Source organism: Lissotriton helveticus, chromosome 5_1, assembly GCF_964261635.1.
Source record: "Lissotriton helveticus chromosome 5_1, aLisHel1.1, whole genome shotgun sequence".
In the NCBI taxonomy this organism is placed as follows: domain Eukaryota; kingdom Metazoa; phylum Chordata; class Amphibia; order Caudata; family Salamandridae; genus Lissotriton; species Lissotriton helveticus.
In genome coordinates this window covers 944344136-944416224 of record NC_136065.1, presented here as the reverse complement: position 1 = coordinate 944416224, position 72089 = coordinate 944344136, and positions in this window count along the sequence as shown.

Sequence of the window (72089 nt, the reverse complement as noted above, 5' to 3'; positions counted from 1 at the left end):
GTCCGTTCATAGTTTCTAAAATTACCATGCAGTGGAATGACACCCCGCACCCTGCCCTGCTTACCTGTCCGTCGGTACTCCGGACGTCCATCTGGGCTGTCCTGGAGGGAGGTACCCGACCGGACAGGATGCAGGCTATTGTATCTCCTGTGGGCGTGCTGAGGTCGCGCCTGGATGACGCCATCGCGTAACCTTGCGTGGCGTGGTTCTATAGGGAAATGTAGTTGTTACGTGGTATAGGGCTCAATAACCCGAAAACGGTGTGATGTTTTATTAACATGTGTCTTTTGAGCTCTCGAAAGTGTCCCATATTATTATTTTTTAAAAATAAAAAATAAAGGTATGGGTACAAAGACAACAGTTCAATGTGCGGTGTTATCACATTGGAAATAAAATCAAGTGTGAGAATCAATGCCTTATTGTCTGCAAAACGCTCGAGAATGTCGTGACGAGGATATGGTAAAACTACCGGGCATCATGGGAAAGGTAGTTTCCAGTGTTGTTGTTAAAATGTAAACGTGATCAAGGCTCTGTCCCACTATATACATCAATAGCAATTCGAGAAAAGCAACAGGAGTCAGTCCCTTTGTCCAGTAACATGAATATCATGGAAAAGATAGTGTAACCCAATGATAGCCAATCGAAGTTTGGCAAAGTTTATATATTTCTTCGCTGGTACACTGTGTAATTAGTGCGTCTTAAGCCCTCTCACAGTGAAATGTGTGAAGACTTAAATGCCACACATTGGTGTATTTACAGGTGTCAGCTCATACATACAAGAAGGGCTGTGGGATATAGGACCCTGTAGTTCTCAGAACTATTGTGAAGGTCTAGTAGCCTCAATGGTGTATTTCAACCCCTACTAGTCAAAGGTATGGGGTCCATCCTGATGGAACAGCTTATAAGATTCCCTCTCAGCTGATTGTAACTTCTATAAGAAATACTCATATTTCACACTGGAATGACACTATTCTTGTTGGTATCATATGACAAATGGTGGTTTATAGTGACATCCAAGGAATTTCATCATTCAATCCTGATTTATGGGTTTGTAATTTATATACCCATCTTTGTTCACGTTTAAATAGGAACATGCTTGTATCGGCAATGTGCGCAGGAATTGAGGGTTGTTCCAAGACGGTCCACCTCATATCTGTAAGAAGTTGTTGTGCTGCTAAGAAATGGCTCGTAAGTTTGGTGGCTAGTTTACTACACCGTATGGAACTTTTATGTTCTGATATTCGCAGCTTAACTTTGCGGGTAGTCATGCTGACGTACATTTTGTTACATGGGCACTTGATGAGATAAATTAAATTTGCACTGTTGCAATTGGTGAACCTGCGTTGTTCCCAAACTCGTTCCAACCCGATATCTATGGTTGATGTTTTTGATGTCTGGGGACAAGCCGCACATTGTCCACAAGGGTAGTGTCCTGTAACTGCAGGCATATACCACAGAGTTCCCACAGCTCTCGGTGCCTCACTCCTAGGTCTTGTATGGACTAGTTTGTCCTTCAAATTTTGTGCTCTTTTATAGGCGAAGAGCGGGAGAGGCAAAGTATCTTGACCAGTATTGAGGATACTCCAATGTCTCTTCACAATCTTGGTGATTTGATTGGAAAAAATGCCAAATGTACTCACGCATGTCATGGGTTCGGTCTTAGGCTTCGGAGGCAAGATTTCGAGCAAGCTGGCTCTGTTGTTATTGGCAGCTCTTTTTTTGGACAACTGAATCAATCTTTTGGGATATTCTTTGTGTGTCAAATCTCGGGATAGACATTGGGCATGTGTTTGGAAGGATACATAATTAGAGCAATTTCTCTGTATACGCAAAAATTGTCCATAGGGCAAATTATCCCGTAAGGACTTCGGGTGGCAGCTGTTGTAATTAAGCAAAGAATTGCTTGCCATCGGTTTGCGGTAGAGTTCTGAGGCTAAGCCGTTAGTTGTTCCGTGGATCAACAAATCCAGAAATGCCAGTTTCTGGGTATCAAATTCCATTGTGAACTTCAAAAAGTGATTCCTTTGGTTAAGCCATACATGGAACTCTTTTAACTGGATTTCACTCCCACGCCACACGACGAAAATGTCGTCGATGTAGCGTTTCCAAGTCCGCAGACACCCTAGATGGGGATTGGTGTCTGCGAACACGTGCTCCTGCTCAAAGTGATGCACATACAAATTAGCGAGACTCGGAGCAAAAACACTGCCCATGCTGGTCCCGCTAATCTGTAAGTAGAGACTCTTCTCAAAACAAAAGAAGTTTTCAGTCATAGCCAAAGTGGCTAGAGTCATGATAACACTAACTGGTGTTATGGAATTTAGATCTCTGGCTGAAAGTAGTGTCTCAATTACTTCCAATGTCTCTGTTTCGGGTATTGACGTGTATAGACTTTCAACGTCAAATGACACCAGGATGTCAGTTTGTATGTTGAAATCAATATTGGGCAATAGCCTCAATACATCCTTCGTGTCCATGAGGAAAGTGGGCATTTCTCGCACCATCAGTTGTAGGAACACGTCGACAAAAGTCGAAAGGGGTTCCAGAAGTGAACCTATCCCCGATATTATCGGACGCCCCGGAGGAGGGCGTTGGATTTTATGAATTTTCGGTAATTGATAAAAATAAGGTACAGTTGGATTGAGTATGCGGAGAAATTGTCCTTCTTTAGGTGTAATCCACTCCTCACTCAGCGCCTCTTCAACGACATGGCCAATTATCTTTGTTAATCTCTCAGTAGGATCTGTAGAGAGTTTGCGATATGACCTTGTGTCGTTGAGCTGTCGTAGGCACTCATCACGATATGTTTCAGCATCCAATATAACAATCGCACCCCCTTTATCAGCAGGTTTGATGACAATAAGGGGGTTATCAGCCAGAGACTTAACAGCATCCTGTTCTTGTCGCGAAAGATTATGAAAAACGTTAGGTCTAGTTTTGAACAGTTCTTGCAGGTCATGGTCAACTGCCTCTTCGAAAGTAAGAACCTTCGGTGGTAAGCCCATGGCGCTGGGATTGAAAGTTGACGGTTTCTTTAGACCTGTGTTGTCATAGTTAGTCTGCTCAGCTCCTTTTGTTTTATTAGCAAACATATAATGAAGTCTGATTTTTCTGTAGAATGTACCCATTTCAATCTGTGCTTGAAACGAGTCATTAACATTAGTGGAAACAAAGCACAGACCTTTGTTCAGTGTTAGTTCCTGAATCTCGGTAATGGGTTGGGTACTCAAATTTATAACTAGGCTGGGGCTGAGGTCCCTGCTTGGTCCTGCGGGATCTTTTTCCCGCTCCTCAGGTCCATAGTCTGAGGTGGAAGATTCCACCGAACTTGTCCCTGCAGGAATGTTCTTTGTCGGCCTCTGCCTCTCCTGCCTGCTCCTAAAAAAGGCTGTTGGTTGTAATCTCCAAATGGTGGTGGTGGTGGGCCATATGGATTAAGCATCTGAGGATATGGAGGTGGCCCCCAGGGCATTGGTTGCCACCAAGGTGGATATTGAGGCTGAGAAGCGAAACCTCTCCAACCTCTTCTGTTACTACCTCTCCCCCTTTGTTGGTAAGATGTATTGCCAGTGATTGAACCATCAGAGTTATTGATGTATATAGTGGGACAGAGCCTTGATCACGTTTACATTTTAACAACAACACTGTAAACTACCTTTCCCATGATGCCCGGTAGTTTCACCATATCCTCGTCACGACATTCTCGAGCGTTTTGCAGACAATAAGGCATTGATTCTCACACTTGATTTTATTTCCAATGTGATAACACCGCACATTGAACTGTTGTCTTTGTACCCATACATTTATTTTTTATTTAAAAAAAATAATAATATGGGACACTTTCGAGAGCTCAAAAGACACATGTTAATAAAACATCACACCGTTTTCGGGTTATTGAGCCCTATACCACGTAACAACTACATTTCCCTATAGAACTAGCTATCGCCACGCAAGGTTACGCGATGGCGTCATCCAGGCGCGACCCCAGCACGCCCACAGGAGATACAATAGCCTGCTTCCTGTCCGGTCGGGTACCTCCCTCCAGGACAGCCCAGACGGACGTCCGAAGTACCGACGGACAGGTAAGCAGGGCAGGGTGCGGGGTGTCATTCCACTGCATGGTAATTTTAGAAACTATGAACGGACCTAATGTGTTCCATGACTGTACCTTTCACGAGTAAGAACTAAGGCGGGTTACATGCTGCCGACGGCAGTTTCCCTAAAATGATTGCCAATGTTTAGTTCAAACGCTAACAATGCGATATCTAAGTGTACCCACGAAGTTGTAGCCAGCTGTAAGTGACGGCGCACATTATCTGGGTCTTGATATGATGGCAGTCACATCAGGGATCTATGAACACGCAACGTGGTATTATAGAGCTGCGATGATGAAGCAATTCTTTTGGGCTCAAATCTGTCATCATGAGCAAAGTAATGATTTGGCCATTAGCGTAGCTAGTTGATCAAGTGATTAGACATTTTACACTTTAAAGACAGATCTGTTGTTAACAGTGTCTACTAAAAAAGATGCTACTAATACAGTTATTGTATCCTTCCTCTTTCTATTTCCTCTTTCCCTCCTGTCCTTAGAGCGGTGCTCCGTTTATACCTGCGCTGTAGCCAGGTGAGGTGAGGCGTTTATTCCCCTCAATTTGGGTGAGTGAAGCTGATTAGTTTCTTTCGATAAATTGCTAAAAAGATAGCATTGAATTTAGAGGTCTACTATCTGAGACCCTGTGATCAATAAAATGATTGGCTAGTTCTAATTGTACACATAAAATATGTGTTTTGCAAACTGTCGCTAATGATAATTTGTTTTTGTTTTACATTTGTGCCCTGCTTGTCGCTGTGGCTTTCGTGATTGTCTGAACAGGCGAATTACAGGTGACACTTATTTCATTTTTCTTTTGGTTGTTCACATTGATGCAGTAGCAATTAATTGAGGTCCTGATGAAGCAGGAGGAGATCTCGAGACTCCAGTTTACCGCAGAAACATGTTGACCTATATTCCATCTGGTTAGTTATTTGTACAACACTACCTTGCACTGTTTTTATTGTTGGGTGTGAATAGGATACTATTAAAATAAATTTTTTCCATTTTCATAACCCAATTTTACATCACTCACTTTGTATGCACCACCATTTCATTTGATTTTTTTGCACTGCTAGTCATTTACCCTCCTTATGCCATATAAAGCAATTTTCTCTACTTGAGATCCCTTCCGTTTGATTGGGTGGCAGTTCACCTAATCCTTATGTGGTTGAACATCACTACTTTCGGTTGAAAGATCGCAAATGATGTAGGGCGGCACAGGATGGGTATCTGATGGGAATCATTTGATGGTCACTACGTATTTTTATAAATGGACGTTGTGACTGCTCCCTAATGAAACACATTGTTATAGACAGTTTATGCACGCCTAATTGACCCCCTGATATCCATTGTTATATGTATTTTTGACACTCAAGGGTCGGATTCCTGCTGAGAACCCAAGTTGGGGGCAGAGATGGATTTTTCCAACGTTGGGGTTGTGGAGTGCTTGTCAAATGTTCGGAGGTTGCCTAAAAAACGTCGTGGACAGGCCGCCGCCCACTGCCCATTTACTCAGTTTAAATCGCGAAGCATGCCGGGAAGCGTCTTGCAGGTTGGAGGTTGTGGTGGCATATGAGGTCAGTCACGCAGGCAGATCCGGACAGTGTCACCATGCCCAAAGTGCAATATGTGCGCCCTGTGTTTTCGGTTTGAGGGAGTTGTACGTACTGTGGCCTTATCAGTAGGTGAACTGTGACGTTAAAGAACATCATTTTTGCATTATATTATTTCGGCACGTGGACATCAAAAGTCACCAATATACCAAATCCAGCTGTAAAACCTACACTTTTTTTTACACCACACGCAATGTCAAGACTGATTATAGAGGCGTTTTATGGATATTTGGCTTTGTAAGTGTGCAACTGGTGTAGTAGTCGGAGAGTTACACACCAGAAGTCAACTAGCAAGGCAGATAAATGAGAAAATGTTGTAAATAAGAAAACAGGTTCATAAAGATTTGTTCAGCCATTTCAGCATATTTATTTGTATAGTCAATGGAATCCCAAATGGCTGTTCATTGTGTATTTATACTAGTGATTTGCATAATGCTGGAAAACACTACTCAGTCAGAGATAGAGTGCGTTACAGCACGGTACAGGTGGAAATAGCTCAAGTAATATCTCCTGTGGTACTCGATGACAGCAGTAGCGTACAAAGCCCTTCAATGTTGGGAGAAACATTTTATATTGTCCAGAATCAGGTGAAAATGGCAAATTACGTACATTCTCTTAGAATGTACTGTGGAAGGTGGGGGACTGATGTTTTATGTCTCATAAGTATCTGGAATAGCATTTTATATTATCGGGCAGAGGTGCTACAACAGTTTTCAGAGTGGGGGTGGCACCATCAATGTTATGTCACTGAAATCACAGGAATTGTGAAAAATCCAAGCGTCACTCAAAAGAGTGGAGCAAACAAGCAACATATTAAGCAGAGGAGTGATAACAGTGTAGTATGTAGTGTGGTGTGTTTTAGAGCACACTGTTGCAATTATATTACTAAAGCATGAATTGGCAGTGCACAGTTATTTCCAGAAAGAAAATTTCCCTTTGAAATGGTTTCTAAATTTTCAAAGACATGCAGTTTTACTGTATATATATATATGGAAGGAGAAGTGTGGCTCACTGGTTAGAAGCGGTAGACCCTGAAGCAGAGGTCGGCCCGGGACCAGGGTTCAATTCCCGTCGCGGCAGGGTCTTGGGTCAATGTCCGCGGGCTCGATAATTCTCGCCTAGGTGCCTAAGCTAACCATGGGTCCCACTCTGCAACTCTGGGCAATAGCTTGCTTAATCTCCACAACGGCCCTATCAGCGCCGGGGATGCCTGGCTTCACCTTGGGGGTGCCCAGGAGGGACCATCTCACAGGGAAAGCCAAGGCGGATCCTCAGCGGTATACAGCGCCAGGACACTCCGAGATGTAGTAACAGTGCGCTTTACAAGTATACATTTACATTTACATATATATATATTACCTACTGGCGGTAGCCAGTAGGTATATATAGTTTGGAGCTAGTTTCCATAGGAAATCCGCAACATTCTATTGGGAATAACTTTGGCGCTGGTTGATGAATCTTCGCAAATTTCTCAAACAAGAAGGCCCACTCCGCTCCTCTGGCACAATCAGGGGGGCAGAAGCAAGAAATACGGCACAATCAGGGGGGCAGTAGGCAAGAAATACGGTACATTCAGAGAGCATCTTACTCCGGTCCAAAAATCGGATCCCTAGGGCTGCTCAGGTGGTCCCACAAGGATATTAACCTATTTAAACGTTATCCGCTAATAGAATTAGCATTTTAAAAACCTTGCAAATTCACTGAAAAAAACATAGGTTTCAGGCCTTATATAGTTAGGAATTAGCATTTAAAAAACCTTTGAAATTCACTGAAAAAACCATAGGTTTGAGGCCTTATATAGTTAGGAATTAGCATTTAAAAAACCTTTGAAATTCACTGAAAAAACCATAGGTTTTAGGCCTTATATAGTTTGGAATTAACATTTAAAAAACCTTGAAAATTCACTGAAAAAACCATAGGTTTCAGGCCTTATATAGTTAGGAATTAACATATAAAAAACCATTGAAATTCCTCCTATATAGTTAGTTGGACTAACTATATTTGGCGCACTCGCAATCCACTGCTGATGATGTCACATATTACATCATTCATGACATGGTCAGTGACATCACTGATGACATCACTGATGACATCTCAAATGACATCACTGATAACATCACTGACGACATCTCATTTGACATCACTGATGACATCACTGATTACATCATTCATGTGATAATACGATGTACCTCCTCACACTCTAATATAACCTTTGATACACCCAGTTTTAAATACAGACTACCATTCTTGAAACTATTGACATACCAATACCAGCTACTACATAAGCACTCACTGATTCCTAGGTCTACTCACACATCCACTTATTCACCCATACAATCACTCATACATACAGTCCCTCATCAATGCAACACTATCATATGCACTCATACACCTATGCAGACACTCGCACACTGCCACTCGTTCATGGCGTTACTCACACACCTAGCCAGTCATGAAAGAATCAATCACACTTCCATTTCCTCATCTATATAGTTATACACACAACACCTTACTTATTCAAACATATACTAACACATACTTACTCTCTTATACAATCACTGATACAAGTACAAATTGATCTGCACAGTGTCACACACCTCCCAGCCAGCCACACACACACTCAGTCTCCCATACAAATACTTGGGCAACCAATCAATAACCCATATAGCCACTCATATAGCTACTGATCAACGCATGCAGCAGCTTACACAACAACAGACATACTGATGCACACATTCACACAGTTTAGTCACTAACCTATGCATTCAGTAAGACACATTTAATCACTCACTCATACAGTCAGTCACGCACCTACTAAATCCTTCATCCAGACACTTATACATCCACTCATTCTTCAATATGTAAAACATATTTAAACTTTACAGAAAAACACAGTCACTGGATGATGTCATCAGTGATGTCATCAGTGATGTCAAATGAGATGTCATGAATGATGTAATATGTGACATCATCAGCAGTGGATTGCGGGTGCGCCAAATATAGTTAGTCAAACTAACTATATAGGAGGAATTTCAATGGTTTATTATATGTTAATTCCTAACTATATAAGGCCTGAAACCTATGGTTTTTTCAGTGAATTTTCAAGGTTTTTTAAATGCTTATTCCTAACTATATAAGGCCTAAAACCTATGTTTTTTTCAGTGAATTTCAAAGGTTTTTTTTTTTAAATGCTAATTCCTAACTATATAAGGCCTCAAACCTATGTTTTTTTCAGTGAATATATATATATATATATATATATAATATATATATATATGTATTCACTGAAAAAACCATAGGTTATAGACCATATATAGTTAGGGATTAGCATTTAAAAAACCTTATTTTACTCACACAAAACCATTGAAATTCCATATATAGTTAGTTGCACTAACTATATATCGCGCACCCGCAATCCACTGCTGATGATGTCACATATTACATCATTCATGACATGGTCAGTGACATCACTGATGACATCACTGATGACATCTCAAATGACATCACTGATGACATCATCCAGTGACTGTGTGTTTCTGTAAAGTTTAAATATGTTTTACATATTGAAGAATGAGTAGATGTAGAAGTGTCTGGATGAAGGATTTAGTAGGTGCGTGACTGACTGTATGAGTGAGTGATTAAATGTGTCTCACTGAGTGCATGGGTTAGTGACTAAACTGTCTTAATTTGTGCATCATTATGTCTGTTGTTCTGTAAACTGCTGCATGTGTTGGTCAGTAGCTATATGAGTAACTATATGGGTTATTGATTGATTGCCCAAGTATTTGTATGGGAGACTGAGTGTGTGTGTGGCTGGCTGGGAGGTGTGTGACTCTGTGCAGTTCAATGTGTACTTGTATCAATGATTGTATAAGAGAGTAAGTATGTGTTAGTATAAGTTTCAAAATGTAAGGTGCTCTATGTTTAACTCTATAGATTAGAAAATGGAAGTGTGATTGATTATTTACAGGACTGACTAGGTGTGTGAGTAACTCCATGGATGAGTGACAGAGTGTGAGAGTCTGTATAGGTGTATGAGTGCATATGATAGTGTTGTAAAGATGAGTGATTGTATGTATGAATGATTGTATGGGTAAATGAGTGAATGTGTGTGTAAACATAGGAATCACTGAGTGCGTATGTAGTAACTAGTATTGGTGTGTCAATGGTTTCACAAATTATACTCTGTATTTAACACTGGGTGTAACAGAGGTTATATTAAAGTGTGAGGAGATGCATTGTATTGTCACATGAATGATATCATCAGTGATGTGGTCATTGATGTCAAATGAGATGTCATCAGTGATGTCATCAGTGATGTCATTTGAGATGTCATCAGTGATGTCATTTGAGATGTTATCAGTGATGTCATTTGAGATGTCATCAGTGATGTCATCAGTGCTGTCATTTGAGATGTCATCAGTGATGTCATCAGTGATGTCACTGACCATGTCATGAATGATGTAATATGTGACATCATCAGCAGTGGATTGCGGGTGCACGATATATAGTTAGTGCAACTAACTATATATGGAATTTCAATGGTTTTGTGTGAGTAAAATAAGGTTTTTTAAATGCTAATCCCTAACTATATATGGTCTATAACCTATGGTTTTTTCAGTGAATTTTCAAGGTTTTTTAAATGCTAATTCCTAACTATATATGGTCTCTAACCTATGGTTTTTTCAGTGAATTTCAATGGTTTTTTAATAGCAAATATCATAAGCTGTCGAATGTCAAGTACGTGGTAAGTAAAAACATTTTCGTGTTTATGCACACTGATCTGCTTTGAATGCTGCCCCCCCTCCCCCTCATTTCTATTACGAGTACTCTCTCTTTGCAGATAGTGTAGGTTAGTTAACGCAGGCCTTTGCCCCCGTTGTAATCCGTCGTGCCTGCTTCTCTCTCCATTTGATTGATTGTTATCCAAGCATTTACTGTTTTAGAATTGGTTCTCTTTGGTTCATTCTCTATTTACAAACAAGCACAGAGTCGCAATACTCTGTTTAGTCTTTGCAGATAGCGAAAAATCGTGTAAAAAAACTAAAGGAATTGAGCAAAATCAGTAGGCCACTAATGGGATCTCTTTTTGACCTCGCTAAAATAGAAACATTAGGAACAACCCCTCATGACAAACACGAAACTATTGAGATGAACTGAACCCCACACCATGATGGCTGCAATACAGCTCGGCTCCGCCACCCACCCCGCCCAAAATAACGATAAACTCTATGCAAATATTACAAATATATACAACACACCAGCAAAGTAACAGGGTAAAACATTTTATTAAACAACTATTTACATAACTATTTTATACTTTTTGTTGCCCGATCCGGCTAGCTCAATCGATCGAGCATGAAACTCATGCACTCTGATGGTTCAAAGTTTTGAGGAGTGCTTGTAACACTGTCTGAAGCCTATTTGCACTTGCTTCAGCTTCACTATTCTCAAAGTAAAGTGGGGGCTGTTTGAGGACGTGACTGCATTTGTGAACAATGTAATGCGGTGCCACCCTGAACCGCTTGACGGAGGCCCCCGAGGGACGGTGTGATGGCGCGGACTCGGAGGGGGTGCTTGGCTCCGGCTCCCTCCCCAAGTCGTGTTCTCCTGGTGTGGCCTGAGATCGCCCCCGACATAGGTGGCCGGCTCCCGGGATCAAGCGGAACTTTTTGCCTTTTGGTAACTCTTCCATTCTTGACCTTGTCCCACAATCCGTTTCACCTAAAGACACGCTGTAGTGGGGCGCCCCTTTACCATTTCAGTTGCCATTCCGCCCGCTTTTGCTACACTGTGCCTCTTCCGCTATTCAGCTGTTTACCGCCCGCTCTTTCGACTACAGCGTCTCGCTCACCATGTAGTTGAGTTGCTCCCGCTCTTGCGGTGCAGCGATAGCCGGCTGCCACAGTACTCTCAAAATGGCGGCCGGCTCTTCAGATTTGGGCGTGGTCCACTAAAATTGCCCTGCGACACCTTGGAACTCGGACGCTTGTCTGCTAGAGATTGGGCTCCATTCTCGAAAGCGTCCCCTCAGCCTTGAAGATTCTACAAAAGTCTTGGGGGCCCCCGACTCCCGCAGGCTTCTGGTGGGGAGCGGCTAGCATTATTGCTCGTGGAATGGCCACGACGGAGCTACGAAATGGTGGTGCTCTCATGCTAACGCCAGCTTCAGTCTGAAACATCCAGAAACACTGTAGACTACCAATTCGATCAGTTCCGGTAGCGCCCCAACGTGACCCGGTAGAGAAGAACTAGCCCTCCCCTCTTTGACTGATGGTTCTTGTTGCCTGTCCCTTCTGTTGTCATTTAACAGAACTATTTAGCCTGCTGAAAGGGGTTGTGTTCCGACCGCTGGTTGGTGGAGACATTTTGACTATATTCTGGACCTGCGTTGTCGCGTAATGCGTCATATGACGCGCCGCGTTAGCGCATCCGGAAGTGATCCGGGGCGCGACGCGCAGCGCGTAACGTAAGCATAACAGGTCATGTGACTTGTTAATAAAACTTTTCATTGGTTCATTTTACTTTTCTTATTCTAATGATGAAAGGCTTGGTCATATGACCTAAAAATTATGCTTTTTATTACTTTCGAACATTATTTTTTCTTAAATATATGTTATAATGTTCCAGGCTAATGTACTTTCCCGGAAAATTTACAACTGTCCTGCAAGTAAAATATATTCCTTTTTCGAGAAAAAGGGCGTTTCTTCGTCCCATGACGGAGCCGTTGAGCAAAAGAGGGTCGGCCTGCTGTCTTAGTCGCCGATACGCCTGAATATGAGAATCTTATCGATCACTTTATGTTGCAGGAGTAGAAAACACAACAGCCCTTGACCATTTATCTTTACTGCGTTCCTGCGTATTATACCTTTTACCCTTCATGTAATTGGTCTGCTTTATTTCACTTGCCTTTTACTGATTCTAAAACAGTGACTATTATTAAAAACTTTACCAATGTATATACTACTACCATGTTTTCTTTTAAAAACCTTTATTGTGAAAATGTCATTATACAAATACGGGCCTATAACCACGTGGGCCGGCCACGGAGCAAACTATAATCGTATATGATGAGTAGACATTTACACTGTAGAGGAACGTAACGGGCGGGCCATTAGGTTGCAAGAACTAAAGTGTCTAACAGTTGCGGAATCGGTGGACGTACATTTAATAATTAAAATACGACAGGGCCAGTTACAATAAAATTATCTAGATATACATTTGCGGGCAAGTACCATGGGTGACGTTAATTCGAACTTTCAATAGTACAGTAATCAATAACACATCAGAACTTAATATCAATAGGGATATCGAAATATTCAATCTATTCTCGTCCCCGCCCGCCATGTGCTTCAAAACTGCATACGTATCTCGTGATATCAAGGTTGTGCAACCAGTACACAACAAGGAGTTACGAGTCCCATTTATTCCGGCGCCATTTTGTGCGAGGACGGGCAGGTCCAGGATATAGTCAAAATGTCTCTACCAACCATCGACTATGATGATGTTCATATGCTGTATTTATTAGAGTAACACTCATCTGTCCACATGAAATTAATTTGCCACAATCTAAACATGTCATTTTAATCTTTCCAAAGTTCTTCTAAATATTTGGGACCGTTTCCCTTGCCTCTGATGCTGTCAGTGCCACTTCTTTGATGAATGTACTGGCAGGTCGGGGGTTCTCCTCCAAAACTCTCTTTTATGCAGCACTATAATTAATCGGTGCCACCTCTCCATATGACGATGCATGGTATAGTTACCATAACTATATATTTTTTCGGTTCCTCTGGAGAGTACATCGTGGCAGATGAAGCGTGTAACGTACCGGGCATTTACCTTTTTTTGCATGTAGAGGAAAGGAAAAAAAATTCGAGCGTCTGAGTTCTAAGGTGTCCCAGGGCCATTTTAGTGGACCAGGCCCAAATCCAAAGAACAGGCCGCCATTTTGAGAGTCCTGTTGCAGCCGCCTGTCGCTGTAGCATCAAGAGCGGCCGAAACTCAGCTGAATGGCAACTGAAACGGTAAAGGGGCGCCCCACTACAGCAGACGAGCCTCCACCTAGGAAGGCCCGTTCACGCCGCCTCCCCCCTCCCTCCCCCCTTCGGGCACCCCACGCCGTTATTCGGAGCAGGATTGTAGGATGGCCACACCAGTACGGCAACTTGCTAGACACCACCTCAGTGCCTACCGAATCTCACCGCCTTGTGGTGTCTTCTATTCAGAAAACATTGTTGTGCTGCCTTCGACCTATTCGCCGCAAGTGCGCACGCAACTCAGCTGCATAGCTTGCTAGACACCACCTCGGTGCTAACCGAATCTCAGCGCCTTGTGGTGTCTTCTATTCCGAAAATATTGTTGCGCTGCCTTTGGCTCCATTCGCACATCGGTCCGCTACTGACGCCATCTCACAGGCCAACGGGGCGCCCCACGCCGACTTTCAGCATTGTAGGATGGCCACACCAGTGCGGCAACTTGCTAGACACCACCTCGGTGCCATCCGGATCTTGGCATCTCAGCGCCTTGTGGTGTCTTCTATTCAGAAAATATTGTTGCGCTGCCTTTGGCCCCATTCGCACATCAGTCCGCTACTGCCGCCATCTCACAGGCCAACGGGGCGCCCCACGCCGACTTTCAGCATTGTAGGATGGCCACACCAGTGCGACAACTTGCTAGACACCACCTCGGTGCCATCCGGATCTTGGCATCTCAGCGCCTTGTGGTGTCTTCTATTCAGAAAATATTGTTGCGCTGCCTTTGGCCCCATTCGCACATCGGTCCGCTACTGCCGCCATCTCACAGGCCAACGGGGCACCCCACGCCGACTTTCAGCATTGTAGGATGGCCACACAATGCGACAACTTGCTGGACACCACCTCGGTGCCATCCGGATCTTGGCGCGTTGTGCTGCCTTCGGCCTATTCGCACATCAGTCCGCTACTGACGCCGCCTCACGTGCCAACGGATTTTCTACGCTTTTTATACCCTATGCCGCATAACAGGTCATGTGACTTGTTTATAAAACTTTTCATTGGTTCATTTTACTTTTGGTTTCCTAATGATGGAAGGCTTGATCATATGACCTAAAAATAACACTTTTCATTGGATGAAAACTTTTTTTTTTCCAAACGATGAAAGCCCCACCTTGTTTCTGGATGTTTCAGACTGAAGCTGGCGTCAGCATGAAAGCACCACCATCTCGTGGCTCCGTCGTGGTCATTCCGCGAGCAATCATGGCAGCTGCTCCCCACCGGAAGCCTGCAGGAGTCGGGGGCCCCCAAGACTTTTGAAGAATCCTCAAGGCGGAGGGGATGCTTTCGAGAATGGGGTCCAAGACCTAGCAGACAAGCGTCCGATTTCCAAGGTGTCCCAGGGCCATTTCAGTGGACCAGGCCCAAAAAGGAAAGAGCCTGCCGCCATTTTGAGAGTCCTGTGACAGCCGCCTATCGCTGCACCGCAAGAGTGGGCGCAACTCAGCTGAATTGCGGATTTTGACACAGTGGACCAAAAGCGGACGGAATGGCAACTGAAACGGTAAAGGGGCGCCCCACTACAGCAGACGAGGCTCCACCTGGGGAGGCCCGTTCACGCCGCCTCCCCCCCCCGGGGCGCCCCACGCCGTTATTCGGAGGGCGGCAACTTACTGGACATCACCTTGGTGCCATCCACATTTCAGCGCGTTCTGCTGCCTTGGAACTATTCGCACAACAGACCGCTACTGACGACCCACCCCCCGGGACGCCCCACGCCGGATACCCAAATCAGTGCGGCACCCAGGCAACATCACCTGGGTGCCGTCCAGAAATCTGGACGTTGTGCTGCCTTGGGACTATTCGCACAACCGACCGCTACTGACCATTGTTCCTTCTTTTTCCCTAAAAATGTTTAAATGTTTTTACTGTTTTTGTTTTGTTGTATATATTTATAAGTTATTAAAGTTTTATAATCCTACTACTTTGTTGGAGTGCTATATATTTTTAATGTGACACATAATTGTAAAAACTTTGATGTACAAAGAGTCATCCCTGGAATCTTCCGCTTCAGGCTCGGTCCCCTCCCCAATCACAATACAGGATGGTTTTCAGATAGTAGGAACGCGTGTGGTGTTACGGATCTCATCGGGTGTGGGCCTTGATCTACTATAACTCCTTTGAAGAGGGGTGATTCTTTACAGCTGGGGCCATAAACTACATCTGCAAGGCTAGCTGATAGCCTGGGACCGGCCTGGACAATCGGACACAGAGGAAGAGGAGTGTCAGAGGGTGCGGTAGTGAATAGGGCGAAAGGGAGGTGTCGGGCGGGCACAGGGTGTGATTCTCAGGGAAGAGCAGCGCAGATGGGGGGGAGGTTTATTGCCCATGCATAAGACAGAGAGCGGGGGTGACCAGTGCCTGGGGGAGATGCTTGCGAGGGTGGGGAGCCATGCTAAGGATCGACCGCGTGCAGAGAGTGGGTCTGGTCAAGTCATCTAAAATGGCTGCCATGCACGACAAAAGTGTGGCATTTGAAAAAAGGCAAGATGGCGCAGACAATGTTTTTCAACACTTCCTGATTTCCTTCGAATCGAACGTTAACAGACGTTGGGGCATATTACCAAAGTTAAGCGATATTTATCCCTAACGATGCTTAGCAACGAATTTTTTACCGCTAAGCATCGTCAGAAATTATCGCAGATAAACCTTGCTATTATCAAGGTTTATCGCAAATGCGATAAAAAACGGCCGCAATGCATTAATATCGCTGAAAAGTCAGCGATATTCATGCATTACCAAGCTAATGCTCTTAGCCATGTTATCCACCTCCCATTGGATAACATGGCTAAGAACTGCTCAGGGCAGGTGTTACTTTTTGGAGATATTCGCGCTTAGCGCGAATATCTCCAAAAGTTGGTAATAGGAGATAGCGATGTTAGCGACTGTTTCCAGTCGCTAACATCTTGGCATGCCCACTTTGCATGTCATTAGTGATAAATATCACTGACATGCAAAGTGGGGCCCAAGATGGTCGCTATCTCCTACTAGCGGTCGCTAACTGGTGTTAGCGACAGCTAGGTAATACGGAGATAATTTTATCTCCGCTCTCTTGGCTTTTAAAGCCAAAAAAGCGGAGATAAACCCCCTTGATAATATGCCCCGTTATCTCTCCCACACTACCGGTCCCCCTGGGCTTAAACGCCGAGATGGTAGGGACTGCATCCCGTGAAGATAGGCCGAGACGTCACTCAGCAGAAAAAAAAGTAAAAAAAAAGTCTATAAACATACAATAAGTTAAAAGTCAATCATTCTTCATTCCTTGTAGTACGCTCCCCAGTCCGCTTCCCGTTACGCTAACCGGGCGCACCCCACCAAAAAAACGAATTTTTTTTATTTTTTATTTTGCCCCGCGGAGCCCTTTTAAAGCCTCCACATCAAACCTATGGGGTCAGGGAGGATCTACTATGCCCCCTTATGGTCATTTGCCCCTTCGCTTTGGCCTCCTCTTGTCTCTCGATCCTACCGAGAGACAAGATGGCGGCCGCTACGGACTGTTTGGAATGTTTACAGACGCCGGAGAACCAATCAGCTTCGCTTCACAAAGCTCCGTAACGCGAAAAGTACGCGAAGTGGAGCGCTGCCCGGAGCGCTGTTACAGATATATATCTTTTTTTGAACGTTAATTTCTCAAAATCCACTGGAGCACATATATTGAGACCTAGCAAAGGCACATCGGGCTACCAGTCCCTACAATTTTGCCAAGTTTCGTGCAAATCCATTCAGCCGTTCGATTATTATTATTTATTTATTTTTGCCCCGCGGGGCCCTTTTAAAACCTCCACATCAAACCTAGGGGGTCAGGGAGGATCTACTATGCCCCCTTATGGTCATTTTCCCCTTCGCTTTGGCCTCCTCTTGTCTCTCGATCCTACTGAGAGACAAGATGGCGGCCGCTACGGACTGTTTGGAATGTTTACAGACGCCGGAGAACCAATCAGCTTCGCTTCACAAAGCTCCGTAACGCGAAAAGTACGCGAACTGGACCGCTGCCCGGTCCGCTGTTACAGATATATATCTTTTTTTGAACGTTAATTTCTCAAAATCCACTGGAGCACATATATTGAGACCTAGCAAAGGCACATCGGGCTACCAGTCCCTACAATTTTGCCAAGTTTCGTGCAAATCCATTCAGCCGTTCGGGCTAAAAGTGAGGCCAACCGCCCTATGGAAAACTCAATGTTAAAAACACGTTTTGGGACCCCCCTTTTTTCTCGGCCCCCCCTTGACGAAACAAAATGTTCAATTTTCCTGAAAATTTCAGCCAATTCCGTCCACAAACGCCAAAGTTATTAGACATAGAATTTTCAAAAATCCCATAGAGAAAAAATCCTAACTATATATACCTACTGGCGACCGCCAGTAGGTAATATATATATATATCTTCATATCATGATCTAGTATTTAATAGCTGTGTCGTTCCACTCATGTCAAGGACGTAAAACAGCGACTGTAAGTGGTGAAATGCTGCCACGATCTATCTCTTTTTTCTATGAATCAATAGGCGCCGTTCATATACACAGCTGTTATAAAAGCAAGCAGAATTGTGTGCCACATCTATTGGTGGAAAGTCCAAGGAATCAAAGTCTCTCTTTAAAAAGTTATACTAGGCATGCAACAGTATGTTGATTGACTTCAGATTTCCCATCTTTATTGGTTAATAAAAATATATGACAAATATGTGAGGTGACGTTTGCTGGTTGAGTTATTTTGATAAGCACAGTTTGATTAAGTCCTATTTTTTATACTGTTTTCTGACGATTTAGTGTTTTATTTTCTATTGTAGCTCATCAAAATAAAGTAAATATGTTTTTGAACAGCAGTGGACCCCCTTGTCTTGATAAAAGACAGACCAGAGATCTACATAGAATCCGCTTTGTCTAACCTTGTTAGTAAGGCATTAATGCTATTAAGCCATTTTCCCCTCCCATGTAACCTGATGTCAACATCTCTTTCATACTGCGGACATCAAAGTTTGTGTATAGAAGCTTGGTAATTCTACCACTGACACACTAGTTTTAACTTAAAATGTATGGCCACGCTGTAATTCAGTAATGCTGGAAAGGGGCCTTAGACTCCAGATACCCTGCAAATGCCTGTACATGCAGGTGTTTTTTAAACTTGAACCCCCCCAATTCACAAATGCGTAAATGTAGTCAAGAAAATGTACGCGTATATATATATATAAAAAAAATTAAAAAATAATCAACAAAACCAACAATCAATTAACATACAGTATTTGAAAAGTCTATCATTCTTTTTTCCTTATAGTACGCTGCCCAGAACGCTTCCCGGTTCGCGAACCGGGCGCTACCCACGCAAAAAAAACAAATTTTTTTTTTTTTTTTCGCCCCGCGGGGCCCTTTTAAAGCCTCCACATTAAACCTAGGGGGTCAGGGAGGATCTACTATGCCCCCTTATGGTCATTTCCCCCTTTGTTTTGGCCTCCTCTTGTCTCTCAATCCTACCGAGAGACAAGATGGCGGCCGCTCCGGACTGTTTAGAATGTTGACAGACACCGGAGAGCCAATCAGCTTCGCTACGCGAAGTTCCGTTACGCGTAAAGTCCGCGAACCGGAGTGCTGCCCGGTCCGCTGTTACAGATATATATCTTTTTTTGAACGTTAATTTCTCAAAATCCACTGAAGCACATATATTGAGACCTAGAAAAGGCACATCGGGCAACCAGTCCCTTCAATTTTGCCAAGTTTTGTGGAAATCCATTCAGCCGTTCGGGCTAAAAGTGAGGCCAACCGCCCTATGGAAAACTCAATGTTAAAAACATGTTTTGGGACCCCCCTTTTTTCTCGGCCCCCCCTTGACGAACCCCCCCCAAATTTCCAGGGGCTGCTCAGAAACAAAATGTTCCATTTTCCAGAAAATTTCAGCCAATTCCGTCCACAAACGCCAAAGTTATTAGACATAGAATTTTCAAAAATCCCATAGGGAAAAAATCCTAACTATATATACCTACTGGCGACCGCCAGTAGGTAATATATATATATATATATATATATATATATATATATATATATATATATTACCTACTGGCGGTCGCCAGTAGGTAGTTATAGTTAGGATTGGCTACCATAGAAAATCCGCAACATTCTATTGGGAATAACTCTGGCGCCGCTTGAGGAATTTGTTTGTAATTTTCCAAACGTTTGGCCAGCTCCGCTGCGCTCCTTCCCTGAAAGTTTCGGGGAGATTCGTTAAGTGGGGGCTCAGAAAAAAGGGGGGTCCCAAAATGTGTTTTCCCCATGTTAATTTCCATAGGACGGTCTGACAAGTCTACAGCCCGAACCGCTGAACGGAATTACGCCAAACTTGGCAAAATTGTAGGGACTGGTACGCAGATGTGCCTTTGCTATATTTGCTGAAAATTGCTCCAGTGGTTTTTTTGAAAATTAACTTCAAAAACATATATATATCTATAAGCGCTCTCCGAGCGCTCACAGGTGCGCATACTGGGGATCGCACCCGGCGCGCTACAGGAGTGCGCGAGCAGAAAGCTGATTGGCTGTCGGGTGTCTGTCAACATTCTAAACAGTCTGGAGAGTCCGCCATCTTGTTTCTCGGTAGAATCGAGACACAAGAGGTGAAAAAGAAAGGGGGAAATAATTGAAAGGGGGCAGAGTAGACACCCCCTGACCCCCTAGGTTTTCTGAGGGGGGCCTAGAAGGATTCTTAAGGGCAAAAAAACTTTTTTTATTTTTTATTTTCAGCGGGGTAAGCGCTGGGTGCGCTCCCAGGTGCGCTCTCCGGTACGCGCACCCTGAGCGCACCGCGGGGAAAAACAGTGTAAAAAAATAGAGTAAAAAAATAATGTAGAGTGTTTAGAGGTAAGTTAGCTCTGAAAAGAGCTGTTGTGTTAAGTGGGTATTTTTGTACCTACAAGTAGGTACCAATGCAGAGTCTTATATTCAAGAGGAAAACTCTATTCCCCTCATCTGTAAAATGCACACCATCTCTCCTATAGATGTCTTGCATGTTGTAACGCAAGTTGTTGTGGTAAATGGAACCCATACCATAGTCTCTGAGGAAAGCAGAAACAGTTTTATTTACATGTTTCCCTGCTTTCTCAACTGTGGACAAAATTGGTTGGACCAGTTCCATTTTTGCCTTTGGCATATATTAGAAAATACCAAGGCAGTTTTTGGAAAAAGTGACATCAATTGCCCAAAAATGTCCTTTAAAAGCATTTCCAGACCTACCCCAGTCAAAGTGCCTAAGTCATTTCCACCACAGTGCACAATTATAAGGTCAGGGTGTGGTAAATGCATAAAGAATTTTACCAATGGTATCAATTGGTGACTCCTCAATCCTCTCTGTCCAATCCATACAATGTCCACATTTGGTAAATCAAGATTGTAAATACCTCTGTTAGCTGCGTATTTTTGACTCCAGTGGACATAGCTATGACCCACAAACCGGACTTTTGTCATTTTGAAGGTAGATGTGCTTCTAGTCAGATGAGTTGTGGAAATGAAATGGCAGTTTGATTATATAAAAAAAGTGGTTGAGAATCAGTACAGATGAATAACCAGAAATGATTGGAGCTTTTTTAAAAATCTCCACTGAAAATTAGGGTGCATGCTTTTTTTTTGTAAGAAGTCATTTCAATGGTTGAGAAAAAGTCATTTAAAGAAACATTGCATTTCATTTACTAGTAGATTGAGAGGTCAAACAGCCTTGATGGATTCTTTTGCAACATAGTATGATGAACTTGTGAACTGTGTGCTGGTTTAAGAGGGAGTTACCATGGTTACTTGGTGAATGAGCACTGGGGGGATGGGTGAATGTTATGTGAGTTTCAAAGTCTTGAAATGTACAACAAATTAAAATGTGCAGTTTGGTTTTGAATTTGTGTGGGAACAATTTTTATTGGCTATGTACAAGAATATGGGTCTGAAATGAGTAAGAATCTGTGCCATTATTGAAAGGATCCAGTGAAGGAAGCATTATTCAAAGATTCTGCTTAAGAATATCTGTTGACTGAGGGGGCGTGGCCAGCAGCATGCGAGACTAGACGTGTCTCCCGGGAGCTCCCGGCCGGCCTCTAAAGATCCGACTTACTTTCCACGTCCACTGGGGTGAAAATCACCCAAATTCAGCGGGGGACCGCCTGGAGAGGGACTAGAGGTCCGCTTTGCGCAAAAGACGCCGCAGAGGCGAGCAGAGCCGAGTTTTCTGCGGCAACAGCGTGTGAGGGGAAGGCGCCGAACAAGATGGCGGCGCGGTGAACGACTGAGGAGGACTACCACCGCCGGACCGGGCGATTGCACCCGTGGTAGCGGTGCACGGCAGGTGAATCCGGGAGGAGCAGAGGTAGCACCGGGGGTGGCCGGCCGCTCCGACGGTCCGTGACCCATCGTGAGCCAGAGGTGCACCGGCGGGAACTACTGCCCCGCCGTCGTGGGATCCAAGGTGCCCGGAACCGGCGAGATCCGTCAGTGGAAGCGCAGAAGAAGAAGCGAGCGGGTCACCGGACCGCTGACTGGGGCGCCCGGGGCGGAAAGTAACGCCGGGGAGCGAGGCGCCCTTTCTCAAGATGGCGGGCGCCGCTACCTGTTGAACTGCGGAGGACAACACTGAGGCGCTAACAGACAGACTACCTGCCTTCCTGCCCGTCGCCGGCGAAGAGGTGATTCGGATGAGGTACCTGGGGGCAGCCGGTGTCTGAAAGACCCAGGGGCAGAGACAGCGTCCTTCACCAAGATGGCGGCCACTGCTCCGGTGAGCTCCGGGGCGTGAGGGGGGCGGCCAACCAGGGGACCGGTGAGGCGGAGAGAGCGAGGCCGCGTAGCGAGGTGTGCGTGGCAGCCTAGAGACTGGGACAGATCCCCCCCCCTCCCCCCCCCCCCCCTCGCCTTCACACCCGGAGCAGAGGTTTGGAAGTAGTGAGGCACAACTTTGGCAGAGCTGAGCCCCAGGCGCGGTCCTGCTGACCAGGGCCCCCCTGCTAACGCACTACCACTCTGGCAACTGGGAGTAGCTGACACCCGCACGGAGCAATCTGGGAGAAGACGCCCTATGCCAAGCGGTCCCCGTTTGGTAGCACGGAGGCGGGGACCTTGAGGCGATAGCCACAGCACGGGCACGGTGGTGAGTTGGGGCACCAGGCGACAGCCGGCACACCGGCTACAGCGCTGACACCGCCGTGCCATTGGAGCCTGACCCTCGCCTGTTGGGGGTGCTGGGGCAGCGGACCACAGAGCGGCACAGGAGTCCGGAGGGGGCTTTGTCGGCCCGATCAGAAGGGAGCAGGACGCCAATCGGGTGCAAGACGCAGAGCGGTTATCGAAGGGGATTCGAGGTGGGGTCGCCCAGCACAGCCAGTCTCGGTGAGCGGTCAGAAGGTGGACACCGCGCGGCGCAAACAGAGCGCTGTGGGAAGTGAGAGAGGAGGCCACCGAGGTACACCGGCTCTCACACCTAGGAGAAGGGCACACCCATAACTCAGCAAAGATGGTGAAGAAAGATCACCCCCCGCCCAAGCCCCCCAAACAGGGCACGCTGGACACCTTCACAGCACCGAAATCATCCAAAGACGCCGCGGGGACCGCTGCAGAGGGGGCCACTGATACGGACAGGTTACTGGCGGCGATCCAGGCGTCTAGAACTGATATACAGGACTCCAGAGCGGCATTGGAGGTGAAAATTGGAGAGGTAGGATCGGAGGTCACGCTCCTGCGGCAGGATTTCAGGAACCTCTCCGCCAGAGTGACCGAGACTGAAACACGCATTGGTGAGGCGGAAGACTCTATTACGACACTCAAGAAGGACATGGCGGAGCTTCAGGCGTCCCACAGACAGCTCCTCTGGAAGGTGGATGATGCGGAAAATAGGGCCAGGCGCAACAACCTCCGCTTTGTGGGATTTAGAGAGGGGATCGAAGGGAACAATATGGCGGCATTCCTGCATACATGGCTTACTGACACTTTTGCGCACGCCCCCTTCTCGTCCTGCTTTGTGATCGAAAGGGCGCATAGGGCGCTCCTTGCAAAACCTCCGGAGGGTGCCAGGCCTAGACCCGTGATCGCCCGCTTCCTGAACTTCGCAGACAGAGACTTGATATTACGTGAAGCGAGAAAGATGGGCAACATCCGACTGGAGAACACCAACATACTGATCTTCCCGGACTACAGCCAGGAAGTCCAACGACAGCGGCGCTCCTTCGACGCAGTGAAAGTTAAATTGAGGACATTGAACATGAAGTACATGTTGCTCTTCCCGGCAAAGCTAAAGATCATATACAAAGACAAAGCGCACTTTTTCACCCATCCGGATGACGCTTGGGAATGGCTGGAGGAGCGACCGATCCTTAACAGTCGGGAGGCTGCGGGGAGGGAGGAGCTGGCAAAAGTGGCTCAGGCAAAGGCGCGGTGGGGCTCACCGAAACGGCAGAGGAGGAAATCCAGGAGACTACACTCGAGGTACACAGGGACCCCGTACCAGCCGCGCCCGTCGGCAGGCGCTAGGAGAGGGAGATCGGAGTCGCCGGGGACGTCGAGCAGGGCGAACATGTCACCATCGAGGCACCAGGACCAGGCCTGTTCGGAGGGGGAAAGTGAGCGCACCAGGGCCTCGGACAGAAATGATGAGATGTCAGATAGTGACCAACACTCCCTGCATCCACTGGTAGCGGAGATACGGCAGTTAGAACGGGACGTACCTGATAAGAACTGCAGCACGGTGCCGACCACGCAAGATTCACACTCATGAATAGAGAAGCAGTGGACGGCTGAATGGTCGGTCGGGACACGGATATGACACGCAAGTGGCCACAACCCTTTTTCGTTGTTGTTTTATTTTCCTTTGTCACCCTTTTCTGTTTACAGGAACAGCGCATTGGTTAGGTTGTCAGTTGTTCCGTGAGAGTTTGTGAGGGAGGGTGTTGTGGGTTGGCGACAGACCTACTCCTACTGAAAGTCATGTCCCGCTTGGGGGCACACCTGGATGGGGAGGGAGGTGGGGAGGGGGAGGGGAGAGGGGGCCTTCTAGTTTGTTGGGGTTGGCGAGTGGGTAGGCACACAAGTTGGGGATCCTGGGAGGGCGGTTGGTTGCTGGAATACTCATGGGGACACAGTCTGATGCACATTGCTTCGCGTGGTCGCAAATGGTTGCTATGGTCTCCTACAGACCCTCAGACAAACGATACGGTATGGCAGATACACTGATTGCGGCAGAGAGGCTCCAGAGGGGGTTCTCCATTCTGACATGGAATGTTAATGGGCTAGGGTCCAAAATAAAGAGAGGGCTGGTCAACTCGTACATCAAGAGGGTCGCCCCAGACCTTGTCCTCCTACAGGAAACGCACCTTAGGGCAGGTACATGCACGTTCATAGCAAGGGGGAGGTATAAAGTACTGACTCATGCGGGCTATACGTCAGGAGCCAGGGGAGTCGCAATCTTAATCAACAAAGCCCATCCCTTCACTGTCACACGCTCGTGGAACGATCCGCAGGGGACATACGTGGGAATACAGGGGCTATGGCACAGGCGGCATGTGACAATTATCTCAGTCTACGCCCCGCCAAAACTCCAATCGCGCACACTCAGGGAAATAGCATCCATCCTATTGGACACGGCTGACACGATGCAGATAGTGGGGGGGGACTTCAATGACGTTATGTCAGACGACCTGGACCGCTCAGGTGCAACACGCAGAGGGGGGTCACAAACGGCATTGGCACAATACATGGCGGAGATGGGACTCACCGATGCATGGCGCTGGCGACACCCGGCACAGGAGACGTTCTCCTTTTACTCGGGGGCACATAAGACCTTCTCCAGGCTAGACTACATCTTCATTGCAAGGCAATACCTGTCGGAAGGTGACGTGTTCGCCTACAAAGCACGGGGGATATCTGACCACTCGCCACTGTACGCACACCTAGGGAATGACACGGGGAGGCGGGAGACGGAGTGGCGCCTGGCAGCCTGGGACATACAAACCCCCGAGATAATACGAGGATTAAGGGCTGACATAAAGGTGTATGTGGCGGAGAACGAGGGTTCTGTAGTCTCCAATGTTACTTTCTGGGAGGCAATGAAACCGGTGCTGAGGGACAGAATCAGAGGGAGGCTACGGGATGAGCGCCATAGTCGGCACAGGGAGGAGGCAGGGCTAGAAGCTGACATCCTAGCGCTAGAAAGGGAATACGTTGTACACAAAGGGGAAGACATACTGAGGAGGTTGCACGACAAACAAAGGGAGTATAGGCAATTGGTCTCTAACGAGGCAAAGACACAAGCACTTGCAACACTGCACCGCCTCTACGATGTCGGTGACAAGTCGGGCAAACTTCTGGCATGGCTCAGCAGGAGAGAACGTGCAGCAAGGTGGGTGGAGAAGATCAGGAGGGACGGGGACGTCACGGAAACGACAGACAGGGGCATAGCGGAGGAGTTTGCACGCCACTATGAGGCGTTTTATAGAGGCAGAGATCTTGGAACAGTTGAAGAGGCCTTACAGTATATGGGAGATGTGGATATCCCAGTGATGGAGGAGGAACACAGCGCCCCTCTGGAGGCGGCCATCACATTGGAGGAGGTTAGAGTAGCCATAAACAGGTTAAAAACGGGGAAAACTCCGGGACCCAACGGGTTTCCGGCGGAATTTTTTAAAAAAACGACCGACTTGCTGGCGCGTCATCTGTTGGCCCTGTATGTCGGAGCTTACGAACAGGGGACGCTCCCACGAGACCTTGCACTGGCAACCATAGTACCGATACACAAACAGGGCAAGCCAGAGGAGGATTGTGCCTCATACCGCCCGATCTCATTGCTGAACGTGGAGGTGAAAGTGCTGGCCTCAATTCTAGCGACACGTCTTCGGACGGTCATTTCTGCCCTTATACACACAGACCAGTCAGGGTTTCTGCCGGATAGAGCAACGAAGCTTAACCTCCGACGGACACACAACTGGCTTCAGGAAATAAAGGATAGAACGGAACCGCACTGGTTCCTGTCCTTGGACGCTGAAAAAGCGTTCGACGCAGTACACTGGCCCTTTCTCATGGCGGCGCTTAGGCGGTTTGGTTTTGGTCCGCACTTCCAGAAATGGATAGGGTTGCTATACACGGAGCCGAGAGCGCGGGTACGAGTTAATGGTTGGTTATCACGTGAATTCCGTGTGGAGAGGGGCACCAGACAAGGGTGCCCGCTGTCCCCGCTACTCTTCACACTCACGATAGAAATATTGGCGGCCAAAATTCGGCAGAACCCAGGGATCCATGGTTTTACATGGAGTGCGTCAGGGGAGACGCAGGAAAAGATCTCGTTGTATGCCGACGATGTCCTACTGTATATCACGAAACCCGAGGTCTCAGTGAGGACGTTGTTCGGGGAGTTGGAGGGCTTTGGGGCAATGGCAGGACATACCATCAACTGGCACAAATCGGTCTTGTACATGCCGCAGGGACCGGTGACGGGCGTGCCTCTCCCGGACCGTTTGCTCACGACCTCGGAAGGGTTCCAATACCTTGGGGTCTATATCACTCTGAACAAACAGCTCTCGTTTCAGACCAATGTAGAACGAATAATGAAAGTGGCAGTAGAGGATATGATGAGGTGGAGGCTCCTACCGCTCACCCTCCTGGGTAGGGCGGCAATGTACAAAATGATTGCTTTACCGAAATTCCTCTACGCACTTCAGAATGAATACTACCCACTCCCGACCACCGCGATCGCCAAAATCCATGCAGACCTACGATCGTTCCTATGGTTAGGCAAACAGCCACGCATAGCACTCCAAACACTCCAACGGCACCAGTACAATGGTGGGATCTCGTTGCCAAACCTGGAGGCTTATTATTGGGCGGAGCACTTGACCCCCATAAATGACTGGTTACACACACCGGCAGACCACCCGACGTATGCATTAGAAAGACATAACCTGTCTACACACAATATTCTTCACTACCTATATGGAGGGAAGCCCGGGAGGGAGCTCCTGCCCGCTACCATGATCACGATTCAAGCATGGATAAGGGCCACGAGGGCCACGGGATGGGAGAAGAAACCGACACGCCAGACACCACTGTGGCATGGCAACTGGTTTCCGGAACTTCAAAAACTGGAGGGCTTCCAGAGGTGGGACGATATAGGAATATCTACTATCGGAGACGTGATCAGGCAGGGTGAGTTGAAGACTTTTGCGATGCTCCGGGAGGAGTTTGGGTTGCATCCCACACAACAGTACAAACACTTGCAGCTAGTCCATGCTTGGCAAACACAGAAGATAGTACTCCAAGATATACCGGAGTTTTCACCCCTAGAGGGGAGACTCTTGCAGGAACACTTACTACACCAGGCAGTGTCCCTCACATATAAAACACTCACGAATAATATGCTTGGAAGTTTGGCGACGCTCAGGGGCAAATGGGAGGCGGAAGTGGGGCAATTGGAAGATTTAGACTGGGAGCTGATCCTGATGCACCCCCGGGAAGTGGCCATTAAGTCACGGCTGAGGCTGATTCAGTTGAATGTACTGCACAGGACGTACTTTGATAGGAGGCGTCTCCTCAGGATGGGTAAAGTAACAGACGACACCTGTCTTCGTTGCAGGGCCGAACAGGGGGACTTCTACCACACAATCTGGTCCTGTGCGGTGATTCAACAGTACTGGTCTCTCATCTTCACGGAACTGGGGGAGGTACTGGGTATAGAGCTGACACTGGACCCGAAGCTGGCACTACTGGGACTGGTGACCGAAGTAGACCTGCCGCGCCCGAACGTCATCTTCCTGGTGTTGGCACTAGTAGTGGCGAAAAGGGACATTGCCAAATACTGGGGGGCAGCGGAAAGGCCAGAAGTAGAAGAATGGAGGAGAGGGCTAGACCTCTACATGGCTGCAGAACGTGTGACTTACAAAGCGAGAGGTTGTCCCAGAAAATTCCGAAAGGTGTGGGGTAAATGGCGACAATACCATGGCCTTGAAGCCAGGCACTTGGGAGGTCCCTCATAGGCAAACGGTGTGCAGAGATGAGATAGGGAGTCCTCTTGATATTGTATGTAATTGGTGGCACTCTGGTACGCTGAAACTTTAGGGCCACAACACATGTAAGGTTCTGCATGGTATCATGGGTTTGGAAATGAGCAACAGCAGAATGGACACGAAGGGGATGGATGGACTAGTGCCACTTAGTTGGCCGAGCATGTGACTGCACTGTGACCACATTGAGATGGTAACTGACCAGTTTGTAGATGGGGGAGGGTGGGAGGGGAGGGGAAGTTGTGGGGGGAAATTTATTCAAAAAGCAGGTTCGGGGAGTTACTTGATGAGCTCGCACGTCATGGAATAACTGCAATTTACTTAACGAAAACAAAAGTCGCCGCCCGGCCTCCGGGCTGTGGGCCTAAAGGCTGTGGAGATAGAACCATGTTGTATTAGTTTTTCGCATGCTGCATTTGAGCTTGCTGTGAATATATTCTTTTTCACCTGCACAAAAATAAAAATTTAAAAAAAAAAAAAAGAATATCTGTTGACTGTGACTGACACTGTTTTACATCTTCCAAAGCATTTTTAAAGGTGAGTAATGATTCTTTTAAAAAAGATAGAGAGCTTAAAGATTTTTGACAAGTATCACAGTGAGTGTCTGTGTGAATTAAGGAATTATCGCCCACATGCATCAAGCGATTTTGGAGTCACAAACTGTGCGAATCGGAAAATTCGGCCGTTTGCGATTCCAAAATCACTTTTTGGGATGCATTAAACAATTTTTAAAAAATCGCAATTTTTTGTGATTTCAAAAAATGCGATTGCATTTAAGGAATCGCATTTTTGCGATTCTATAAATGCAATGCATGAATGTTTAAAAAAATGCGAATTCGAAAATAGGAGGAGCAAATTAACACAAGGTTGACCCTCGTGTTAATTTGCGAAATCTTTCAAAAATGCTCAAAAAAGCATTTTTGAAAGTGTCATGTTATACACACACATGTCCTTTGGACATGTGTGTGTGAAACTTGCACTTAAAAAAACATTTCAAGGGTGCAGGGGTGGGGTCCTTTGGACCCCCCTCAGCACCCTTGAAATGCATTAACAAATTGCGATTCGCAAAATGAAAATCGCAAATAGTTAATGCCTTCCCAGGCCCATAGGAATCAATGTAATGCCATTCCTTAATTGCGATTCGCAATTAAGGAATTGCAAATACAGAAAATTAAGAAATCGCAAAAACTTTTGAGATTTCTTGATGCATAGGATTTTGCAATTCCTAAATTGCGATTCCTTAATTTTCGCAATTTAGGAATTGCAAAATCCTACAATGATGCATGTGGCCGAATATTTTTACCTTTTTCCATAATGTTAGCTGTGTGTTTATAAGGTAGACTTCTTTAAAAAATTGTTTTTTATGCTTGGATTTAATGTTGGTTTAGAAATTGTGTAATGGTTTCATTGGACTTGTAAATATGCTCCTTTTTTTGAAGCGCCTTGTGCAACCTTTAGCATGGGTGGAAGCAGTGAATGTATTGAGAGGGATAGGAATAGCAGATAGAAAACCATATGAAATGGTGTGGGAGATGCATAAAGTATTTCAGTAATGGTATCAATTGAGATAGAATATAAGATAAAGAGGGGCATATTTACAAGACTCTTGCGCAATGTTTGACATGGGTGCAGGCAGAAAATGCATGCAGAATAATAAAATTGGCACCCAGACAAGAATATGAAATGCCGTGAGAGATGTTTAAAGGTTTTTTTTAATGGCATAAATTGAGATAGAATATACAAAAAAAGAGAGACATATTTACAAGCTGCGTGCGCAATCTTTGACATTAATGCTGGTCCAGAGATAGTGTAATGGTTTAATTGGCATATTTACAAGCCGCGTGCGCAATGTTTGACATTAATGCTGGTCCAGAGATAGTGTAATGGTTTCATTGGCATATTTACAAGCTGCGTGCGCAATGTTTGACATTAATACTGGTCCAGAGATAATGTAATGGTTTCATTGGCATATTTACAAGCTGTGTGCGCAATGTTAGATATAATGTACCATGTCTGTCTCTGCCAATAATATGTGTGACTCTGCCTAAGATCACAGTGATGGGTGAATAAGCTTCACTCACAGTGTGATCTTAGGCACATGATCAGAATGTTAGATATAATGTACCATGTGTGTCTCTGCCAACAGTATGTGTGACTCTGCCTAAGTTTACAATGATGGGTGAATCAAGCTTCACTTACAGTGTGATCTTAGGCAGATTAATAGGATTTTAGATATAATGTACCATGTCTGTCTCTGCCAACAGTATGTGTGACACCGAGGGCGAGATCTATTGCATTTTCCATGCTTGTTTACTTTGGTTCCATTAAGAAGGCATTCAGATGTGTCACACATATTTCTAAAATCCTATTAATCTGCCTAAGATCACACTGTGAGTGAAGCTTGATAGAATGAGCAACTAGAATGCTAACATTCAGAATTTATGGCAAATGTGTGACACATCTGAATGCCTTCTTGATGGACCTAAAGTAAACAAGCATTGAAAATGCAATAGATCTCGCCCTCGGTGTCACACATACTGTTGGCAGAGACAGACATGGTACATTATATCTAAAATCCTATTAATCTGCCTAAGATCACACTGTAAGTGAAGCTTGATTCACCCATCATTGTAATCTTAGGAAGAGTCACACATACTGTTGGCAGAGACAGACATGGTACATTATATCTAACATTCTGATCATGTGCCTAAGATCACACTGTGACTGAAGCTTGATTCACCCATTACTGTGATCTTAGGCAGAGTCACATATACTGTCGTCAGGGACAGACATGGCACATTATATCTAAAATCTTATTATTCTGCCTAAGATCACACTGTGAGTGCAGCTTGAAATAATGAGCAACTAGAGTGCTAACATTCAGAATTTATGTCAAATGTGTGACACATCTGAATGCCTTCTTGATGGAACCAAAGTAAACAAGCATTGAAAATGCAATAGATCTCGCCCTCTGTGTCACACATACTGTATGCAGAGACAGACATGGTACATTATATCTAAAATCCTACTAATCTGCCTAAGATTACACTGTAAGTGAAGCTTGATTCACCCATCATTGTAATCTTAGGCAGAGTCACACATACTGTTGGCAGAGACAGACATGGTACATTATATCTAACATTCTGATCATGTGCCTAAGATCACACTGTGACTGAAGCTTGATTCGCCCATTACTGTGATCTTAGGCAGAGTCACATATACTGTCGCCAGGGACAGACATGGTACATTATATCTAAAATCCTATTAATCTGCCTAAGATCACACTGTGAGTGAAGCTTGAAATAATGAGCAACTAGAGTGCTAACATTCAGAATTTATGGCAAATGTGTGACACATCTGAATGCCTTCTTAATGGAACCAAAGTAAACAAGAATTGAAAATGCAATAGATTTGGTGTGATCTTAGGCACATGTCCACCATATTACATGTAATCTACCATCTCTTTCTCTGCAAGCAGTATGTGTGTCTCTGCTCATATTATTTCAAAGTATCTACAGGCCAAAAACAGACCACCTATATATAAACAAGACATAACATTAATTAGTTAATCGTTTTTGACAGAAAGCAAAGCACATGTAATGTAAATGAGCCTTTTGTTGTAAACTAGTGTTTATATTGTTTACTTATTGTAATTGATGTGTAATATGTTTGTAGTGGTCTATAATATGTTATTTTTTGTTTACTACAGATTATAATCATCTATACAAACAAACTAAAAGATGCCTTCTAAGGCAAGAAGAGAAAAAATGTATAAAAGAAAATTAAGGACTAAGGAAAAAGAAAATCAACAACCAACCAAAATAAAATCTTCCGAGAAAAAGAAAAATGCTCCTGGTAAGCAAACTAAAGATTTTCTCAGGAATTTATTGAAATGTCAAGAAAAAAAAAGTTTTTTTAGAAAGAACAATGAAACACCTGTAATTTCAAAGAAAACAGGATGTCCTTCTAAAAATGTTAGATCTGTACAAGGAGATGATATTTTGCATACCAAAAGAAGAAGCAAGCAATTTTCTGAAATACATAGACGAATGTTTTACAACAGAATAGTATCAAATTTATTAAAAAATGTAAAGAGGTATAAAAAAACGCTTTTTACAAGAAAGAACATAGTTAAGATTGTGGATTGATGTGTAATATGTTTGTAGTGGTCTATAATATGTTATTTTTTGTTTACTACAGATTATAATCATCTATACAAACAAACTAAAAGATGCCTTCTAAGGCAAGAAGAGAAAAAATGTATAAAAGAAAATTAAGGACTAAGGAAAAAGAAAATCAACAACCAACCAAAATAAAATCTTCAGAGAAAAAGAAAAATGCTCCTGGTAAGCAAACTAAAGATTTTCTCAGGAACTTATTGAAATGTCAAGAAAAAAAAAGTTTTTTTAGAAAGAACAATGAAACACCTGTAATTTCAAAGAAAACAGGATGTCCTTCTAAAAATGTTAGATCTGTACAAGGAGATGATATTTTGCATACCAAAAGAAGAAGCAAGCAATTTTCTGAAATACATAGACGAATGTTTTACAACAGAATAGTATCAAATTTATTAAAAAATGTAAAGAGGTATAAAAAAAACGCGTTTTACAAGAAAGAACATAGTTAAGATTGTGGATGAAGCATTTAAAGTGAAAAATAAATTGTTTAGTTTAGTAATGAATAGAATTCGTACACTTGATAAGGTAATCAATGTGTTCAAATCAAAATGTAAGTGGAGGAGAGTAATTAATCAAACTAATTTCTGTGATGTTTTTTCTGGAGAATGGAAGCATAGTTCAAGTTCTGAGCCATTTTTTAATGAAGAAAGTTACTTTCAGGATAATGATTTGGTGCATGCAGTTGACACCAGTGGTCGAGCATATGAGGTGAAGGACGGTTGTCCGGTTGAAAAAGAAGAGATTGTGCTTAGAAATACAGAAGAGGTGTTAGCTGATGAAGTTTTAGGGAGATGTCCTAAGGCTCCAGTGTATACATGGAATTGTAGTAGTATTTGTAGTGTCCGACAGGAATCAATTGATTTGTTTCGCACTTTCCTACGGACATATACTAAGAAAAGTGTGAAACAAAAAATGAACATTTTACAAGATTTAGATCCTTGTAGAGTGAGAGAAAAAACAGGTTTGCAAGGGCATTCACTGGCTTGTCTTTCAAGAAAAGTATGTCAGAGTGTTTTTCACCATTTTGGATGTTAGCAGTGCATCATAATAAAGTGGGGAAATTAGTGAGAAGGTTGTACTATGCAAAAAGTCCAGCACTTAAACTAAAACAGTTAAACAGTGCTCTTTTGCATGGAACTGACATTTGTGATGAAATTGAGTTTTGTTACTTTGGTGAAAAAGAGGTCAGTGCAGAAATTGATACAGTAATAGAAGGTAATGTAGAAGAGAATGTAGAGATTTTAAGTACAGAAATTTTTGAAAATGAAATTATAAAGTTTAAAGTCAATTCAAGTGAAAGGCCTAATTTTTCTTGTGTTTGTTGTTGACAAACTCATTATAAGCATCAGACTAGATTAGTTAATTTATATGTAAAAAGCGAAAAGATAAATAATAATGAGTGGAAGGATTTTGCAACTTATTTGTTGGTTGAAAATTGTTTTGATTTGGGCTCTGATCAACGTATTTGTATATATTGCTATAATAAATTAAATGAAAACAAAATGCCTGCTGGAGCTGTTCATAATAATCTGGAGTTGGTAGACATTCCTTCTGAATTGATGGATTCAAACACCTATGAGTCTATTCTGATTCAATGTGTGCATCCTTTTCAGGCTATTGTTCGCATGGAGCCTAAGACAGGGAAATTGCCTCCTTCAGATTTACAGAGAGGATTAAAGGGAAGATTGTTTATTTGCCTCTAGATTTTACGAAAAATATTGATACAATTGGTGTTGAAAAAGTAGAAGAGGAACCTCTGGTTATTCTAGTTAATGGTGTTCCGACAAAAAGTAAGAAAATCTGGCAAGAATTAGTGGATGTTAGGAAAGTCAAAAAGGCAACGTTGTATTTGGTAAAAAATAATCAGTACTATAACAATGTGTATGTGGGAGAAGAGGAAACAACTGTACAAGACGACACTGATGTCCCTGCTGGGCAAATAGAAAAAGTTGATGTCTCTAGAAGTGAAGAAATTTACGAACATTATAGTGTTCATCCATTGCATTCCAAAGAAATAATGGGGAATGCTATTGCCTTGTTTCAGATGAAAAAAGCCGAAGGAAGTCCCATTAGTGTATGGGAAGAAAGTTTGGAAGCTCATTGTATTCCACAGTTATTTCCAACAGGTGAAGGTGGACGATATGACGACCGACCTGTACAAATTCCTGCATCTGAATACCGGACTTCAAGATTATATGCAGAAGATCCAAGGTTTTGTCAATGCATTCCATATTTGTTCCATCTACTGTTTGAGAGTGACTTGTCTGGACTTTCCTATGCAGTAAACCATATACCCAAAAGTGGAGCACATCTACAAAATGTTTCGGCAAGGGATTTTATGGATAAAGTCCAACTGCAAGACAGTGTTTTGGAATCTCAGCTAATTAATCTCATGGCATGTCAGCGTGGTACTAACGAGTATTGGTACCGTCGTCATGGGGAATTGAAATGTATGCTAAGAAACTTAGGAGCTCCTACATGGTTCCTCACTCTTAGCTGTGCTGAGTATGCTTGGGAAGACTTACTTGAATTTCTACGAGAGGCAAATAAAAACATTGAAAATATTGAATGCAAGACACCTGGAGAACTGTGCTCTTTGGATCCATTTAATGTATGTAGGTATTTCAATCATAGGTTTGAAGCTACGATGTCTTTTATTACAAACAAAAAAAATCCTCTGCTTGGAGAGGTGTTGGATTTCTTTTGGAGAAAGGAGTATCAAGAAAGAGTTGCTCCTCATATACATATGCTGCTATGGATTAAAGATGCACCTAAATTTAGAACAGATTCAGATGTGAAAGTGATGAGTTTCATTGAGCAGTATTCTACATGTGCTGTTCCGAAAAGTACAGAAGAAAACAATTTAAGACACCAAGTTTTACGCTTTCAAAGTCATCGTTGTGGGAAATACTGTCGTCGAAAATACAAATCCAAGGACAAATTCTACACGAAATGTCGTTTTGCATTTCCACGTCCAGTAACATTGAAAGGAAGAGTCAACAATGTTATGTCTTCTCTGCGACATACTGTGACAAGGAAATCACCCAAAAATACATACAACCTAAGAAGAAATGAGGAATCCAAATTTATAAATGACTACAACCCAGTCATTTTGTCCATGTGGAATGCTAACATGGATATTCAGTATGTGGCTGACAACTCTATTGCTGTGGCTCGATATGTGACATCTTACATCACAAAATCAGAAAAAACGGAACTGAAGGAAATGTGGGAGGAAATTTCACATGAAAAGAGTCTAATTCAGAAATTATACAGTTACAGTCTGAAGATGTTGTCGCATCGAGAAATTGGAGCATATGAATGTTCTGATCGGTTGTCATCAGCAAGTCTATATGCCAAATCTAGAACCATCATTTGGGTGAGTCTAGATCTTGCTGCAACACGAAACCGAGTTTTGAAATCTGTACAAGAAATAGAGTATTTGGCTTAGAAAGAACCAGACAGTACAGATATTTTGTAGACAAACATGTTGGATACATACTATCCAAATAGAAGTACTCACCTTGAGAACGCTTGTCTCTATGAAGTTCTGCAAACCTACATTTTAAAAAAGAACATCACAGAAGACATCAAGAAAAGGAGTTTATGCTGTAATTGGATGTGAAGGCTGTCTAGTAAAACAAAGAAAAGGCCATTTAATTAATCATCGAAAATTGAGTTGTGATTCTTCAGACAAAAGGGAATTTCATTACTTAGCTCTTTTACAACTCCTTAAGCCTTGGCGTAGAGAAGAGGAACTACTTGGAGATTTTCTTACTTATGAAGATTCGTTCAATGCAACCAAGGATACGATAGAATGTCCTGTTTTTTCAAATTATCTGCAAATGTTGAACGAGGAAATACAGCAAGAAGCTACAATTGCAGCAGAGATTGCTAGAGACAGTTCTCAAGATAGTCAGAGTTCTGCTTCATTGAGTCAGGATCCACTAGGAGGACCAATTATACAAAATGAAGCTGCCACTGCCATGGATGAAGTTGAAAGAGCCATGGAACAAGCTCAGGAGGATGGAGTTGACTTAGAAGATTTGGAAAAAGAACTAAACGTTGAGCAGAGACAAATATATGACGAAGTCAAAGAACACATTGAGCATGGTTTCTCTCATGAGAAAAAAGAGTGCTCAGGTACATCATTTGTACCTATCCGACTGTATGTGAGTGGAGAAGCAGGAACTGGGAAACGTTTCCTGATTAAAGCGATTGCAACATATTTGCAGAAAACAACGGAGTCATCGCTCTCTTGTGTTGTTACTGCTCCAACTGGGTTGGCAGCACACAACATTAAAGGGATTACTTTACATCGCTTATTGATGCTGCCAGTGGAGCATGATAACAAATTACAATACCACAAGCTATCTGGAGAAGCTTGTTGTGAAGTTTCAAGAGTCCTAAAGAAAATGAAACTTCTTATCATTGATGAAGTAAGCATGGTATCAAATGTAATGCTTGCTTTTGTGCATTTAAGAATGCAAGAAATTCTTAAAACAGACTATGATGTATTATTTGGAGGGAAACACATCATTTTTTTGTTTGGAGATCTACGGCAACTAACTCCAGTGAAAGGACAGCCAGTGTTTAAAATGCTTACGCATGAAGATACCAGGAAGTGCTTAGGAAGCATTGGAAATGTTAACATATGGTTACATTTCAAATATGCAGAACTACTTCAAAATATGCGTCAGGCAAAGGATGAAGATTATAAAAATATTCTACAAGATGTAAGAATTGGGAAACTAACTGAGCATGGCAAAGAAGCTTTACATGGACGATTAATTTCAAATTTGTTTCCAAAGGAAAATATTCTCCCAGAGAATATTTTTAAGAAAATTCCTGAAAAAAAATCTGTTGTATGCTTGATGCCAACTCTGCAAGAATGTTAAATCTTCAACACCAAAATGTTAAAGTTGGAAAATCAAGAGATTGTGAAACTGGAAGCTATTGATAAAATAGAACATGAAGGAGCAACTATTATTTTGTCAGAAAAGTTGAAATCAAAATTAAATTCTTTCGAGAAGACAATATCTAAAACTGCTGGTATGGAAAAGACTCTGTATGCATCTTTAAATTGCCGTATAATTTTACGACGTAATTTACATGTGGAAAGAGGTTTAGTAAATGGAGCAATGGGTCATGTTGTGGATTTTGTGAATTACCGAAATAGAGATGGAATTGAAATCATAAAAATTAAATTTGATGGTATTGAAGAAGTACAACAAATCAGTCATTGTTCTGCCCGTTTTTTGCTAGTGAAAGATTTATATGTCCGCAGAAAACAGTTTACTGTTTCTTTGGCATATGCAGTAACTATTCATAAATCTCAAGGTTTAAGTGTTGATAGTGCTTTGGTGAATATTGGAAATTCTGTATTCAAGGAGAGTATGGCATATGTTGCTTTATCTCGAGTCAGAACTTTATCTGGATTGTACTTGATTGATTTTGATGAGACAAAGATTAATGCAGATCTAAATTGTGTAAAAGAATATAATAGGTTAAGAAGAGAGTATGCTCCAAATTTACCTCAATATCCTCTGATTGAAAAGCGTGTGGTAGGCCGAAAAAGAAGACATGAGAAAAATTGTAGTGAAGTTGTAGCAAAAAGAAAACAGTAGATGAAACAGTAATTGTAAGCAGAAACGAAATGGATTCAGTTAAAGATGTTGTTGGATTTCAGTTTGAAAATAGTTCTGGTGTCAACTGCTATGCTAATGTAGTGGTTAATGTTTTTTTTTTCTCCATACTGTAAAAGAACAGATTGCTGAAAATCGTGATCAAACACTTTGTTGTTTATTAAATTCTGTATTTGAGAAATGTAGCAGTGATAGAACAAAAATACAAAGTGTTTCTGAAATTCGAAAGGTTTTAGACATATGTTCTGGTCTAAATCAATTTACACAGAATATTCAGCAAGATTGTCAGGAATTTCTAATGTATATGCTTGTTGTTTTGCAAGATGAAGGGGTAGATGTAGAAAATCTTTTTGGCCTTTCTTATAAATGGCAACATGACTGTGACAATTGCTCCTTTTCAAGTAGTACTACAGTAGACATTGAAAGATTTATATATTTGACTTTACTAGACTGCAAATGAGTGTCTTTTAATAATGTAGCAAATCAAAACATGGTCTGTAGTCAATGTTAATCTGCAATGCTATCAACTTTATTTTTAAGAAGATATGGACAGTATGTTATTTTAAGTTCCAACGATGTAGACCTGATGGAACTAAATTGACAACATTAATTATATATTTTGTGTCTTCTCAATTATCAATTTCAGGAAAAACCTTTACAACTGCAGCAAGTATTTAACATGATGGTCCTTCAACAACATCAGGACATTACACATGTTATTTAAAATGTCAAAAAGGGTGGAAGCTCTGTAATGATACTCAATTGACTTTCAAACAGCGTTTGCCTTCTGACTTACTAAATTCTTACCTAGTGTTCTTACAACCGAAATTTTAGGAAAGGTAATTGGCCTATGAAGATTGCGGCAGTTAGTATAACTTAGTTTGCTCTTCAAAATTACTTTCTGAATGAGAGTGATGAAGATAATAAAAAACATGTAGTTCTCATAGAGATAGTATATGTTTATCATATAGTGTGTGCTGTGAGTAGTATACAAATTATTTATAAAAAATAAGCTAGAGGTGGAAGTAAAAGTCTTGTTTCATAATGTAAAAGATGTTGGAGCTTTTCTTTCAGAAAGTCGGGTAAATGAGACATTAAGAATATTCTGGACTAATTTCCATAGAAAAGGACTTTCCATATACTATTTGGCCTCGTGGAAAAGTGGATGGATCAAAAGTGAGTTTAGTAATGAGCCTGGCTGCCTGGTTTTTAAAAATTTACATTATTTAAGAAATTATTCAATGGGTTTTTTAAACACAAACATTTTGATTGTGTTTTTTTTCCCACTGTAATATGATGAGTACTATTGAAGTCACTGTTTTAAGTGAAATTCAATATATTCTGAGAACAGCAAAAATAAACCATTTAACATGATGTTGAAATTATTTTGTATTTTCAATTATTATTAGATATATATTATTTTCCCATTCTCTTATGCTCACTCACCTAATTCCACCCTCTATCACTCCTCTTAATTCACCCTCACTGGTCTTTTTTCACTCTCCCTCACCTCCCTTCCCATATTCCACTTTCCTCACTTATTCTCATTAACCACTCCTTCACTGCCCTTTCCCTCTCTCCCATTCACTACTTCCCAGCTGTCAGTCACTCTACTTCACTCCCCTTCCCCTTGTTTTCTTTCTTTGTTTCCTCAATAATTCCCCTTCTCTCACTCACCTTATTACACTTCACTCACTTCCTCTGTCCTCTCACATCCTCACTCCCTTTCCCTCACTCCCTGTCTCTTAGCTTCAGTCTTTCGATCCTCTTACTCTCTCACTCCACTTCCGTCATCCTTACTCCCTATAACTCACCCACACTCCCTTACTTATCTTTCTTTGGTCTCTTACTCAGTTCTTTTCTGCCACTCTTTCCTTCACTACCTCTATATTCTCACTCCTTTACTTCCTTTGTCTCAAGCTCACTTACTTTTATCCTCTCTTTATTTTCCCCTTTTCATCAACCTCCCTGCCTTTCACTCACCCTCCCTCACCCTTGATAATCTCCTACTTTGTGTCTTGTATTGTAAAATATATATTATAAATATTCTAATTTTTTTTGTCTTTCACAGATATAAATTTTAATGGAAATATGATATTAAATTTACATTACTTATAAGGTAAGTTTGATGTACAATATTTATTTTCTCTATACTGTTTTCCATAACCTCACTACTCTTCTCTGATACTCCCACACCTCTGTTCCCTTATTGCGCTTGCCTCACTTATTCTGAATGCCCACGTTATGTTATGTTATGTTAAATGTTATTTATTCAGCGCACGTATGCCCGTGGGCTTCATGGCGCTATCAAAGTTTGTGAGAACACAGCATAACACTTAAGAGTACATTTGCGCAAGGGTACATTTCACACCTATTTAAGAATAGGCCTGTCTAAAAAGCCATGTTTTAAAAGTTTGTCTGAAAATGAGAAGAGTGTCACACTGTCTTAAAGACAATGGAAGGGCATTCCATAGGGAAGCGGCAAGATAATGAAAACCGCTGCCACCCTGACGTTTTTTCTTAAATGAGGGGACCATTAGTAGTTCTTGATGGGCTGAACGAAGATTACGTGAGGGGGTATATTTACATACCAGATTCTTTATGAATTTAGGACCCTTGCCCTGCAAAGCTTTAAAAATAATGCAGCCGGCTTTGAATGCAACTCTCTGGGCTACCGGCAGCCAGTGAAGGTTTTCCAATCCTGGCCTAATGGATTGCCATTTAGGTTGTTTACTAATGAGCCTGGCTGCCTGGTTCTGGACATACTGTAATCTCTTAAGCTGACCTGCTGGAAGGCCTAGATACAAACTATTAGAAAAATCAAGCCGAGATAGAACCAAAGCGATAATTGCCTGAATCAAAGCTGAGTGAGTTAGAAAATGGGCAATTTTCTTTATTTTTCTTAGTTGGAAGAAACTAGATGAGACTACCGTCCCTATATGACTTTTAAGCGATAGATCTTCACTAACAGTCACCCCTAAGCTCTTCACAGTGTGGGATTTGATGGGAGGAGTTCCCATATCAGATGGCCAGAAATGGGGTCCCCAGCTAGTTTCACTTTTCCCGGGCATGATAAGTTCTGTCTTGCCCGGGTTGCCACGTTTACTCTCTTTTTTCACACTCTTCTCTTACACTCACCTTCTTTCAGGCCTTCTCCTTTACTTTCTTTCCTCTCTCTTCTCTTACTTCATTGTTTTATTTTTTTCCTTTCCTTTTACTCTCCTTACTCCACTTCACTTACTCCTTCTCTTTCTTTCTCTGTCCTCTTACTTCTACACTCCCCTTCCCTCAATCTCTTTCTGTTAGCCTCATTCTCTCCATCCCCTTAGTCTCTCACTTCTCTTCTGTCACGCTCACTGCCTATAACTCAGCCATACTCCCACACTCACCTTCTTTCAGACCTTCTTCTTTAGTTTGCTTTCTCTCTCTTTCCTTCCTTTGCTCCTTCTCTCTTTTCTCTTCCCTTACTTTCTTATTCCACTGTACTAACTCCTTCTCTTACTCCTTCTGTCCTCTTACTTGTACACTCCCCTTCCCTCATTCTCTCTCTGTTAGCCTCATTCTCTCTGTCCTCTTAGTCTCTCACTCCTTTTCTATCACGCTCACTCCCCATAACTCAGCCATACTCCTACACTCACCTTCTTTCAGACCTTCTCATTTACTTTCCTTCCTCTCTTTTCCCATCCTTCACTCTTTTCCCTTTCCTTACTCCCCTTACTGCACTTCACTAACTGCTTCTGTCAATCCCTCTGTCCTCTAACTTACTCACTCCCCTTTTCTCACTCTCTCTGTGTTACCCCATTCTCTCCGTCCTCTTAGTCTCTCACTCCTCTTCTATCACGCTCACTCCCTATTACTGAGCCATACTCTCACACTCATCTTCTTTCAGACCTTTTCCTTTACTTTCCTTCCTCTCTCTTCCCATCATTTGCTCTTTCACTGTTTTCCCTTCCCTTACTCTCCTTACTCCACTTTACTAATTCCTTGTCTTACTCCCTCTGTCCTCTTACTTTTACACTCCCCTTACCTCATTCTCTCTCTGTTAGCCTCATTCTCTCCGTCTCTTTAGTCTCTCACTCCTCTTCTGTCACGCTCACTCCCTATAACTCAGTTATACTCCCACACTCACCTTCTTTGAAACCTTCTCTTTTACTTCCCTTCCTCTCTCTTCCCATCCTTGCTCCTTCACTCTTTTCCCTTCCCTTATTCCCCTTACTCCACTTCAGTAACTCCTTCTCTCAATCCCTCTGTCCTCTAACTTACTCACTCCCCTTTTCTCACTCTCTCTTTGTTAGTCTCCCTCTCTCTGTCCTCTTAGTCTCTCACTCCTCTTCTATCACGCCCACTCCCTATAACTGAGCTATACTCCCACACTCACCTTCTTTCACACCTTCTCCTTTACTTTCTTTCCTCTCTCTTCTCTTCCTTCACTCTTTCACTGTTTTCCCTTCCCTTACTCTCCTTACTCCACTTCATTAACTCCTTCTCTTACTCCGTCTGTCCTCCTAGTTCTACACTCCCCTTCCCTCTTTCTCTCTCTGTTAGCCTCATTCTCTCTGACCCCTTAGTCTGTCACTCCTCTTCTATCACACTCACTCCCTATAACACAGCCACACTCCCTCACTTATGTTTCTTTCCTCTCTCACTCAGGGCCTCATTCATGAGAAATGACGCATCGATGCGTGAAAGCAGCGATGCATCACTTCTCAGTTCGCTCTCCTTGCAACATTCCTGATGCGTCAAATTTATTGTAAGACGCATCATGTCGCAAGGAGTTACAGATACGTCATTATTTCTGACGTATCTGTAAGCGCAAAAGTGACTTTTGCTTTTGCTGGAGTGTGTCACAAAAGTGACGCAACTCCAGCAATGCATCCTTTCACATGGGGCAAGCCCAATGTGAAAGGGGCTGCATCAGTCCTACGCCTGCTGTGAGGCAGGCGCAAGATTTTGACGCAACGGCGTCCTAAAAGTGACGCAGTGAAATCTCATAGATTTCACTGCGTCACTTCTACGACCCTTCCTTGCGTCAATACGCCCCCTTTGCATACATTATACATGGCGCAGGTATAATGTGGCGCAGGGGTTTACAAAGTGACGCATCTACCTAGATGCGTCACTTTGTAAATATGACTCAACAAGGTGCAATTTTTACACCACTGGTGTGTCACAAAAAGTGACGCACCGGCGGTGTAAAAGTGACGCATGGCCTCATAAATAACGCCACAGTCTTCTACTCTCACCTTTTCTTTCACTTTCTCTGTCTCTTCACTCCCTTACTCACCTTGTCTCACACTCACTTGTCTTTATCCAGTCTGTATCTCCACTCTTTCCTAAACATTAGTGCTCTTTTCTTACCCTTCCTCACCCCCGTTCCTTTACTACATTTTCTTCACTTATCCTCATTCCCCATGTTCACTCTCCTTCTCCTCACTCTCCTTACCCACACTCACTTTCTTTCAGTCCCCCTACTTCACTTCCCTTCCCCTCTCTTCCCTTTCTTTGTTTTCGCACTCATTTTCCTCTTCTCTCTCACTGCACTCCACTTCAGTTACTCTTTTTCATTTTTTTAAGAATACAGTTCTTTTTTGAGAATTGGAGGTAGTTCTAAAAATAACTTTTTTTTCTTCTTTTTTCGTTTTTTTCTCAACAAAAACAAAAACAGGGAATAGCAAACTGCTCAACAGGAGCAATAAAAAAAAATAATTTGGGCTGGGGACGGCAGCGGTGGTTCTCTATTGCTCGAGCAATGATCAAAATACTTTGTTCCCCGTTACAAAGTAGTACATCGCAATGTTTGCATTTGATTGAGGTCTCATTAAAAACAGGCTGAATATTTGGGATCAGCTGTTCTGATCGCCCCCTCACCGATGCAGTTGCTCCTCCAGTTGAAGTAGAGGCACCATCCCTGGGAGCCTCTCGTGCCAGAGCCCTGACACTCTCCCGGGCATAGTTCTGGGGGTGCCTCCTCTGGACGTGCCGAATCATAGTAGAATTACCAAAACTGTACTTCCTTCTGGGGTCTCCACGGGAAAGTACAGTATGGCAGATCTTACACTCCACCTTTGGAGCATTTACTTTTTTAAGTCCCTCAGGTATATCAAAAAATTTCCATATGAAATGTTCTTTCACCTTCGGCTGAGGAGGCTCTTCATCTATGAAACCATCTGACTCCTCACTGCTGCTGAATGCTCTGGCAGCCATTCTCTCCACAGATTGTTAGCACAGAAAAAAAGAGGTCTTGCTCTCAACAAAGTGAAAGAAGAAGTGAAGGAAAAGGGTGGGGTTTTCATTCTTTGAAAAAAAAAATGTTAGCAACCAATGGAAATTGTTATTTTAAGGTCACATGACTTGACGCGCTTACGCTACGTGCACGGAGCGCTTCTGGGGGCGCTTACGCGGCGCGAACGTAGGCGCTTCCGGGGGCGCTTACGCGGCGCGCCTGAGTGACGTTTTGGTAGCTTTACGGAAATGCAAAATCATTTTCATTCGGAAAATCCAAAATACTGCTTTTATAAGTATGGTACAGACTGTGTTGCATTATTATTTAGTTTTCATACATATTTTTTTTTTACGAACGCAGAATTAGCGCACCCTGAGCGCTCCAAGTCAAAATTATACGGGTCAGCTTTTTACACGTGAACAAGCTGCAAGGCGAAACGCGTTGTGTGGAATAAACCTGTGTTCCATTGAATCGTGTTGTTGGACTCATTTCCTGAGAGCGTACTAACGATGTTTGGTAAAGGACTTTGATTTGTGATTACCGGCACGCTCCGCCGGAGTGTACGCCACCCCTCTAGGGTCCCAGTATCTCGGCAGGAGCCTTCTCTGAGGATTATATATATATATATATTCACTGAAAAAACCATAGGTTTCAGGAGTTATATAGTTAGGAATTAGCTTTTAAAAAACCTTTGAAATTCACTCAAAAAACTATAAGTTTTAGTGGTGTTATAGTTAGCTGGACATTTTACTCATACAAAACCATTCAAATTGCTCCTATATAGTTAGTTGTACTAACTATATTTCGCGCACCCGCAATCCACTGCTGATGATGTCACATATTAGATCATTCATGACATGGTCAGTGACATCACTGATGACATCTCAAATGACATCACTGATGACATCACTGATTACATCATCCAGTGAATGTGGTTTGCTTCGTTATTTAAATATGCATTATATATATAGCAATTTGCATTGAAGAATAAGTGGATATATAAATAAATATTTGGATGGAGGATTTAGTAGCAGTGTAATTGATTGTTTACTTGACCAATTTATAATGTCTCACTAAATATAGTGGATAGTGACTAAACTGTGTGAATATCTGTATCACTTTGTCAGTTGTTGTGTAAACTGATTCTACAGTTGGTTACTAGCTATGTGAAAGTCTATATTAGTTATTGATTAGTTAACTGAGTATTTGTATGGGAGTGTGAAAGTGTGTGTGGTTCGGTGGGGGGTGTGTGACTGTCCAAAGATGTGTGAATAGTTGATTCAGTAGATATATGAAGTTAAAACTACATGTTCTAACAGTTGTTTGGGTGAGTGAATATCTTTATGGGTGTGGTGATGAGCAAATATATTTCTCAATGGTACAGGTCCAACAAACTAGAAAAATAAAAGGCAGTGTATGTGTCAGTTGTTGTATATAAATAAGTATACATAAGACACAATGATTGTGTGAGTGACTGTATGGATAACTGTATACTTGTAATAATGATTTTATAATTCACTAAGTATGACTTACTATCTAAATGAATAGAAGAAGTGGTGTTTGTATAAGTGATTTGCTAAGTAAATATGTAAGTATGATCCATTGTTTGCATAAGTGAGTAGGATGACTTCATATGTGAATAGGATGCGTGCTGTTGTTTAATGTCGATATAGATGTATAAGTATTTTTGTTAGTGTTCTATTGTTCATTGACAGCATGTATGAGTGAATCCATAGGTAAGTGATTAGATGTGTGTATACATCTATGAATCACTGAGAGGATTTTTAGATATTTGTATTGCTGTGACCATGGATTTAAATATGATACTCTGTATTTTACAAAGAGTGATGAAAAATTGTAATAGTGTATGAAAAGGTGTATGTGATTGTCACGTGGATGATGTCATCAGTGATGTCATCAGTAATGTCATTTGAGATGTCATCAGTGATGTCACTGACCATGTCATGAATGATCTAATATGTGACATCATCAGCAGTGTATTGCGGATGCGCGAAATATAGTCAGTACAACTAACTATATAGGAGCAATTTCAATGGTTTTGTATGAGTAAAATGTCCAGCTAACTATAACACCACTAAAACTTATAGTTTTTTGAGTGAATTTCAAAGGTTTTTTAAAAGCTAATTCCTAACTATATAACTCCTGAAACCTATGGTTTTTTCAGTGAATTTCAAAGGTTTTTTAAATGCTAATTCCTAACTATATAAGGCCTGAAACCTATGGTTTTTTCAGTGAATTTGCAAGGTTTTTTAATGCTAATTCCTAACTATATAAGGCCTGAAACCTATGGTTTTTTCAGTGAATTTCAAAGGTTTTTTAAATGCTAATTCCTAACTATATAAGGCCTGAAACCTATGGTTTTTTCAGTGAATTTGCACGTTTTTTTTAAATGCTAATTTCTAACTATATAAGGCCTGAAACCTATGGTTTTTTCAGTGAATTTGAAAGGTTTTTTAAATGCTAATTCCTAACTATATAAGGCCTGAAACCTATGGTTTTTTCAGTGAATTCGCAAGGTTTTTTAAATGCTAATTCCTAACTATATAAGGCCTGAAACCTTTGGTTTTTTCATTGAATTCGCAAGGTTTTTTAAATGCTAATTCTATTAGCGGATAACGTTTTTATATATTAAAACGTTTTTTAAATCTCAAATGCCTGCTTTGCTAGCAGAGTTTTTAAGCACAGGCTCTTTTGTCTCTGGTGGCCATCTTGGGAGACTGCATATCAGAATTTTTTTAATGAAATATAAGAGCATTTGAGAAGTCACTCAAAATGTGCCCTCATTTTTCTTTCTTCAGCACTAATCATAATTTCTATGGCAAAATGAACCCCCTCATTTTGTTCCTTTGCAAATTAAATGTTTTAAGTGTTAACACTTTATTCCAATCAAGATGACTTCAGGTGTGCCATACTTTTGTCATAAGTAAGACTGTTAGCGCTCTAGTTGTTCTTTAGAACACTCTGGGACATTCTGTCATTGGGCTATAGTTGGGCTACATCTGGCTGATATTTGGGCTACATTTGGTTTTTTTTGTCTCTGGTGGCCATCTTTGGGCTACATTGGGCTACATTGGGCTACATTGGGCTACATTTGGGCTCTAACATATATATAGCCCAATGTAGCCCAATATATATTTTTTTTAAGTTATTTTTCGTAAAAACCACTGGAGCACATATCTTGAGACATAGCAAAGGCACATCGGGCTACCAGTCCCTACAATTTTGCCAAGTTTGGTGGAAAACCATTCAGCCGTTCGGGCTAAAAGTGAGTCCAACCGCCCTATGGAAATTAACATGGGGAAAATACGTTTTGGGACCCCCTTTTATCTCGGCCCCCGCTTGACGAATCCCCCCCAAACTTTCAGGGAAGGACCGGAGCGCCGCAAGCCAAAGTTAAGGAAAATTTCAGGAAGATTCCTCAACCGGCGCCAAAGTTATTCCCAATAGAATGTTGCAATATCCCTATGGAAAACAATCCTAACTATATATACCTACTGGCTATCGCCAGTAGGTAATATATATATATATATATATATATATATATATATATATATATATATATATATATATATATATATATATACATATATATATATAACCTACTGGCGGTCGCCAGTAGGTATATATAGTTAGGATTTCTGAAAATTCTATGTTGAATAACTTTGGCGTTGATGGACGGAATTGGCTGACATTTTCAGGAAAATGGCACATTTTGTTTCTGAGCGTCCCCTTAAAGTTTGGAGGGGTTTCGTCAAGCGGAGGCTGAGAAAAAAGGGGGGTCCCAAAACGTGTTTTTAACATTGAGTTTTCTATAAGGCGGTTGGACTCACTTTTAGCTCGAACGGCTGAATGGATTTCCACAAAACTTGGCAAAATTGTAGGGACTGGTAGCCCGATGTGCCTTTGCTATGTCTCAAGATATATGCTCCAGTGGTTTTTACGAAAATTAACTTTGAAAAATATATATTGGGCTACATTGGGCTATATATATGTTAGAGCCCAAATGTAGCCCAATGTAGCCCAATATAACCCAATGTAGCCCAATGTAGCCCAAAGATGGCCACCAGAGCCAAAAAAAAACAAATGTAGCCCAAATATCAGCCAGATGTAGCCCAACTATAGCCCAGTGACAGAATGTCCCAGAGTGTTCTAAAGAACAACTAGAGCGCTAACAGTCTTACTTATGACAAAAGTTTGGCACACCTGAAGTCATCTTGATTGGAATAAAGTGTTAACACTTAAAACATTTAATTTGCAAAGGAACAAAATGAGGGGTTTCATTTTGCCATAGAAATGTTATATATATATATATATATATATATATATATATATATATATATATTACCTACTGGCAATAGCCAGTAGGTATATATAGTTAGGATTTTTTTCCTATGGGATTTTTGAAAATTCTATGTCGAATAACTTTGGCGTTTGAGGACAGAATTGGCTGAAATTTTCAGGAAAATGGAACATTTTGTTTCTGAGCAGCCCCTGAAAATTTGGGGGGGTTTCGTCAAGGGGGGGCCGAGAAAAAAGGGGGGTCCCAAAACGTGTTTTTTCCAAGCAATTTTCCATAGGGCGGTTGGCCTCACTTTTAGCCTGAACGGCTGAATGGATTTACACCAAACTTGGCAAAATTGTAGGGACTGGTAGCCCGATGTGCCTTTGCTATGTCTCAAGATATAGGCTCCAGTGGTTTTTACGAAAATTAACTTTGAAAAATATATATTGGGCTACATTGGGCTATATATATGTTGGAGCCCAAATGTAGCCCAATGTAGCCCAATGTAGCCCAATGTAGCCCAAAGATGGCCACCAGAGACAAAAAAAAACAAATGTAGCCCAAATATCAGCCAGATATAGCCCAACTATAGCCCAATGACAGAATGTCCCAGAGTGTTCTAAAGAACAACTAGAGTGCTAACAGTCCTACTTATTACAAAGGTATGGCACACCTGAAGCCATCTTGATTGGAATAAAGTGGTAACTCTTAAAACATTTAATTTAAAAAGGAACAAAATGAGGGGGTTCATTTTGCCATAGAAAGTATGATTAGCGAATATATGACGAAATCCCGCATACCATCAGTCCGCAAAAAAAATCCCGCATGTACTATTAGGCCGCAAATTAAAATAACGAAAACTTTTAGAACGAATATGCCTTTAGCATACACTAAACTACTAAACTACCCTAAACCCTAAAACACTACCCCCAGCATGACCCTACACTACACAAACAGTACAACACTACACTAAACCCTAAAACACTACCCCCAGCATGACCCTACACTACACAAACACTACAACACTACCCTAAACCCTAAAACACTACCCCCACCATGACCCTACACTACGCAAACACTACAACACTACCCAAAACCCTAAAACACTACACCCCAGCATGACCCTACACTACGCAAACACTACAACACTACCCTAAACCCTAAAACACTACCCCCATCATGACCCTACACTACACAAACACTACAACACAACCCTAAACCCTAAAACACTACCCCCAGCATGACCCTACACTACGCAAACACTACAACACTACCCAAAACCCTAAAACACTACACCCCAGCATGACCCTACACTACGCAAACACTACAACACTACCCTAAACCCTAAAACACTACCCCCAGCATGACGCTACACTACGCAAACACTACAACACTACCCGAAACCCTAAAACACTACACCCCAGCATGACCCTACACTACGCAAACACTACAACACTACCCTAAACCCTAAAACACTACCCCCAGCATGACCCTACACTACGCAAACACTACAACACTACAACACTACCCTAAACCCTAAAACACTACCCCCAGCATGACCCTACACTACGCAAACACTACAACACTACCCAAAACCCTAAAACACTACCCCCAGCATGACCCTGCACTACGCAAACACTACAACACTACCCAAAACCCTAAAACACTACCCCCCAGCATGACCCTACACTACGAAAACACTACAACACTACCCAAAACCCTAAAACACTACCCCCAGCATGACCCTACACTACGCAAACACTACAACACTACCCAAAACCCTAAAACACTACCCCCAGCATGACCCTACACTACGCAAACACTACAACTCTACCCAAAACCCTAAAACACTACACCCCAGCATGACCCTACACTACGCAAACACTACAACACTACCCAAAACCCTAAAACACTACACCCCAGCATGACCCTACACTACGCAAACACTACAACACTACCCAAAACCCTAAAACACTACCCCCAGCATGACCCTACACTACGCAAACACTACAACACTACCCAAAACCCTAAAACACTACCCCCAGCATGACCCTACACTACGCAAACACTACAACACTACCCTAAACCCTAAAATACTACACCCCAGCATGACCCTACACTACGCAAACACTACAACACTACCCAAAACCCTAAAACACTACCCCCAGCATGACCCTACACTACGCAAACACTACAACACTATCCTAAACCCTAAAACACTACGCCCAGCATGACCCTACACTACGCAAACACTACAACACTACCCTAAACCCTAAAACACTAGCCCCAGCATGACCCTACACTACGCAAACACTACAACACAACCCTAAACCCTAAAACACTACCCCCAGCATGACCCTACACTACGCAAACACTACAATACTACCCTAAACCCTAAAACACTACCCCCAGCATGACCCTACACTACGCAAACACTACAACACAACCCTAAACCCTAAAACACTACCCCCAGCATGACCCTACACTAAACAACCACCACAACTCTACACTACACTAACACAACACTACACTACACAACACTACACTACACTACACAATCACTAACCCACGAAAAAATTAACACAAACCCACTTACCTCTCTCGTCATCGTGGTTTTCACAACGCAAATGCATTTACCATACATGCCTTTAAAACGTAATTCTTTGTAAAGGCATGCGCGATAAATGCACATGCGTTTTGAAAAAATGCGGGATAATGGTATGCGAGGTCAATGACCTTGCGGGATAATGGTATGCGGACTGAAAGTCTGCAGGATAAAAAATGCGGGAAAATGGCTGCAAACCATGATTAGCTGCAGACTTCCCTGGTGAGCACTAGCTTTACTACAGTGATCTAATGAGCAACTAGAGTGCTAACATTCAGAATTTATGGCAAATGTGTGACACATCTGAATGCCTTCTTGATAGAACCAAAGTAAACAAGCATTGAAAATGCAATAGATCTCGCCCTCGTTTAAGTTAAAGCCATTCTGTTTGTAATGAGGCGGCTTTTTAGCTTTGCTTTTATTAGTGTTTTTAAAACTTTCATGTAAATAACATGCATATGTATGCATATATGTATATGTATGCATGCATTTATATTTATATAGATATGCAGATTATATATTTTTATATATGTATATTACCTACTGGCGATAGCCAGTGGGTATATATAGTTAGGATTTTTTCTCTATGGGATTTCTGAAAATTCTATGTCTAATAACTTTGGCGTTTGTGGACGGAATTGGCTGAAATTTTCAGGAAAATGGCACATTTAGTTTCTGAGCAGCCCCTAAAAATTTGGGGGGGTTTCGTCAAGGGGGGGCCGAGAAAAAAGGGGGGTCCCAAAACGCGTTTTTCCCATTCATTTTTCCATAGGGCGGTTGGACTCACTTTTAGCTCGAACGGCTGAATAGATTTACATGAAACTTGGCAAAATTGTAGATATGGTTTGCCCGACGTGCCTTGGCTATGTCTCAATATATGTGCTCCAGTGGATTTTGAGAAATTAACGTTTAAAAAAATATATATATCTGTGACAGCGCTCCGGTTAGCGCCCCGGTTCGCGTACCTGACGCTTAACGGAACTTCGCGAAGCGAAGCTGATTGGCTCTCCGGTGTCTGTCAACATTCTAAACAGTCCGGAGCGGCCGCCATCTTGTCTCTCGGTACGATCGAGAGACAAGATGTGGTGAAAAACGAAGGGGGAAATGAAGGAAAGGGGGCAAGGTAGACCACTCCTGACCCCCTAGGATTGATGAGGGGGATATTAAAGTGCCCCGCGGGGCAAAAAATAAAAAAAATTTTTTTTTGCGATTTTACGCCGTAGAGGCGCATCCCGGTACGCGAACCGGGCAGCTCACCGGGCAGCTAACCGGGCAGCTAACCGGCAGCGTAGCTGTCAACATTGTAAACAGTCCGGAGCGGCCGCCATCTTGTCTCTCGGTAGGTTTGAGAGACAAGATGTGGTGAAAAAAGAAGGGGGAAATGAAGGAAAGGGGGCAAGGTAAACCCCTCCTGACCCCCTAGGATTGATGAGGGGGATATTAAAGTCCCCCGCGATTTTTCGCGGTAGAGGCGCTTCCCGGTACGCGAACCGGGCAGCTAACCGGCAGCGTAACGGGAGTCCGCCATCTTGTGTTTTTGGAGCGTCCGGTTCGCGTACCGGGTAGCGTCCCGGTAAGCGTAACAAGGGGAAACCAAGAGAAACAGTAAAAAAAAGAATTAAGGGAATAGATTTCCAGCAAACTTGGCAAAATTGTAGGGACTGTTTGTTTGATGTGCCTTTGCAAGGCCTCAAGATATGTGCACGTGTGGATTTTGTCTAATTAAGGTTAAAAAAAATATATATATCTGTAAGCGTGCTCCGGCACGCTTACGTTACGGGTTTTGTTTGCGCTGCAGAGCCAATACGTCACGGTTATGCGACGCGTCATGAGGCGTCTCACGTGGCTACGTGATACGTCACGTAATAAAGAATATATTTTACAGCTATAGATATTAGCTTTTAAAAAACCAATGAAATTCACTGAAAAAACCATAGGTTATAGACCATATATAGTTAGGAATTTGCATTTACAAAACCTTGAAAATTCACTGAAAAAACCATAGGTTAGAGACCATATATAGTTAGCTGGACATTTTATTGACATAAAACCAATGAAATTCCATATATAGTTAGTTGCACTAACTATATATCGCGCACCCGCAATCCACTGCTGATGATGTCACATATTACATCATTCATGACATGGTCAGTGACATCACTGATGACATCACTGATGACATCTCAAATGACATCACTGATGACATCTCAAATGACATCACTGATGACATCATGACACACCAATACCAGTTACTACATACGCACTCACTGATTCCTACGTCTACACACACATTCACTCATTCACCCATACAATCACTCATACATACAGTCACTCATTATTACAACACTATCATATGCACTCATACACCTATGCAGACACTCACACACTGCCACTCATCCATGGAGTTACTCACACACCTAGTCAGTCCTGTAAAGAATCAATCACACTTCCATTTCCTCATCTATACAGTTAAACACAGAACACCATACTTCAGTGACATCACTGATGACATCACTGATGACATCTCAAATGACATCACTGATGACATCTCAAATGACATCACTGATAACATCATGACACACCAATACCAGTTACTACATACGCACTCACTGATTCCTACGTCTACACACACATTCACTCATTCACCCATACAATCACTCATACATACAGTCACTCATTATTACAACACTATCATATGCACTCATACACCTAGTCAGTCCTGTGAAGAATCAATCACACTTCGATTTCCTCATCTATACAGTTAAACACAGAACACCATACTTTTCACACATATACTAACACATACTTACTCTCTTATACAATCACTGATACAAGTACACATTGATATGCACAGAGTCACACACCTCCCAGCCAGCCACACACACACTCAGTCTTACATACATCCACTCATTCTTCAATATGTAAAACATATTTAAACTTTACAAAAACACACAGACACTAGATGATGTCATCAGTGATGTCATTTGAGATGTCATCAGTGATGTCATCAGTGATGTCATTTGAGATGTCATCAGTGATGTCATCAGTGATGTCACTGACCATGTCATGAATGATGTAATATGTGACATCATCAGCAGTGGATTGCGGGTGCGCGATATATAGTTAGTGCAACTAACTATATATGGAATTTCATTGGTTTTATGTCAATAAAATGTCCAGCTAACTATATATGGTCTCTAACCTATGGTTTTTTCAGTGAATTTTCAAAGTTTTGTAAATGCAAATTCCTAACTATATATGGTCTATAACCTATGGTTTTTTCAGTGAATATATATATATATATATATATATATATATATATATATATATATATATATATATATATATATATATATATATTACCTACTGGCGGTCGCCAGTAGGTATATATAGTTAGGATTTTTTTGAATAGGGATTTCCGAAAATTCTATGTTGAATAACTTTGGCGTTGATGGATGGAATTGGCTGACATTTTCAGGGAAATGGCACATTTTGTTTCTGAGCGTCCCCTGAAAGTTTGGGGGGGTTTCGTCAAGCGGGGGCCGAGAAAAAAGGGGGGTCCCAAAACGTGTTTTTAACATTGAGTTTTCCATAGGGCGGTTGGACTTACTTTTAGCTCGAACGGCTAAATGGATTTCTATGAAACTTGGCAAAATTGTAGAGACTGTTTGCCCGATGTGCCTATGCTAGGTCTCAAGATATGTGCTCCAGTGGATTTTGAGAAATTAACGTTCAAAAAAATATATATATCTGTGACAGCGTCCCGGTTAGCGCCCCGGTTCGCGTACCAGATGCGTAACGGAACTTCGCGAGGAGAAGCGGATTGGCTCTCCGGTGACTCTCAACATTCTAAACAGTCCGGAGCGGCCGCCATCTTGTCTCTCGGTAGGATCGAGAGACAAGAGGTGGAAATAAACGAAGGAGGAAATGAATGAAAGGGGCAAGGTAGACCCCTCCTGACCCCCTAGGATTAATGTGGGGGCTATTAAAGGGCCCCGCGGGGCAAAAAAATAAAATACATTTTTTTTCGATTTTTCGCGGTGGAAGCGCTACCCGGTACGTGAACTGGGTAGCTCACCGGTAGCGTAACGGGAGTCCGCCATCTTGTGTTTCGGACGAATTTAGTCACTAGATGGAGGATAAACAATGTTGGGAATGGGTATAAGGGGGCACGGGAGACATATCCTGACCACCTAGGTTTTCTGAGGGTGGCTGAGGAGGCCCATATATGTAAAAAAAAAAAATTTCGCACGGTTAGCGCCCGGTCCGTGCACCGGGTAGCGTTCCAGAAAGCGTAACAAGGGGAAAACCAAGGGAAATAGTAAAATAATATTTTAGAGTGCTTTGAGGTAGGGTAGCTCTGAATAGAGCTGTTGTGTTGTGTGGGTGATGTAAGTACCAACATGTAGGTACCAATGAAGAGTCTAAAATTCAATGTACACCGTCTCCTCTGTAGATATTTTGTATGTTCTAATATGGGTTATTTAAATGTAAATGTGTGGAAAAGCACTTCATGCTTTAAAGCAATTGTATTTTTGAACTGATTGTTCTTTCCTCTTAGTCCTCCCTCTTTGGTTTTTTTTCCCCACACTCTTCTTCAGCATGATAGTTGATAAATTCGTTCCCTCAAAAAATTTATATACATAAAAAAATTATATTAAATACATATAAAATATATTTTTCCTTTAAAAGAAGAATACATTTTACAGCTTTTGATATTTGCTATTAAAAAACCATTGAAATTCACTGAACAAACCATAGGTTATAGACCATATATAGTTAGGAATTAGCATTTACAAAACCTTGAAAATTCACTGAAAAAACCATAGGTTATAGACCATATATAGTTAGGAATCAGCATTTACAAAACCTTATTTTACTCACACAAAACCATTGAAATTCGCATACATAGTTAGATGCACTAACTATATATCGCGCACCCGAAATCCACTGCTGATCATGTCACATATTACATCATTCATGACATGGTCAGTGACATCACTGATGACATCTCAGATGACATCACTGATGACAACATCCAGTGACTGTATGTTTCTGTAAAGTTAAAATATGTCTTACATATTGAAGAATGAGTGGATGTATAAGTGTCTGGATGAAGGATTTAGTAGGTGCATGACTGACTGTATGAGTGAGTGATTAAATGTGTCTCACTGAGTGCATGGGTTAGTGACTAAACTGTCTTAATTTGTGCATCATTATGTCTGTTGTTCTGTAAACTGCTGTATGTGTTGATCAGTAGCTATATGAGTAACTATATGGGTTATTGATTGGTTGCCCAAGTATTTGTATGGGAGACTGAGTGTGTGTGTGGGTGGCTGGGAGGTGTATGACTCTGTGCATAGATGTGTGAGCAGTTGATTCACTAGATGTATGGGTTCAAAAGTGCATGTGGAAACAGCTGTATGGGCGGTTGACTGTGTGCATGAGTGTATTGGTGAGTGAATGGATATCTCAGTGCTACATGTCAAAGTAAGTACATATGTAAAACACAGTACATGTGAGAGTTGACATATATAAATAACTGTGCATAAGAGCCAGTGAATGTGTGAGTGGCTGTATGGATCATTGTGAACTTGTATCAGGGATTGTATAAGAGAGTAAATATGTGTTAGTATATGTTTGAATAAGTAAGGTGTGTATAACTGTATAGTTGAGGAAATGGAGGTGTGATTGATTCTTTGCATGACTGACTAGGTGTGTGAGTAACTCCATAGATGAGTGACAGTCTGTGAGTGTCTGTTTACACTGAGTGTATCTAAGGTTATATTAGAGTCTGAAGAGGTTCATCGTATTATCACATGAATGATGTCATCAGTGATGTGATCAGTAATGTCAAATGAGATGTCATCAGTGATGTCATCAGTGATGTCATTTGAGATGTCATCAGTGATGTCATCAGTGATGTCATTTGAGATGTCATCAGTGATGTCATCAGTGATGTCATTTGAGATGTCATCAGTGATGTCATCAGTGATGTCACTGACCATGTCATGAATGATGTAATATGTGACATGATCAGCAGTGGATTGTGGGTGCGCGATATATAGTTAGTGCAACTAACTATATATGCGAATTTCAATGGTTTTGAGTGAGTAAAATAAGGTTTTGTAAATGCTAATTCCTAACTATATATGGTCTATAACCTATGGTTTTTTCAGTGAATATATATATATATATATATATATATATATATATATATATATATATATATATATATATATATATATATTCTTTTCTTTTTTTTCACTGAAAAAATCATAGGTTTTCCAGACGTTATAGTTAGGAATTAGCATTTAAAAAACCTTTAAAATTCACTAAAGAAACCATAGGTTTCAGGGACGTTATATTTAGTTGAACATTTGACTCGTATAAAACCAGAGAAATTCGGCTGCTATAGTTAGTTGAGCTAATTATAACTTGCGCGCCCGCAATGCACTGCTGATGATGTCACATATTACATCACTCATGACATGGTCAGTGACATCACTGATGACATCTCAAATGACATCACTCATGACATCATGCAGGTGACAATCTGATTCACATACTGATTCTTTAATGTAAACTTTGATACACCTATTTTAAAATGCTGACTACTATTTTTGAAACCATACACAGAAGAATGCCATTTACTATATAGCACTCACTATTTCTCACTCCCCCACTGATAAATAGAGTTACTCACACACCTAGTCAGTCATGCAAAGAATCAATCACATACCTATTTACTCATGAGTACAGTTATACACACCAACTTCGTTATTCTTAGACCTACCACATCACTTATTTATACAGATATTAACACATATTTACTGTCCTATACAATCACTGATAGAAGCAGACATTTATTTATACACCCACTCTTAAAATAACTTACTCTCATGTATAGTCATTATTATACTCCAACTCTCACACCTACTGCCTTAAAACATACGTAGTTACTCACAAATATACCACTGAGACATTTATTCACTCACCAACACACCCATAGACACACTAACGCACCCATATAGCCCTATACAGATGCCCTTTTTAATCCTTACAACCACTGAATCACCCACTCAGACATCTATGCACAGACTCATACAACCCCTCATGCAACCACAGACACTCAGGGAGCCATAGCGATACTCAGACTACAAATCAATAACCTAGATAGACACTCATGTAGCTATTCAGCAATCCATGCAGTTGCGTACACACCAACAGAGAGACTAATACAGACTTTTACACAGTTTAATCACTAACCCATGCATTCAGTAAGACACATTCAATCACTTAAACAGTCAGTCACGCACATATGAAATAATTCCTTTAGGCACTTGTAAATGCATTCATTCTTCAATACACCTTGGCATATATATATAAAACATATTTAACCTTTACAGAAACCCACATTCACTGGATGATGTCATGAGTGATATCATCAGTGATGTCATTTGAGATGTCATCAGTGATGTCATCAGTGATGTCACTGACCATGCCATGAGTAATGTAATATGTAACATCATCAGCAGTGCATTGTGGGCACGCAAGTTATAGTTAGTTCAGTTCAATGCAAAACCTTTATTTCGGTCACTAGGACCATAAAAGCATACAAAGATAAAGAGAACTGCATAATGAAATTTTAAACATTCCGAACAGTGCAAATAGGACCTATTCCATCAAAGATGATTTGACTGCACATGACGTCATAGCATTTCCATTATTAGAGTACAATACTAAAGTGGCGAGTGGAAGGAAAAAACACAAAACATGGGCAGAAATACCAGGTAGCCGATCAATTCATTTAGTGCAAATGGATAAACCCAATGCATACGACAGAACAGCGGTAATGTAATAAATAGCTAAAACCACAAAAATATATTTTTTAAAACTACATTGAACATAAAAATGTTAAAAGCTGTTTCCCATTCATAGGCAATACGATAGTTTATGCATTGGACACTTGTGTTGGTACTGCAGGCAAGCTAACAACTTTTAATTGTTGTTCCTTTTTTAAGAAAGCCCATCTCCTCCGCCACATTGCATTTAGAAACCGAGAGACCGAAAAGACAATGGGCTTGGAGGTATCGTATTTCAAAACTCTGAATGCCAACTAAGCTCAACTAACTATAACAGGCGAATTTCTCTGGTTTCATATGAGTCAAATGTTCAACTAACTATAACGTCCCTGAAACCTATGGTATTTTTTGTGAATATATATATATATATACATATATATATATATGTATATATATATATATATATAAGACCAAGTTTTAGACGGTCCTCTCAGCCAACTATATTTCTACCCTTGACTGCAACGTAGATTTTAGTTGACAATGACCTGCCAAGACAAGACACAGTGTCTATGATGAACCAAACCATATCAATATCCTGATCATTATAAGCTGCAGGATGCATGTCCAGTATGCTCAGGATAACATTAGACCCCCACTTTTGGTAAAATAAAGTATGGGATATGATAGTAATAGGTATACCTGAGTCACACATCATGTTAAGAATTATTGTGGAACCTAGAGTCACCTGATATAAAGGTTCCTTAATTTTGATAGTAGACAAGGAGACAAACTCCAAATTGAGGACCATAATTGATAGATCAGCAGGAGAGCCCCCTTCATTTAAGTCAACACTGTGTACTTTAACTGGGCGTTTACTAAATCTGCAAACACTGTTAAAGTGACATAATTTCTTGTATTTATTGCATTGTTTACCTACTGTTGGACATTGTATATATTTGCTTAAATGGGATTTAGATTTGCACCTGAAACAAAAAATATTAGTATTATGTTAAACATTCTTAATACCTTTGCCCTTAATTTGTACGGCATCAACATGTTCAGAATACCCCACAGGTTAACAATTGGAGAAGATGTCTGAGCGGATTCCTGAGCCATCATGTGACTGGAGATTATTGAATGTTCAGTGCTTTTGGCCATATCAACAACCTCGGACAATGGAGGGTCTCGGCAACTGATAAACCTTTCATGTATCTTTTTTTTAAAAGCAACTATAAACAAACTGATCTCGAATGTACATGTCAATGGACGCTCCAAAATTGCATTTAGCAGCTATTGCCCCTAATGCTGATATGAATTCTTCAACAGTTTCATAAGTTGTTTATTTCTTCTTGAAAAATGTAAATATCTCCAATAGAATGCTAGGTTGTTCTGAATTTGACTCTCTGTCTTGTAATCGCTTCCGAGTACTCGGTAAAATCTCCAGATTCTCCAGGAAGTTGAGGTGAGATCTAACCTAATTTGTTAGAAGCCATTGAAAACATTTGTTGAAAGGCCAGCATCCAGTGAAGAGTTGCCCCAGGTAATGACACAGTTCTGAGAAGTCAATAAGTATTCCCACGTTCCTTTGAGCCAATTCAAACCGAAAGCTCTCAGGTTTTAAAGAAACGTCCCTGTAAACTTAAAATATCCAAAGCAATCTAGCACTGGCCTTGAAATATGAGCGTATTAACACAACATCAGTAATTAAAAGAAAAGCAGATCAGAAATGTAAAGATAGTGCCAGGAGGACATCTGCACATAGGGCAGTTAAGTAGTTGCTTGTAGGACAGGTAAGTAAACTGATGAAATGATATCAAGCACATACACGACCCTGCTGGCTCAGTGGTTCACCAATGTTGAGGAGGACGTGGAGCACAAGGAGCCAAAATGAGGAAGTGTGCGGAGCTATGCTCGAAATGGACCAAAAGTAGCCTTGGCCTATGAGGGCTCCAGGAAGTATAGGAGAAGCACTTTCCTGAAAACAGATTCGACTAATGATACTTATGATAGCATGGGTTATTCAGAGAATGCCGTAGGCTCCAAATTCTCAAAAGTCTCACATTTCTTGATAAATCATCGCCAAATGTTACATTGAGACTTTGGTAGCCAAGCGGATATAAGTATAGCGTTTATTTCATGAAGTACAAGGTAATAAATGAGGAGCCCACACGCAGCCTGTCCTCATGCACCAGACACACAACAAGGACTTAACAACTGATGCAGGACAGCAGAGCGGGTCATAAAGCAGTAACGTAAATGGAAACATAGCATCCGGATTGCATTTACTTTTGACAAGTGAGCTCGCTCAGCAAAGCAGGAGTTCGCTCTTTCGTAACAAGCTCTTAAAGGAACCGCACACTCCATGCATTACTGCAATGTTCTATGGTACATCAGACAACAAAGTTATTAGAAAACAAAAGATGTTCCTTCCGATGGAAACTCCAACCTACTTATAACTATACTGTGGCGATCGCCAACATGTACTATGGGTGTAAATACAACACACCTGCTTGAGGATCATAGCTCGTATCCTGAGTTGCCAGTTTCAACTATACTTAGACAGTAGGCAATTACTCCTTTGGAACTTCATTTCGTTGCTCTCTGGAATCTTCGACCCCTTACAGTCTAGTGCAGCCTTCTGTTAGTTTAGAATCCCCAGAGGCTGATGTGCATTTACTGATTAATTACACGGGCCTTTGGGCATCGGATGAGTAAAACAGAAGTATAGTATACGAAATTGCCTGGATATTGCAAAGTTTTAGGTTCTCCTTTCCTCGTGAAGACATATTACGTTTATTTGTTATTCTATGGCCATTTAGTGTCCTCTTTTATGGAGATTTTAATTTGTTTTGCTCTTAGATTCTTATTTTAATGATTATTTTAAACATGACTGTTTACGAATTCTTCCTTTCCATCTGGTGGAGAAATGTCTGCAACGAGAAATATCTGTTCTTGACACAGTCCTAACTGGCAGATGTTCGCACATTCAGTAGCTTTTGCCCTTAGTTGTTGACAAGCAATGTTTTTTTTATCCATTGTCCCCTGCAGCCCACTTTTGACAGGGTTCCGTCAGCCATTATTGGCAAAAACGTCTCCTTTAATCACTTGGCACTGATATACGTCACTGACTGTTCTCCGACATTGCAAATCTTACTTCACCCTCCCACCTGCCCTCGCACATTAGAAATCAGCTCCTTGTGACTAGATACTTTAAAGTATTCTGTTAGCATTTAGCACAATAATACAGAGTGAACGTTCCACGTGACTTGCTGCAGGATTGTGAAGTTGAATATTAAGCAGTGATGTACTTATTTTAATAAAAGTATCTTGGGACACATTTTATCAATCGCCGATACAATTGTGCTGGGTCCAAAAATAACTTACGGACCACTGTATTGATTCAGTGCCTTTTATCACAGCCCTGGAAAAAGAAATGGAATTTAATAACATCAAATGACAGCTGCATACTCCACGCAGCAGGTAATTAATTTTCAAATGAGTCATCATTACTAGAAGAAGGCTTGTTTTGCTGAATATTTTGCGAGGTAAGGAACTTTGACGCCTGTTTCACGTATGTCACATAATGTTGTTGACACTACGTTTTGTTAATGGAGCACCTCAGATATATGTGCTGTTAGAAGCAAAATAATGAGAATGTAATTAATCCAGGGGAGGAGTAAGATATGCTCCCACAATGCCCCAAGTGAATAGAACAAAGCTCTTCTCACAAAAGTTAAGCGTTTCACTGCAGAAACTGACTATCAGGCACATTTTGATGTATTTATTTTCCACAGCGTAAAGCTGTATCTTTATTCCTCACTATAGGGGATTACTTAGTATTGTTGCACCTTGATTATTTTTCCTACAAATCATGCAAAATATAAGAAAAATTGCACACGCCTATGTATAAATTGCGTGAAATTAACTTTTTGGGTACCTTGGGCCATATTATCAAGACCTGCGATAAAATTATCGCCGCTTTAGCGGCAGGAAATTGCCACTAAAACGGCGATAATGGACTTGATAACATGCCCATGTGAATTCCCATAGCAGCCCAGGTTAACACCAGAACCTGGGCTGCTACGGGAATTCACAAGGACATATTATCAAGCCCATTATTGCCGTTTTAGCGGCAGTTTCCTGACGCTAAAGCGGCGATAATTTGATCGCAGGTCTTGATAATATGCCCCCTTGAGTGAAATCTGAAGGCGAAGGCATACCTCACTCCAGATACCGACAATTTGACTGTCTGATGGAGAAAATGTCTCTCACAACATATTTTCTGCTAGAACTAGTTCTCTAAAGCAAAAGAGTGAACATTTGTCTTGGACTAATTTCTGAGATTTTGTGCATTTTGCATAACACAAAATTACCTGAGTTACTGATATTATGTGAGCATAACGGAACATTTTGTACAGATATATGTAGGGTTTGGTTTTATAAACAAAAGTTTTCAGGAACAAATCTACATATTTGGCCATAATTTCCAATACTGAGCCACATCTATCTGCAATAGGGCAGTCCGAGTTTGGTCTTTGTGAGTTTTGCAAAGGGTATATATTGTCGGAAAACCAGGATATTTTTTAATTAATGAATCATAAATCGTTTCGGTAAACTCTCTTCAAGGGTCTAAATCGAAATGGTTTCTGATCTTTTATGTCTGGTAGGAAGTCAACTCTACTGCATTTGTAATATTGGTTTCTGGCCAGTTGATTTAACATGTCTATTTCTTGTTTGCCAAGTCCTGTGTAACACTTTCCCTTTATAAGTTGGCTTAAGAGCAATGAATCCAGCAGCGGACAGTGCAGGTTAGCCTTGAGGGGTGGTGGGGCTAGGCAGGGGGATGTCGCCCGATGACAGAATAGGATTCAACACCGCCACCTTCCCGGAAAGCTGGAAGCACGCCGAGCTCAGCGCCCTCCTGAAAAAAGCAACAGCGGACCCCACCGACCTCAATAACTTCCGCCCCATCTCGCTCCTCCCTTTTCCGGCCAAAGTCATCGAGAAGACCGACGACACCCAACTGATCCTCTCCCTCACCAACGACCCAGCCACCGCCAGAACCAGCCTACACGAAGGGATGAGAGACGTCGCAGAGTGGATGAAGAACAGCCGCCTGAAACTGAACTCAGACAAGACGGAAGTCCTCATCCTGGGGTCATCGCCCTCCGCCTGGGACGACTCCTGGTGGCCTCCGGCCCTGGGCACCGCACCCAAGCCAACGGACCACGCACGTAACCTGGGCTTCATCCTGGACTGCTCCCTCTCGATGGCCAGACAAGTCAACGCAGTCTCATCATCATGCTTCAACACCCTGCGCATGCTCCGAAAGATCTTCCAATGGATCCCCACCGAAACCAGGAAGACGGTCACCCAGGCACTCGTCACCTGCCGACTGGACTACGGAAACTCCCTCTACGCTGGAACCACAGCCAAACTCCAGGCAAGACTCCAAGGCATCCAGAACACCTCCGCACGACTCATCCTGGACATCCCCCGATACAGCCACATCTCCGGCCACCTGGGAGACCTGCACTGGCTCCCCGTCAGCAAGAGGATCACGTTCAGATTCCTCACCCATGCACACAAGGCTCTCCACGACCAAGTCCCCAAGTACCTCAACAACCGCCTGACCTTCTACACACCCACCCGCCAGCTAAGGTCGACCAGCCTCGCCCTCGCCGCCGTTCCACGCATCCGCAGAGCCACCGCCGGAGGAAGATCCTTCTCCTACCTGGCAGCCAAGACATGGAACTCCCTCCCCATCCACCTTCAACTAACCCAGAACCATCTCACCTTAAGGAAGCTACTCAAGACCTGGCTTTTTGAGCGTACCCCTCCCCCCAGCGCCTTGAGACCCTCACGGGTGAGTAGCGCGCTTTATAAATGTCATGATTGATTGATTGATTCCGTCATCTGTAGACTTACCCCCAGTCGCCCCACCTCACCTCGCTTACCTGCACCGGCTGCTACTAAATGAATCACTAATGACAAAGAGAGGGATGTTTGCTTTCACCTGAATGTACTTTTCTTGCGCACACAGGATTCCCACTAGTATGTCTGGAAAGCTGCACGAGGTGCAGGTTTTGAGGCCTACTTTTGGCAAGGGCATTAGAAATTCTTTGAAGGATCCTGTTCCTGCGATGAGAAGCTTTCAAAGGTGAAGAATCCCACACAGGGAAAATATTATCCCTTGTGCAACAGTACATTCTAGTCATTATTTGATACTTTTCCCTGTGGAGAAACTCCTACGCCAAGACCCCAACCAGATCAGGGGCTGATCCATTGGCCATCCCACCCTGGAAAGGGATTAATAACATACATTGGTTAGGTTAAACATCTTGCCATCTCCAGCCTGAAAAGGGGAATGAAAGGAGCTTGTGAATGGCTACAAACGTACATGCCAGTGGGCATTCACAAACTTCCAAGGCTAACCATGACTCAGAAAGACCTTTTTACCACCGCTTGAGTGGGATTTACAGGCATGGAGAACTATGTACTCATGGTATATTATTCATAACCAGAGCGGTAGGTGCATTGTAATTCTGATAATATGGATCAAATCGTTGAAGCCCTTTTTACAACAGGCTATATATTATTATGGCTGTGGAACCTATGTATAACTGTTAGCTGTACTGTTATATCAAACAACAGTTTAAAAAATATTTATATTGATGCTAATCTGTGCTTTTAATTCAGGGGAAAGACTGTGGTGCTGAACTTGTTTTTCCTAACGGGGCACGTACCTGCATTTTGCACATTTGGGGATTCGTTCTTTATTTACCAACTCCCACACTGTACTGCCGCGGCTGACGTTCAGATTGCCCGGTTACTCACCGGTAATATCCATTACTCCGAGTCCTGGTCTCCCCGTCCCATTCCTTACAAGTGAGCAGCTAGTCTGCTCCCCAGAAACCTAAAACCTAGCAGAGCTTTTCAGTACTTCCCCCAATATGGCGCCACCAATCCGGTGAGGATAAAGGGGGAAGTGCGTCATAGAACATCCTGAGAATACCAAAGAAAACCCAGAAAGGAAAACAATCACCAAAAACAAAAACCAGGGAGGGAGGGAAGGGCTCAGGAATGGGACGGGGAGACCAGGACTCGGAGTAATGGATATTACCGGTGAGTAACCGGGCATTACCTCCTCGTCCTGTCTCCCCGTCCCATTCCTTACAAGTGAGCCCATACCCAAGCACATGGTGATTGTAAGAAAAAAACAGACCAAAATGTGCAAGGAAAACAGGTCCATTTTAATCCACAGAAAACAGCACACACCACAAAACATGTACCGTAGACAGGACAGGAGCCCCAAAGGCAGCAGAGGCCGCCATCCCCAACTGAAGTCGATAATGGGAAACAAAAGTATGGGGAGTAGCCCAAGAGGCAGTAGTACAAATGACCCTCAAGGAGGCCCCCTTGAACACGGCCCAGGAGGACGAAACACCCCTGGCCAACCTACCCTGAAAAGAAGAAGGGAGAGGACATCGGGCCGAAACATAAGCAGAAACCTCAGCACCCCTGACCCAACGAGACAAGGTGGATAAAGAAGGCCGAAGCCCGAGCCCCGACAGGCTAAAGGCAACAAACAAGGAATCAACCGTACGGAAACCAGCCGCACGCCCCAAGTAGAAGCGGAGAGCCCTCAGCACATCCAACGAATGGAGGAACACCTCCGCAGGAGAGGCAGGACCCGGAAAAAACACCGGGAGAACAACATCCCCCGACAGTGAAAAGAAGACACAACCGCAGGAAGAAAGAACTGACTCGGACGGAGAATGACCAAGCCAGCGCAAAAGCGCAAGAAGGGGGGAGAAGCCAACAGCGCCCCAATCTCACCAACCCTCCGCCCAGAAGCAATGGGCACCAGGAAAATAACCTTAGCAGAAAGGAATTCCAGGGCCACGGAGTCCAAAGGCCCGAAAGGAGGACCCGGCAAAGCCTGCAGAACCAAGGGAAGATCCCAAGGAGGCACAGGAGAACGAGAGACAGGACGCCGAAGCAAGAAACTCCTCAGAAGGCGAGCTACCAATGGGGAGACAGAGGAAACAGAGGAACCCCGAAAAGCAAGAATGGCAGCCCATAGCGCCCGCAGGGAAGAAACCGCAAGCCCCAAGACGAAACCATCCCACAAGAAGTCCAACACCCTCACCAGCACACAGAAGGCAGAAGAGAGACCCCTCCCAAGACACCAGGAGGAGAAACTCCACCAGTGACGGGCATACGACTTCAAGGCGGAAGGACGCAGGGAAAGCTGGAGACATCGGGCAACCTCCACCGAGCAACCCAGACCCAGCAAACTCAACCTCTCAAGTGCCAAACCCCCAGCCGGAGGCGCCACAGGGAGGCAAGCCCGAGAGGAGGAGCCCGCAGGGGGGAGGGAGACAGGGAAAACCTCCAATGAGGGCAAACAGAAAAGGTCAGCAGAAGGGGGAACCAAGACTGCAGAGACCACTCCGGAACCACCAGGAGAACCACCGCCCGATCCAACCGAATCCTCCGGAGGACCCGCGGAATAAAGGCAAAGGGAGGGAAGGCAAACAGCAGACCCCCCCGACCACGGAATCGAGAAGCATCGGTGGCCCACGCCAACGGAGAGGGAACGATGCCGCAAAACAGAGGAAGAAGGGCGGAATCCACCGAGGCAAAAAGATCCAGCCAAGGAAGGCGGAACCTGAGGACAATCAGAACGAACAGATCCGGGGACAAACAGAGGGACACCGAGGAGGGGGAGCACCCTGCACAAAGAATCCGCAGGCCCATTCTCCTTCCCCGGAAGACAGACCGCCGTCAGAGACAAGAGAGACGACTCGGCCCAAAGGCATATCCGCTGGGACAGGAGAAACAGAGCACGACACATGCCCCCCCCCCGGTGACTCACATAAGAACGAACCACCTGATTGTCGGTCTGCACAGAGACCGCCTGACCCCGAAGGAGAGGAGCGAACCAAAGTAGAGCCAACCAAACCGCCCTCAACCCCTTCCAGTCCGAGGACCGGAGGGATACGAAACTGGACCACCTACCCTGAGCCTTGGAGGCACCAAGAACGGCACCCCACCCCAAAGCACTGGCATCCGCGGACAACACGGCCACAGATTGAGGAGGAAGGAGATCGAACCCCCAGGACAGAGACAGAGGGGACAACCACCACAGGAGATCCGCCCGAATCCCCGGAGTGACAGGGATGAGAGTCTCGTAGTCCAAGGAGGCAGGATCCCAGTGCGACAGGACATGATGTAACAGGGGGTACAGACGCAGCCTGGCCCAAGGAAGGAGATGCAAAGTGGACGCCATCACCCCTCTGACCATGTAACTAGAGCCTGGCAGACACCCGGGACTGGGACAGAAGCCAGGAAAGGTGACGAAACAATGTCAACAGGCGCTCCCGGGAGAGGAACACTGTTAGAAACGGGACCTCTGGCCGGCCAAGGCTTGCGCCAAGGTCAGTCAGGGATCACCATTTCTAAGTCAGGGCTAGGGAGTCACACACCAAGATAACCCCCGCTCACCCTCTAGGTAACGTGGCGCGAGCAGCAAGGCTAATCTCAGAGGCGATGTGTAAAGCGTTTGCGCGCGCACCCCAGCGACAACAACCAAAGGCCCACCACAAAGGAAACTCCACACAAGGTTATATCAAAAATAGCCTTTGTATTATAATAATAAAAACACATTAGATAACACACACACTTTACAATGTGCCAACAGGCACGGGCAAGATTTACAAGGGATTATGTACAGGACAGGGCCACCTGGACCACTGTCAGGGGTATGCACTTGTTAGAAATAATACTTGTAGGTATAACACTTTAGCACATCAACATATAATGACTGTAACACAGAAATAGAAAATGTAGCATACAACCAGTAACTACTGGTAAAGGGAAAATACCTCCTACGCCACCCTAGTCTCTGTAGGGAAATCACGCAGGGAGCTAGGACCTATGGAAGGAAAACCTATCACCTACTACGCCACCCTAATCTCTGTAGGGAAATCACGCAGGGAGCTAGGGCCTTATCCGCAGGACCTATGGAAGGAAAACCTATCACCTCCTACGCCACCCTAATCTCTGTAGGGAAATCACGCAGGGAGCTAGGGCCTTATCCGCAGGAAAACCTATCACCTAAGCAGGTCACTTTTAGCAAAGGGAAGGAAACCTAAAATAATCACCTAGGCAAGTAACATTTAGCACAGGCAATAAAACATCAACATTCCTCTAAGCAGGTCACTTTTAGCAAAGGGAAATAAAAGAACAAGGCATTACCTAAGCAGGTCACTTTTAGCAAAGGTAATGACACAAACAATCCTCTAAGCAGGTCACTTTTAGCAAAGGGGATAAAAACATAAAGAGTTACCTAAGCAGGTCACTTTTAGCAAAGGTAACACGAACATTCCTCTAAGCAGGTCACTTTTAGCAAAGGGGAATAAAAGAACAAAGAATTACCTAAGCAGGTCACTTTTAGCAAAGGTAATAACAAACAAGAATTGCACATGAAACATTAAAACACATTCAGAGGTGCAGGTAGAACATTTGCGCAGAAATCAAATAAGCAGGAATCATAAATTGCGCAGGGTGCACATGGCACAACATTAGAAATGTCCCTCAGGCCAACTGGCCTCGAAAGGGGCTGAAATGCCCTGAGTCTCAATGTCAGGGAAGGCTGCGCAGGCAGCACAGAACAAAGCCTAAACGTAGCAACTGTCCACTAAGTGCTGGACAGTTGTAAATCAACAAGTAGGCAAACGTTGGAGCCTCGGGGGCTCAAGAACAATGGTGGGGAGACACAGCGTGGGAGCCTCGGGGCTACAACCAACTAGCTACCTGTGTCCCCCTAGAGCCTCTGTGGCTCGCAAAGTAAAATAGGCAATGTAGAGCTTCAGCGCTCTAAATTAATCACATGCCCCCAGAACCTCCTGTGGGCTCTAACTAAATAGGGGCGAGAGCCTCGTGGGCTCGAAGACCAACTGTGCCCCCCACGAGCTCCTCTGGCTCGTAAATCCTCTATGGCTGGGGCGGGAGCCTTCCTGTGGCTCAATAAATCAATAACATGCCCCTCAGAGCCTCGGGGCTCACTCGACAGCTAGGGCCTCACTCGGCCCGCACACAGAAGGGGAGGGGCGGGCACCGACAACGTGCCCCGACGCCCTCCTCCCTTCCTCTACTCTCCCGCCTCACTCACCGGCTGGGTCGCTGGGCGGCTCGGGGCTCCTCTGCCACTCCGGGGCTCTCCTCTCGATCGGGAGCCTCGGGACGACGCGCCGGCCGCTTCCTGCTTCTTCGTCGCGCTGCAATCCGCCTGACTTCCTCTGGGGCCGCCAATGGCAGCGCGGCCCTGGGGGTCAGGAGGCGGGACTTCCGGGTCGCACTAGGCAGCGGCCCGGCAACGGCTTCAATGTCCCTGGGCTGCGGCGGTGATTCCACGGGCCAATGCGGCATGGGCAGCCGCTCTTCAAAATAAATATAACGGGGCAATGCCGGGTGGCACCGGCTCTCCACTTAAAAGATAAAGCGAGGTGGCACTCGCTACGCCGAAAATCGGCGAAATCAGGCCAAATCAAAAGCTCCAGCAGGGACTGGAGGCAGGCAGAGGGGCAGGGCAGGGCCAGGGCCAGAGCCAGCACACTGGGTCTCCAGGCAGGGAGACAAGCCAAGTGGCGGTCCTCTAGGCCCCAGCAGCAGCAACAGCCCCCTCTGGCAAGGATCCAAAAGTAGAACCATTTCTGTGGGGACACAGCCCCATTTTTATACAGAGAAATCCTTTGTTAGGAGGTGCAGGGTGGGGGAAACCAGTTGCAGCTGGCTTGGGAGTACCCTTGATGGCCCAACCACCCCTTTCATTCAGTGGGGAGGCTTGGGTCGTTACACAAACCACAGGGGGGCGGAGCCAGCATTGTGTGGGGAAAACCCTAGCCCATCAAGGACCCAGGTGCACTCCTCCCACACATCACTCATGCTGATCTCACACTCACCACCGGGCAGACCCATCCAGACTTTCTGGAGCCTGGCATGCCAGCCAGCTCCAGCCAATCACGCTCCACTATCCTTACTGCACACATACATCAATGTCCAGAAGTAGCACTTCCCTTCTAGACACATACAAGCCGCACATACCATTGCACAGCATTCACTCTCACGAGTTCATACATACTAAACTCGAGCCTGCACTCCCCACACATCAGGAACTACCAGGGCACACACATTCCCCATGCATTCCTATGGGAGGGCAGGCCAGCCATACTACACGCACGCACTTTCACTCTGGGACACAGGGAAAAAAGTGCGCCAAGACCCAAAAATCACTACACAGGGTCACAAATAAAGGCAAAAAGATTAGGGGTGAACCTGCCCTAAGGCCCAAGTCTAACACGACCCCCTTCCAGCCAAAACGCAGGGCAGACCGATCACCACCGTGATGGGCTTCCCTGCTTGGGGCGATAAAACAAGGACGCGGGCCCACAACTGCAGGGACACCCTCCTGTTTTACGCCACGGTGAACCCCTAGGGTTCCTTCTAAAACTACTGTAGGGACTAACTGGGGTACCCCACTGATACTCTCCAGCTGCCCTCGGCCAGGACCAGGCCCTAGGCCATCCAGG